This window comes from Pararge aegeria, chromosome 9 (assembly GCF_905163445.1).
Source record: "Pararge aegeria chromosome 9, ilParAegt1.1, whole genome shotgun sequence".
In the NCBI taxonomy this organism is placed as follows: Eukaryota; Metazoa; Arthropoda; class Insecta; order Lepidoptera; family Nymphalidae; genus Pararge; species Pararge aegeria.
This window is the reverse complement of record NC_053188.1, coordinates 9,597,759-9,669,847: the sequence shown is the minus strand read 5'-3', so window position 1 is coordinate 9,669,847 and position 72,089 is coordinate 9,597,759. Positions and strand designations below refer to the sequence as shown.

Below are 72,089 nucleotides of genomic sequence, written 5' to 3'. Positions count from 1 at the left end.
TGAGGTCTGCCGAGCGATTTTGTGACATTTTGAAATTCTTTGTCACATATAAGGTGGTGGCCCGCACTAAATCAGGTGTTGGCTTGTACCATAAATGCAACCGGTAGAATGCCCTGCGCTAATATGGCAGGGCGCCATGAACTCACCGAATGTCACTAACCCCAATTATGTCACTTATTCAGAATAATGTAAATAATTGCTTATCAAATTAAATAATGTACTAACAGGCGAGATGTTTTATAAAACTTCTTTAACAAAAAATACATAATAGATATTCCTAACTCATTATCTCTCTAAATAGTTACATTTTCCATAATACCTTTATTATGGAATATCTATTATGTATTTTTTGTTAAAGAAGTTTTATAAAACATCTCGCCTGTTAGTAGTACCATAAAAATATCTTTTTAGTCTTTGTCTTTAAATCAACATAGAAATAAAGAAATGAACTCTGACGTAAAACTCCGCTTTCAAGGAAATATAATACGTCAATATCAATAAGCAATACCTACAACACGCTCCATTAGCTATCATGGTATTCAAGATGATTTATAGATACTAAATACATAGTCAATGAGGCCCAAATATTTACGTTTCATTAGCTTCTCAAATCTCCTCTTCTTTTTGTAACCGTCAAATGTTTCATCATAACTAATTAGGTAGGTGTAATATATGACATGAACGATTTAAAAGTACTATCTGAGATGCAAAATAAAGATCTAATTAATGTGATCGTTTTAATATCTGTTACACTAGATTTTCCGTGCTGGCAGTAAAGGCCGTTAAAATACCTTTACGAGCGTTTACCTTCTAATTATGTATTTTAACATATATTTATCAACACGCATGTTATGAAAACACCAATGTGGTAATTTAGGGCCATTTCTGAGACAAATCATTTATTTAAAGCATATCTTCTTGTCAATAATCAACAAAATAAAAGGTATAAATTTAAAGGCTCATAGCTGAGGCATGCGGTCAAAACTACAATTTCGCTGTCCACTGCATTAAATTTATCGTCTTTCGAATCATCGTAGGGGCGTGATCTTGCAGAACAATCTATTTAATATTCTCTTCGCAGTTCCATTTTAATGTTGGTCAAAATTATGTTATTACTGGTAAGATATTATTCAATCTATCTTATCAGCAAAAAATAAATATATTTTATCCGTTTAAACAAGTACAAACTTGTAATTGATCGGCAGATACAAGAAAAAGATAACTGGACTTTTAAGCCATAAATCACTAATTTACTGAATGCTGGATTCTTAATAATGTAGACGGAGCGCGCATTTGGAAGAAATCAGTTTTTGACCGCACCAATCTTTGATGAGGCTTTGATGGTGACGATGTGGACTGTCGTGATAAGTCGCTAAGAGTCAAAGAAATTTCCATGTTTTTATACTTAGACATAAACTTTTTTTTTTTCTTTTTCGTGGGGAAATCCTCATGGATACCACCGGGAGGCACAGAGGTTATGTCGGACTCGTACCGGCTAAAACCCCGCGGTGTTCCAACATGTCACCTGGTTGCAGGGCCACGGGAACGCTTTCGCACACAACCGCGAATATAACGACCTAAACTTTTTTTTTCCGTGCAGAAATCTCATGGATACCACCGCACCACGGGGAGGCACAGTGGTTATGTCGGACTTGTACCGTCTAAAACCCCACGGTGTTCCAACATGTCACCTGGTGGCAGGGCCACGGGGACGCTTTCGCACACAACCGCGAATATAACGACCTAACCTAACCATCAAATATAAAAAAAAACAGTTTACATTCGTATATAAAACATAAGTAGCTCATATTTTTAAAGGCCACAAAAGGTACTATATAAGTGGGTAAGCAGTACTTTACTGATACAGTTTTTCTTGCAGTATTTGGCTTTCTGGTTTTCTGTTTTCGATTTAATAGCAATACATCAGATTTTTTGCTATCACGTTCAACATATAACGGTTTATTAAGGTAAAACAGCCAAATAAAGAATTTTGTAAAATGTTGTCGACGGACCTATAAGATGAGGTTAAGTAACGTTTGGGTAATTTTGGGGTTCCAAAAAAAATAGTAGGAGATGTATCGCCTATATCTCGATTAGTAATAAACGTGAAATCATCAAGAGCAGTCGTTTCAATTAGAGCTAACTTCCCCTCAAGTCAATATGACGCGGACGTAAGGCAAGTAGCAAGGCAATTTTTTTTTTATAGAGACAGCTTTATCTTCTGCTTCGTGTTTTTGGCGCGGAATTTATGTCTTCTTGCAGGACTAAAATGATCCAGGTGAAAATTAGCCTAGATACATTTTAAAATTTAGTCAAATTAGTCTGTATAAATATACATATACCTAAAGTCGAACTGTAAACATCAGAAAACATAGTTATTTCCATTTGAATATTATTTATTTGTAAATTGAAGCCTTTTCGTTTTTTACTCTAAAACGAATTTTACTCTCTTAGCTGCGTTTTAGTTGCGGAGCGGCAAAATAATATCACGAATTTCGCGCTTTTTATCTCAATTGTGTAGTATTAAAGTAACGGTGTGTAATATTAACAAACGTAATTTCCCATATTTGTATCCATTATGGTTTTTGAATATGTTCCAACATAACATTATCGTTTCATGCTACTGAACATCGTGCTTAATAATTGCAATTTAAAAACTAGTAACGTGAAACACATTGCTTTTCAATATCCGAAGGTACTGCTTTAGGGATGCGTAGTATTGTAGAAATTTTTCGCAGTAATAGGAGAGTTTTTTGTTACGGCGTTAGTCTGGAGATTTTTTTAAAATTCAAATACATGTTAGCCCTTGACTGCAATCTCACCTGAAGGTAAGTGATGATGCAGTCTAAGATAGTAGCGGGCTAACCTGTTAAGGAGTATGGCAGTCATACCCCCAATCGGTTTATACGCGATATCGCAACGGAACACTAAATCGCTTAGCGGCTCGTCTTTATCGGTAGGGTGGTAACTAGCCATGGCCAAATCCTCCCACAAGACGAGACCAGAGAAAATCCAGAAATTATAAATTCCCATCTAATCTTTCTAATCTTCATCTCATATTAGTCCATTGTACATCTGCGTATCACTGAGTGCCTAAGTAAGTAACGCCTAATCGTAGAAGATTCCTCCGCATACATTTACCTTTCACCAATCAATTTTTACTCGGCAACTAAGAGTTTTGAGCTTAACTTAACTTGTCTATGGTTCTTTCCACGAAGTGTGGTATTTTGTGATTGTATTATCATATTTTCTATTTTTCGTATAGATAAAAAAACTAATTTATATTTTTTTCATCTGTGAAGTTTACGAGTTCTCATATCCAAGAAAGTGAAGCTAATTTACGTTCTTGGACATCACATAAGAGTTCGTGAAACGTTTTTCTTTGAAGGAATCACCTAAATCACTAGGCATCGTATTAAGACGATTCCTAGGTTTAGTGAAAACGGGCGTTAGACTCACAATTAGACACAACTAGACCGGGTAGGCCAATGCAATAAGTTTCTATGGGTTTTTTTTACAACCAGGACAGGTCAACGGATGCCAAGCCCTGGTTACTAATAAGTAAAGAAATTTTGCAATTGATTTATAGAGGCGGAAATTTACGTTTTATCTGTTGTAGTGACCTTTGATCAAGACGTGTACGCAAGTTGCAATATCCATTATATAATTCAAACCGTAGCAGTAGATCGCACAAAGTTAATTTATAAAAACCAGAAAAAGAATATCGAGATTCTCGACGTGCGTTGAGCGTAAATTGCTTGTTGCCAAGAGATCCCACTCAGTTACATATTATAAAGAAATTTTTGTTCTCGGTAATTCGCTTAAAACGATTCGTACCATAGGCGCCTTAAATGTATGTAATTAAAATAAGTAACCACAGTTCGATGTTGGCAAACCACTGGTCTTGCTATATAATTTAAAGAGTACTTAATTATATTTAATGATTTAATCAGGATAAACAGTAGCTTTACCTAGGGGGCATCATTGACGTACTTCGTAATTAGAACTCGTCACAAGTTAAAAAAAAATCTTAAAAGATTGTGCTTGATTATAATGCACCTCGTTATAAATATATAGATATGAAATATCATCATAGTATCGACCCACTACTGGTCCACTACGGGGCACGGGTCTCCTCCCACAGTGAGAACGGGTTAAGGCCGTAGTCCATCACGTGGCCGTGGCCCGGTTCGTATTGGTGGACTCCACATACCTTTGAGAACATTCTGTAGAACTCTCAGACATGCAGGTTTCCGATGTTTTCCTTCACCGTCAGTGTGTGCGTCAAGCAAGTGATATTTTTAATTACTTAAAACGCACATAACTTAGAAAAGTTAGAGGTGCGTGCTGGGATTCGAACTCGCCCCCCGAAAGTGTAGTCGAGCTATTACCCACTGCGCCATCACCACTCACGCTATATTAAATATATATTTGGTTAAAAGAAAAACAAATAACTTATAAGTATATAAGATACAAACCTAGAAGAAATTCTCAATATAGAATCTAAATACAACGCCTTGTCACAAAAAATAATTGTTATCATTATAATATGTAAAACAGTCTACTTTATGTGTAAATGGGATCGTTAGTTTATTTTCTTGTTTTGGATAAGAAAGATGGACTTTAATAGCAGAATCTATTTATCAAAAAGATAACCATCGTTATCAATACTCTAAAATACGGAAATCCTAGAAAACATGTAGCTTCAAATTTTTTAAAAGAACTTTTTTAAATAATTAACTGATGTAAATAGTTTGTTCAATTCCGTTAAATCCTTTTCGTTTTAAAAAATAGGCTTAAGTTTAACTACTTTCATACCTGAAGAAAAGAAGAGGTCTAGGTCTAGGTGCTAACCTTTCACTCTTACCTGAAGGTACTAAACATTTAAGTAATCATTACCGATCATGTATCAACAGCACGAAGCCCCACAACGTGATTATTCTGGGGCTAATAATAATAATACGCGTGTAGAAAGCTCAACATAAATTTAGCCAAGAAAAACAGATTGTTGCGATGATCAGAATTAAGAAAAAAATCACCAGGTCGTTGAAATGCCTCTGTTGCCCTTATGCGTCAGATATTTGAGGGTTTATCAAACCATAGGCCATAGCTGCCACTTTTAGTCAGTTACTGAGTTCGGTGCTCGGATGCATAAGCCACCATCGAATAGTTCTTCTTTATCGAAGAAGAAGAACAAGAAGAAAAACTTTAGTGCATGCATATCATAGGGAAAAAGGAACAGCAAGAAACTTACAGTAAAACATTATGTTGACATGCAAAGGCATCCTTATTACTACAGGTAACCTTTGTAGAGGGGACGTACAGCAAGAAAACGGTATAGTGCCAAGAATGTTCTAATATAATACATATAGACCAAAATGTTCAGATACAAATACATACATAACTTAAATAAATATACGTAATATTCTCATAGTAATGTCTTGCCTAACTGAGTAACCACGGCAGCCGATTGACCACAATTGACGGAGGGTGCCACTTCATTGCAATCTCACCTGGTGGTAAGTAAGGATGCAGTCAGATGGTAGGTGAGCTAACCTGTTAGGAAGTATGGCAGTTATAGGTATATCATTAGGAACCGTTTCTCCCCGACATCGGAGCGGAACGCTCAACCGTTTATCGATACGTCTTTGTTGGTAGGGTGGGAAGTAGCCAAACGGAAACGTCCCAGACCAGACCAGAAAAATTCAGAAAATATAAGTTGCCAAATTGCCCCGGCCGGAAATCGAATTTTTACCGCAGAAATTAAAACATCAAGCAAATACTAATGGGCACCCAGAATACCGTGTGGATACCCACAATTTATTGTATAGTTTTAAAAATTTTGGGCGATTATACAACAAAAAGACATATACAACGAAGAATATAATAGCTGTCGCACAGTTAACATCAGCGATTTTCAGCTGCCCTTGCACAATAATAAATATGAGCGAGCGGTTTAATGTTTAGATTCTGTTCGCTAGAATAAATAAAGCTCGCGTTGCAATAATATAATGATATTTACTAGAAATTATTGCTCATTCTTAGTAGTAAGAGTACGGTGTACGTATATCACTGTACGTGCTTATAGCTTTAATGTAGTCGTTATTTAAACCCAATTTACCGTTATTATGGGTTTCGCGAATATGACAGGTTGCGCACGAGTTTGATATACAGAAGCATGGAAGGCAGTACCGTGCAATAACCGCGATATAGTGGAGATGGCCCAGCGGGGGCTCGGTACCTCAAAAGCTTTTTGTTAGAGATTTATAGAAATTGCTACTGTTTACTTTTGTAACTGCCTGGTGGCGTTTATAGGTGTAGGCGTAATTGTTATTGTTATTTCTTTGTGCTACTTGCAGAGGAATGGGAGGAGCTATTTCACAATGACTATTGGCACGCGTCATCAAAAATAGCATGCGGATAGGAATGTTGGCCACGTAATAAATTATTGATAAGCCACATAACTTCGTAGAAATAACTGGTATAGGAAAGAAGCATGCATTACTTTCAGAAGTCCAAGATTCGAGCTACCAAGCAACTCTGTGCTGAGTATTTTAAATGGAAAAAAGTATGGAAAAAAAAATTACGTTGCTTTGGGGGATGAGATATATTTCTGTTGTTCGTTTACAGTATTTCAACAGCAAAATATATATAGTAAATAATATGATATTATATATTTCGCTGAAAATTAATTACAAAACCCGGTTCCGACTCGCGAGACAATATAGAGAAGGTCGACTCATTATCCAACTGACCCAGTTACCTCTAGACATGCTCGAAATTTTATATTAATGGCCGTCTGGGAGATACATATCAGATTGGTTCACGCTACCGGCGAAAGTTCCGCGAATATATAGTATGCTATGAAATTGATTGGGCCGTCTGTGGCTGCCGGAATGAAATCAACAGAGGGCCCACGCGAGAGCAACACGCACAAGTCTTCAAAATGTAAAGTGAAAAGTGCATTCCTTAACACAGAGGGTTCAAAAATACAATTTTGAATCAATAATTATAAAAATAAAAATCACAAATGCAAAAATATAACAACATGAAGGTCTAAGTCCCATAAGATGACGACAACTATTGGCTGATGTAGAAAGCTTGAATTATCCTTTTTCAAATTATTTAAAAATAAAAATATGTAATTTAATTAATTGATTTTTTTTTTTTTTACTGAAAAGTATAGGTAGATTTCTGCAGTATGTTATGTATATAATATATATATACCAACAGACGTATAAAAACAAAGGGACAATATGTAAGGATCCATGTTTATTCTAGGTCCTTGAAGAACGGAACGCAAAATCACACTGACACAGTTAAATGCACGAAGACACAACGGGCGTTTTGCAGTGATAAACGGCGACCCACTTTGCGAAAATTTTGGCTGAATTACAAATATGTGGTCGTCCTACCTTAATCTAGTTGTGTTATCATAATGTAACATCTGTATTGGTAAAGTCTGCTAGAAACGACCTTGTTTGATTGCTGTTCCCAATGTAATCTGTCTTTTACCAATTGGTAGAGCTAAACCCTGATTAACGGACACCTCTTGCATCACGATGTATTGGCACAGATTACTTGAGACATAAATATCTCTAGTTAGGCCCGTATTAATAAACCGACACCAAGGACAGTTCTCAAGTTCGATTTAAGGCATATATTCAGTGATTAACTCTTACTCATATTTAAGTATGTTTTAGTATATATTAGTTTATTATTTTGTATTTTTATTATTATTAGTATTTTATGTGTGTAATCTTGATAAGTATTAGTGTGTAATTGTTCGTAAGTATGTATATAATAATAATACACCCCACCAATCGGTTTCCCTTGGTTTGCCTAATCCTAAGGTTGCCTGGAAGAGATCGCTACTAAGCAATAAGGCCGCCCCTTGTATCCTACTTTTTAAGTTTATTTTTGTTGTGTCCATTGTTTTTTTTACTATTTGTGGTGTACAAATTAAGTGTATAAATAAAAATAAATAAATATTCACCGATACTTGAGAACTTCTCAAGTATTGATGAATATGTCTTAGCTCGATATCAGTTTGTTAGTACGGGTTTTATATCTTAAAAGGAAGGCCTTGTTAGTGGAAAAATTGAGAATTTTTAATTTCTGAATTCTTTACGGTCTGGTCTGTTTGGGAGCTTTGGCCGTGGTTAGTCACCACCGAAAAAAGCGTCGCCAAGCGGTAAATACTTAGGGTGTAAATATAGTAATGTAAATAGCAAAATAGTAAAACAATTTTCATTAGTTTTAGCTGTAGACATCTTTTTAAAATATATTATTTTTTAAATTAGTGTCTTACGTGACTCGGAGCTTTTAGGGCGTAATGAAGTCGATGACCTTAAATTCGGCTCAAATCTATAAAATATGATTTATATAAACAGGAGGTTAGTAGTTCTACACTTGTTATTTTTTTTCCGGCTTTGAACTCAAAATCAAACCTTTGACCGGAACAAGAAATCGTTTGCATATCATGCACCTATAGATTATGATCGTATTGTTGCGTCAAATCAATTCTTGTTTCTGATTATACTGGAATAAAAAACTATAAAAGTAGGGCAAATTTTTTTATGATAATAAATGCTGATATAAATCTATAATTGTACAATTGTTCAACTATTTAGACTACTCATCGGGCACAACTCTGAAACATGTTTATTGTTCATCACATACAGAGCACACAAATCATGTTCCCATTTAGCATACCTAGTATGTGATGGTGACTTTACAATTAATAATGTAAAACTTAGCAACTATTAATTGTAAAGTCAAAATCTTAACAGTTGTTCATTGTAAAGTCGAAATGAATAATTATTGTTAAGTTGCTCAACTTAACAATATCATGAAATTCCGCAAAATAACGCCTGCCTTTATCCAATATTCAAATGGCCTTTGTTACCTATACACGGCTTCACAGCTAATTAATGCAAAATTTGCATTGAGATAGCTCGCATCCTTGAGATGGAACTTATATATCGAATACTTTTTATCTCGCGAACAAGAAAAGTTCCCCCAATTCGACGGCCAATTGGCAAAGTGGGCAGTGCTTTCTCAGTCGAAGGCCGTAGATTCGCTTCCCACAACTGGAAAATGTTTGTGTGATGAACATGAATGTTTTTCAGTGTCTGAGAGTTTATCTGTATTCCTATTATATTCATCAGTTATCTTAGTACCCATAGCACAAGCTACGCTTACTTTGGGGTTAGATGGCGATGTTTGTACTGTCGTAATATATATAACAATATTAGCAACACTAACACTAATCCTAACAAATATTATAAATGCGAAAGTGTGTTTGTTTTTCCTTTCTTCAAACCCAAACTAAGCAATTAATCAACTTGATTTTTTGCATGGAGTTAGTTGAAAGGAGTAGTGATAGGTATAGGCTCGCACGGGATTTGTTAAAAAAGGAACGCGGGCAAAATTGAATATTAAACAAATCATTTTGAATCTTAAACTTTCTGGAATTGTTTCCTAATGAAATCATTATAAATGAACGTATACTACCTACCCACTCACTAGTAAATTGAGCCATTTGTAAGAACAACTGTGGCAGATGAACGAACAAATACAAGCTGAGCGAAGACCGTAAATATGTGTCATTTCCAATTTCGGCACAGAACACATAAAATTATGATGTAAACTGAGACGCCGTTCCGTTGCGCTGATGTCACCATGCGCCAAGTAAATCACTTACTACTTAATGGCAGCCGTTTAAATGGCTGACCTGCAATGCATCTTTTTAATAAGCTCGACTGGAAAATTGAACAAAACGACAACGACAACTCATATTGATCAAGTACCTAGCTAAGTTATTTTAAATTTATTGTTGCTGAGTGTAATTATTAAACCAATGCTATGTATTATTGGAATTAAGCTAAAAGACTGATGAATGTTTTTTTATTGATCTTGATCGCTATCGTATGTATACCTATGACATACGGTAAATATACAGGGTTAAATAAAAAATATCAGAAAGCTCTCGGCTTATAGTTGTTTACTGGCAACTTTAGTTCTGCGACTTTTTTCAACTCTCTTTTGTGAAATATTAAATATTTTACATAGTTACTCTACTTGTTCCTTCTCTGTAATGTTACATCGGCAACAGCGCGCAAACGACGTCTATATAGTGCAGTCACTGACCCGACCACGCGACATTGTCGAAAAATTGTGTATTTGGTTTCTCAATGTATTGTCACTTTACAGAAATAACATATTTTTTTTATTTTAAATAAATTTATATTGAATTTAGAAAAGTCATGATAGCAAGAACTTTTTGGTATTTTTAATATATATAATTTTTAATGTATAATCCGCAAAAAGAAAATCCTCCACTGTTCGCGGATCATAGCTAATTAAGGTTAATGCCAGCTTCTATCCACGGGTACAGTTATGTAGGTCTTTTTTCGAGAAAAAGGTCGATTCCCCTTATTCTCGAAAGGTCGATTCACCTTTTTCTCGATTACCTTTTTCTTCGATTCAAACTTATATTTGTCGATTTGCCTGATAAGAAAACTCAGATGTATTGCGTGGGTGATGAAGAGAGCTACACTTGACATATGAGGGTGATGGCAGATATTAGGAGATCAGTAGAAAAACCAGTGTTACCAATAGAATAACGAGTTGGTAAGGGCGAAGGAAATAGCTCGGAGCACCCTAGGACGCTTAGATTCCAGCCCACATCAGGAAACGTAACATTGGTAAATGTTCATAATGCAATTGTTGGCAAACCAGCACAACAAGTAAATGCGTGAACATATTTATAATAGACCTATGCCCTGCATTGTACGTCCGTCAATTGAGAGTATGACAACGAGGTTGTTGGTCTCGTCTCTTTCCATCAAATCATAAACTAGATGCTAAGCACATTTAGGATTCTGCTGATTCGATCAAGTCTCTGGTACTATCAACACATTACTACAGGGCACGGGTGGGAGGAGCCCACAGTGAGAAGGGTTCAGGCCGCAGTCCACCATGCCGGCCCAGTGCAAATTGGTGGTCGTATAGGATACCGCATTTAAAAATTATTCGGGACTTGTATAATGTATGTAAACGTACTTTTTTGAATAAGCCCCCACGTAAGTTTCCCCGATATAAAAAGTAACCGTATCCAGGATTAAAGCTATATTTCAATATCCATTCAAACGCCTTATTCGGCTTTGCTTTAAATTCGTACAAAGTCAATTGTTTTCAATCGGGCGGAAATTTTACCAAGGTGATTTTCTTGAATAAAAAGTATATTATTTAAAACACCAGGGCGCAAGCTAGGGATCTTCATCATCATCATCGTTATGAACTCATTATCAGCCCAAAAAGGGGCATGGGTATCCTATCAGATTCAAAAGGGCTTAGGCCGCAGTCCTTACGTTGGGCAAATCCGGGTTGGTAGACTTCACACGCCTTCGATAACATTAGGTAGAACTCACAGGCCAATAGGTTTCCTCACTATGTTTTCTTTTAGCTTTAAACCAACTGAATTTCATTGCCTAAATTAAAAACGCACATAACTCTGAAAAGTAAGAATTGCCTGTGGATGATCTAACGCGGTTCCCAAAAGGGAGGCTGAAGATCTAACTTCTATTCGATCACAGCTTCAAGTGCATCACACCTTCAAAATTTAATCAAGATTATGCTGTGAGCAAAGGTTACAAAAAGCAAATGAAAGGACAAACATAAACTTCCGCATCTATAACGTAAGTATAAGATTACTGGTCATCTATACACAAATAAATTGGCAGGTGAATCTGCATTCTGCATGTACCTGTACCTATAGGTGCTTCGTGCTATACCTGTTTCGCACCATATTTGGTATCTGTTGTTACAATGGTATAAGGTGAAACTCATAAATCATGATCTCACAACCGAACAGCTTGCAAGTCTAGTTTGCCTTACTCATAACGTAGACTTACTAAATAAAAAAAACGAAGTAGACTGTACCTACTTTTTTTTAAAGACAATTTTCAACGTATAATATATGGTTATCATATCATACTTATATTAGGTAGCAACTGTAAATTTACATCGATGCTTTTCTTTGATGAAAAGTTTGTTATTAAGAAAACCAGGGCGCAAGCTAGGCAGAGTCCTCATCATCATCAGCAGCCTATTAACAATCCACTACAGGGCACGGATCTCGATTCAGAATAAAAGTGGTTTGGCCGCAAGTGTGGATTGGATTTCTAGATAAACCCTCAGGCACGCCGGTTTCCTTACCATGTTTTTTTTTACCGTAAAAGTAAGTGATATTTCTTAAAACGCACATAACTCCGAAATGTTTGAGGTTCGTCACGGAGATCAGTCTCTCCGAGAGGGAGGCCGAAGTCCTGTACAAAATAGATCCGGCGTTTATAATTGTAACAAATAGATGAATCAAAATCTTCTTTGTTTCCTATATCGTCTTATAAATGACAGCATGTGCAAAACACTGACACTACGTGAATTCGTATTGCGCATTGATAAACAATAGCCTATCAAAAGAGCAACACTTCTCAGGGCATGCAAAGAACACGTATTATAAAGTGCTACAACATCTGTGTTTCCTGTACGTAAATAATGCAACAATGAATAGGCTTTTTATAGGCAAGCGTTCTCAAACCCTGACCACATCTTTTCTTCCCATCAGGCATCAACGTCGTCAAGCGCAGCCTATCCGTTATAAAAATAGCCCTATTATTACTAGCAATCGGTCAAATATTTCCCAATGTAGTATCTGGAGTAGATAATCGCATACGTGCTCAAGCACAGTGTATAAAATATTGCTAATCATAAGCTGGCGGCCGCAGCACCGACTAGACAGAGATGGAGCTTGCGATATAGATAATCTAATAAGTCAGATCTGAAGCCAAACGTCGACCAATGCTGTGCTATGACTCAGGGTTGAGATGCCAGAGGTTAATTAAAAATAGCAACTTTAATATTCTGTTGAAGATCAAGTTAGATTAAAACGCATCCGACTTATGCAACTTGTGTATAACCGTACTTGATTTAGTTACTTAAGGATCTTGAATAAATTATAATTGTAAAGTCAAACCTAACTGTGCAAAGTTTAAGGTGGCAGAGTTTATATGCGTTGAGAATTCGCTGTAGTAAATTATAATAATAATAATAATAATATCTTTATTTTATCAAAGTAAACGTATACATTTCATGAGTGTGAAGCCCTGTCTCCTGTGGTAGTTAAAACTGTGTTACAGGAGACAGTGTCTTCCCTATATCTATGGTCTTATTAACAAACGCTTGACAATTTTACAGCGAAAATAATATAAAGGAAAGAAAAGAAAAAAAAAAATAAAAAAAAAAAAAAAAGAGAATTATGTAAATTTTTGAGGCGGGTGCTTAGGTACATTTGATTTGTTTGTGAGTGTGCGCGTGTTTGTATGCGTGTGTGTGTGCGTGTTTGTATGCGTGTGTGTGTGCATGTTTATATGCGTGTGTGTGCGGGTGTGTTTGTGTTTAATTTGTAATTTGTTTTATTTAAATTAGATATTCTTATGAAATATTTTCTCTGTACCCTCATAATCGTAATCTTTTAGCCAAGATTTAATGTATGTCTTAATTTCTCTATTGGTCATGTCTTTTAAGGTACCTTTTTTTAAAAGGTTGTATAGGCTAATTGTTTACAAGTTTCGGCTTTATCTTGAACATTAACATAAATCTTGTAATAGGCATGGTGTGTGTACATAAAAAAAAACTTGTATTGCTCCGGTTGCTAAATAAGAAAAAGGGTCAAAGATAATAAAATCAACAAGTAAGTCGATATATTTACATAGTATTTTGCCATTGCAAAACACTATGTACTATTATTTATTTACACTTTTTCATTGAAAAGGTTTTCTATTTTATTAAATTTATTGAATTACATAAATAATGCTTACATTATAATTTTATGGATAATTTAAGGAAGTATATTATGCAAGATTTCGGAACTATGTGTGTATAAAATAATTAGAAAAAAAACTTTTCTTTTATTATATTTAATTTAATATATATTTTAATAAATAAGGAAAGAAGATGGTACGAGTATGAGCCAAATGTACGTTGTACAACCCTTAGGAATATCTGCAGTACTGACGGTCGAGGTTTTATTTTATCTTCTAGGGTAATCTTTTTATTTTTCGAATATACGTGTTGTCACATAGCTATGAAATGAGTTTGCATTATAATTTTATAAAAGGTGATTGATAAAATAAATTCACATTGCGAAAACATTTCTGTTATCCATACTTATATTATAAATGTGAAAATGTGACTGTTTGCTAGTTCGTTTGTTCGGATCTTGATGAAATTGGCACACGTATAGCTAGCATTCTGGTGATGGACATAATATAGTAAACCGGAAAAACTGCTGGTAAAAGTTACCCGAAAGATTTCAAAAAATGCATTTATTACTTAACTTATCTTGGTGAAATTGTACATAGAAATTGTGAGCATCCTGGAGACTTTTTATCCCGTTAAATTAACGGGTTTTGGCGGGATTAAAAAAAACATACTAAATATAAAGTTTTAGCAACAGCTAGTATTAAATAATATTTGCGATTGATAATTTTGTGTTTTTTATACTTAAGTGGGTAGTTTGAAATAAGATAAATCTTAGTTTAAGAAATTCAAATTATTATACAAATCAGATTGAATGAATATTTATTTATGAAAGATTATTCTACATACAACGTTGTACCTAAATCTGGGTGGTAAATTAGTATTCTACAAGGCAATAAAGCTACAAAATTGTATGGATACTAATTTATTGTATCTACGTAAGATTTGAACTTGACCGGTGTTATTAACTTTTATTTTAGGTTTCCTTTTCCAAAACGGTCATCATCATTATCATTATCATTATCAAGCTGTTATCAGGCTACTACATGGTACGCGTCTCATCTTAGAATGGGATGGGTTGAGGCCGTAGTCCACCGCTGGCAAAGTGCAAATTGGCAGAATTCCCCTTTGAGAACGTTATATAGAACTCTCAGGCATGCAGGTTCCCTGGCGATAATTTCCTTTACGTAATTAGGAAATTTAAATTAAAAAAAACACACAAGTGAGAGTTTCGTACCAGCTGATTGAGGCTGAAGCCCTAACCACAATGCTATCACCGCTTTTACAGTTATATATTATGAACAGCTAAGAATCACAGGATGCCTGCTACTGAAAAGATTTTTTTTTTATTTAGTCCTCGACTGTAATATAACCGTCTAGTGATGATGCAGTCTAAGATGGTAACGGGCTAACCTGTTAGGGGTACGGCAGTTGCATTAAACACCGTTTCGTCACTACACCGTCATTACACATACAGACGGCATAGTCGCTTAGCGGCACGTCTTTGTCGGTAGGATAGTAACTAGCTACGACTGAAGCCTGCTGTCCTGAAACTGAACGTAAACATGCCGAGTTGGAAAGACTTGGCATTTTATAAGTTAACAGCTGTAACCTGTTACTTTGCCCAAATTCGATGTGTGAACTTGAACGTCCTTGCAAATTTTTGAGTGCGTTACTCAATCAGGATAATAATCAGATTAAGAAACCATCAATTATTACGTGTTTTATGTAACGTTGTTATACAAATGAAAGTAAAAGTGGAGACGTAATTTGTCCCTAATTTCCATACGGGTCTCGTGGCATTTAGCCGCCACTTTTAGCGGTGTGTTTTCACTAATTACCATCTCGTTTGCAATTTAAAATCGCATGTAACGTAGCAGCGTCTATTAGCGAAAGCGTAGGGTGTTCCCAGTAATTGGCAAGGGTGTGGTGGCATGTGTGGACAGCGACCGTTGCAAGTGCCCAGTGTCAGTACACTTGTCGGTGACTATCACAACCTATTATGCAAGCTTCACACCGCTTAGAGTGCTGGCATTTCCTGAAAGATTAGATCAGTTAATATTGTAATAGGCGTATACAACACTCATTATACATTAACGATATGCCCTAGTCGAGCAGTAAAGTACCGTAATGAGTTACGAACATTAATAACTAAATCGTATAATCAGGTAACTGTACTTATCATATATTTCGTAGTATCGTGGAACGAGAGCATTATCAATTTTATTGAAATCGTGTGTCAGATTATATGAAGCAACACTATATATTAATTGCCTGTTCAAAAAATTCATCGTATACAATAAAAAGGCTGAAGCTTAATTCACTTGCTGAGCTTTATTGACTTGCTGTCTGTCCACGTCCGCGGTTGACAGTACTGTATTGCGATCGAAATGAGCTTTCTGTGCTCGTAGGTAATACTTGTAGGTAATGTATAAGGCATTAGTCATGTTACATCTTCGGGGTCAAATGGTCGACGCTGGCATTGATGGCGACGCTTTGTCAGTGCCATTCCGCGATGAAGTTGGATGACGCTGTCAGGTTAGTCGTTTGTTGTCCTGCGGGTGTCTCAGACGTGCGACAGTAGATTAAATAACTCCAATGGAATATTTTTACGTGTGACCGAAACATTTGTTGTTAATTATTGTCCTAAGCTGCTATTACCGAATTATAGTAGATAATAGAGCTTTAAGTTAACTAGATATTGCTTTAATAATTGCAACAACTTTGCTAAAAGATAGATACTGAGCTTTAGAAAACTCTAGACGATCCAGAAACAAAGGTAATCTTGGTCCCTAGCGAAATCACCACAACGATACTTCGGAACACTTTGGATCGGAAACTTTACAAAATATAATACATTCAAAGGTCACCAAACGGTCTGAGGACCTCAAGAGAACATCAAATAAGAAGATTCTATTTTTAAAACTTGTTTTATTATGTAAACATAAGATATTTTCATAACTTTTTAGTGTACTAATGTGTTTCATAAATAGAAAAGAACCAGAGGGATTTGTTTCATGAATTGTTGGGATTGTTATTAAGTATTTTCAAAACATAGAAACTTTACATTAAACAGTAATGAAAATAATTTGTGATGCCGCCAGTTTAGAATACAGTTGACACCACCTCCATTCCAGTGGTTTTCGCACGAGGAGAATAAGGGAGAGCGGGCTGTAGCGTCCTCTATGCTACTACTACCGTCTACTGCGTTCAATAACCAGTCTGGCCTGCTTGGTGATTAAAGGCATTATCCCCCAGTGGGCGAAGCCCTTACTCTAGCAGTGGTAATAGACAGTAAGTGATGGTTATAGAAAATATTGTTAACATAATAACAAAAGTAAGTAAAACTTGACAATACATATTTACTAGGCATTTAATCCCAATTTTTTCTTTGTTGTACTAAGGGTATCAATACAGTTTATTATATATTAATATATAGCTATAGTAGTAGTAACATAACAAATTATATGAGACATTAATGATGACCGCGTTTGAGTAACAACAGTATATCGGATTTTTATACACGTTTTTAAAGTATGTAGCTAGGAATATTAGACCGATCTATTCTTGATTACCGTTGATTACATTTTTCGGGTAAACATCTTGCCACGTGGTTATTTTCAACGCGTTTTATGACAGTTTTACGAGGTATTAATCGTTTAAAAATTTATTATTGAACATTATTTTTATAAACCAACGTTACAGTACGTGTCAATTTTAACATGAAACATAAAATAGTTCAAAGCTTCGTCAGCCGAGGTGTGTTTCTTTTGTAACCACATAGAAACTGTGTGACATATAAATTTACATTACAAATGTTGAATAGAATTCATCAAGTAGTTTTTGAGATTAGGTACCAAATTCGGACTACTTGCCTTTTTATAAAGATTGTTTAATTATTAATAATTTTATACTTATATATATTTTGACACTGATTGAACATTGTGATTATACGTAAATTTTTAATTGTTTTATTTTATACTTATTTAATAATATAATTGTGCGCCCGGCTGTGGGTATACTGTTTTGAATACTTTTCTAGACCTTGTCAACTGTCTTTCTATGTGTAGACAGTGGACAATAAAATTCTATTCTATTCTGTTCTATTCTATTCTTAAAGAGTGTCAATGTTGACTTCATAATTTGTTGAGTCAAATATGCTCTTTAAGCATATGAAGAAACTATGAATACTTTTTTTTTTTCACAGTTCGACAGTCAACAGTAATTGCCACCACTTTTGAAGCACTTAACAAATTTAATTGGCCAAATATGACTGGTTGCATATAGATGATCTGATATTAGATTCTCCTTCTAGAACACCTCTACGAACAAAAGATGGTCGCCCAACAACCTAGAAGATGATAGGTGCATTGAGGTCAGAAGTTGTGCAAAATATGAGAAAGATCCTTGAAGGATTTTTGGAGCAAGCAAGGCCCCTTAAGCCTAATCTAGTTTAAGTTGATGCTATAATAATAATCAATCTTTTGAATCTACAGTCGTCCGTTTGTGTCATACAAGGACTCATGAGTTCAATCGTGTTGCGCAGACATTATTGAAGCGTTGAATAGCTTGTTAAATATCACATCTCCAGACCTCCTGACAGGACTGCAATATTCTATCGAACAGTTAATAATGGCTGTCTGGCATTGTGTCTTTACATAACATCCAGGGAGTCTAACTTGTTGTAGGTACAATGTACTTGCAGTCAAATGCTTGAACAGTTTATAGTATCACACGTAAACACACCTTGTTCGAATTCACACACACATGCCCACGTAATCATACACGTACATTAAGATATACAACATACAATAAAAACATATATTAATTTCAGAATATGATAAATTCGTTAGTAAAGGCATCTAGCTCCAAAGTATGTGTAGCTTGTGCTATGGGTACTAAGATGGCTGATGAATTATTTATGAATAAAATATATAAATACTAATTTACAGATAAATAAACGCCCAGACATTGAAAAACATTGATGTTCATCATTTTTAAGTTGTGGGGATCGACCCCACAGCCTCGGGCTTTGAAAGCAGGGTTCCTACCAACTGGCCAACTTACAATGTACATTCCTTTTAAACATTCGATATTACTTAAACACTAGAATCAATGATTAATATTCGGAATGTTCCTAGGAGGTATCCGTAAAGATGATTTTTTGTCGGTAAGTTTTTAGGTATTCCGCTTAACAGTTTATGTTAAATCGTTCCCACAAATTACATAGTAAGTGGATTTGGGGTCGAGGTAGTCATGTTTTGCAGAGACACAATATTATCATGTAAAGGGGTGAGTACAGGTGAGTATGGTCAACCTTTTATTATGCTTTCTCGTGCAAAACTTAGAACTCTACCATTTCATGACGGCCGATTGGCGCAGTTTGCAGCGACCCTGCTTTCTGAGTCCAAGGCCGTGGGTTCGGTTCCCACAACTTGAAAAATATTCATATGTCATCTTAGCACCCATAACACAAGCTACGCTTACTTTGGGGCTAGATGGCGATGTGTGCGTTGTCGTTATATATTTTTTTTATTTTTTTTTTAGTCACCCATCAAATGATCGACTTAGGACAACGTCGCTTTAACAGCGTGATTAATATGTTCCGGAAGTAAATACTCCATCATTATCATATCAAGTAATGGACGTCCACTGCTGGACACAGGTACTTTGTGAGGAGTACCATATAGCATGGTGTTGTGCTGCTGGGGTCCAGAGAATTGTTTAATATCATTTTCCGAGAGAGATTTTTTTTCAACTTAGCGACTCATTGAGCTATGTCGGTAACTTTGGTTCTTTTAGGGATATCTTTAAATACTCCATACCCAAACTAAATATTATAAATTGCACTTGATCACGGCTTCTTATTGACCTAATTGAACAATATGAGTTTAAATTGCTTCTGGACTTGAGAGTAGGCCAGTACTCAATTTTAAATTATGTCCACAATCATTTTACTTATCTTATAATTATTGTGTTTTATTTATGTAATAAAATGAAATAAAATTACATAAAAAAACTAACAATACATCAATCATCATTCATATTCATTCATCTATTATATTAGGACTCCAAGGTGCAATACCAATGATATTTAAATAAAAAGAAAAACAAAATCCGTTAATTCGTTGGAGGATACTACTAGACTCTACTCCTTTAGAGTTACGTTCGAACGAATTTATAAAATAAAAAAAGAACATCTTACCTATATTCTACAGACAATAAAATCAGAATTTTTATGGCGTATAAAATATTTATATATTTATTTATTCGTTGTTGAAACAGACCCGATTATAACTATAGTCTAATCAATATATATATAATTTTTGTGCATACATCTTGGAATCTTAAATGAATATTGTAATTAAATCATAAATTAATAGATAGAATAAAATAAAAAAAAGCAATAAAATTATTGAAGTGGACAAGATTATATGGTAGTTAGCATAATTAATTAAATAAAACTATGTACCTAATGCAGTTAGGTTAGCTACACTGAATTAAATAGAATAAATTCTAAGGTGTGTGTCTAAGAGTAATAAGCCATTACATCGGTAAAAAATAAATACGGTAGTTTTTACTTTCATACACTTTACTAGTGATTAAAGAGTAAAAGATTATACAGGAGTATCCGGTGAAATGGTTTTGTTTCCGGGGGCAATAGCTAGACGTAATCAATTTATTGGAGAGTTAGTACATTTTAACACTCGATACAAAGTTAGATGGTATGTAATAGCGCACTAACGTAATTACACACCTGTTGAAATCAAGAGTAGAAATAAGATTTACATTGAATATCATTGTAAAAGGTACTTCCTTGATTTAAGATTTGTATCGTCTGTGGAGACAAGGGGGAGGAATTGGTTCTTTAATAATAACAGGTCCCGCATCGGTAGGTATGTTATCTTGATAGTATAATAGCAACCTGCCGCGTATAAAGACCATCTTGAAACAGGTACGAATAGCTTCCTCGTGCCATCATAATTTTAATATTCAATTGTATGTAGGCAGCGTGTTATTAAGAAACGAAGAATCGATGAGTTACTACATAACAAAAGCCTAATAACTGTATTTGTTATTTATTTACCGTATTTTTATTGTTCATTATTTATGACTTATTCCTTTTTATGATAATGAATTACATACATTATGCTTAGCGCAGTACAGCATTGTAATTAGGATATCTAACGTATTTTTTTAAAATCAACTTCTCGGTTTTTTTCTTCTTTATTATATTGTCGGAAATATTTCACAGTAAGAGAATTTATATAATGTTTATTCTAGAATAGCTGTTCCCTGCGGCTTCGCCTGCACAATTCACGTTGTGATTACTATATACTCAAGAACCAAGCTTAATAAATAAGTTACCTGACGTAAAGATGTTTTATTCGTACTGGTAGTGCCAAATATACTACCTAGCTATCTACCTATGATATTAAGGACAAATTAAAAATATAGTGATGCAACATGTTCAAACATTTTTACAACATATTTACGCCTTACTTAAAATTATTTTAATCCACATATTATTTGTATTATTTGCAAATTATATGTGACCTAATAGCAGCACCACATATAAGTCGATAGCGCTAGGTAAGCAACGTTGACCCAGGTCAGTAAATGGACGGGTCGGCCCTACTTTGGAAGTTTGGATGTTAATTTACTAGGTATCAATCAGTCTTGGCTCCTATAAGGCTATCACTGACAAAGAATTGTAATCGATAAAGAAATAATCGTAATCTCATTTTTATTCGTATGATGTAGGTTAACCAAGAAAATTTTCAAAAACCCTAAAGTCACGCACGCACTAAAGCACTAAAGTGTGGCAACACTTTATGTATTTAGTACCGTTAAGCCTTAAATGAGTGGTTTGCTGCCCTCCACTGAGGTGATAAGTCCTCTATCTTTAATCATATTCATCCGATCTACACGAAATTATGGTAGGACTTAACTGTTACTATAACCTATTTAGTACAAAAATAATTATTCAAATCGGTTTTATATTTGACGAAGTTTTGGTTTTAAAGCGTAAAACACTTTCATCCCCTTTTCTAAAAGTATCCTAGCCCCACATCGTAGTATGAACTCAAATCGTGCAAAATTTAATTTCTATGCGTGGGCCAGATACAAACGGACAGACAGACAGACAAAAATAAAGTACATTTTTGGCTTCAGTATCGATTATAGAGTACCCTAAAAAATCAATCAACGGTCTGAATTCGACCCGTTACAGTTTTTGTTATAAGTACAGATTTCGCTGTATATAAAACACGACAAAACTCATAATATGGGTAGGTTTATCTGAAAAAAGAGCACAATTTTAATGCGGAGATCGGTGAGGAGGCGGGAGTGAGTTAAGCTGTTAAGTCAAAGTACTCTTCTAATAGATTTCAAGAATATTTAAAGGTGGTCGCAAAAAATCTCAAATAAATTAACAAAGTGTTTAATATGCGACAAACTGTTTCACGACTTAATTGAATTGATGTCACCTCCTTTACCTGGTTGTTTGCCAACGTATTTCTCTGTAAATTTACATACCCAATTACGAGAACTTTTTTGGGGCAAGTAAAGCTTTTGCGGCACACTTGTAGGGTAACAATCGAGATTCATATACAGATATGTCCTTGGAAACGTGTAAAAAAAACGGTACTCGAGAACAAGGGTACAAAATTTATTTCATTGAATAAAGCGTTCTGGATGTCTTGCAAATTTATTGCGTCATACACTTAACGGATTTAACCACGAAACGTTGACAAGAAAAAGCTGTTTACAAAGGTCAATTTAATACTGCGTAATTGACAGTGATCTTCGCATAAATCGAATGAAATTAATTGTTTTTGAAATTTTGACATTACGTTCTCGTCTTCACGCGATTAACAGCATGCAAGGTATCATTTAAAGTCGTCATGTTTAACATTTCTTTACTCTTTTTACCATTTAACATATTACACTGTCGAAGAAAATCCGAACGAAATGTAATTTTTAGTTCAGGCATAAAAACAAAACCTCACCCCTACCTTAGCTTGTTATCAGAATTGCCAAATAAAGATAACATTAACTCAGGTTACGTAAGTATACATGAACAAGAATAAAATATAACCGTACGAGTATATTCTTTTTTACGATAAGAAATTAGAAAATAAGTGAAATGGATGTTAATGTTTCCTTGTAAACTAAAGATGTTTTACGAAAGTGTTATACTCCAGAAACAACAAGTTTTCATTGTAAGTATTTTAATACCTACTTCTACTACTTTTAAATTTTACTTAATGTGTTTTTGTTTTGATGCCGCAACGTTTTAAACAAAATATAACAGAGAGGTTGTTCGAGATAACGGAAGGAATAAGAATGGTACATATAAGAATTAACTTGACTTAGATTTTAAATACTTAGTTTAGCGTAATGGATTATGGAGTAAAACTACCACTTTTAAGAAAAAAATCTGCGGTTGAAAAACGGCAGCCTCATTTCGAAATGCCTTCCTTTAAGGAGGTGCTTAATAGCAGAACACTAATGGCCTGACTATGATGGTGATAATGAATGATGCTTATGGAACAGCGAAACATGTCCAGTGCAAGAAGTTTCAGAAGAAAATAGATACAAGGTACCGATCCATTACAAGTCATTCAAAAAAAGAATTAGGTTATATCTACCAACAGGCTCCAAGGTTCTTGCAACGACGGTGGATCTTATCAATTATACCATCAAATATTTATTACAATCGATAATGAGAGAATATGTTTAACTTATCTTATGTATAAAACAAGTTTATGTTATGTTAGCAACAAACATATAAATGTTAATTGTGTTATTCCATATATAGAACAAGTGAACACAAAATAATCAGGCTAAAAAATATTAAAGACAAATAAACATTGATGAATGATTGCTGTAACTTCACGTCTTATTCATTGGTCTGACCAGCGTTTTCTAAAAAAGATGTAACTCACGTCAAATGACAAGCAAATATTCCTGAGCGATTGCCTTGTCGCTTTCTGCTCGCACTGGCACGACAGCATAAAGAAATAGGTGCTCGGAATAAAATACAAGTAATGCACTTTATCTCCTTTTAATGGGCTTGAAGCTAAATCGATTAAATTGTTCTCGACAAGATCGTATCTTAGCCTAGGTAAAAATAAATAATGTACAGAACCTTATTGAAGACCATTTAGAATTATTATGGTCGGGTTTTTATCACGACCATATCAAAACCTGTATCTTTTGCTGTCAAGTCTTCAACGTTTCCATGCAGCAGGGAGCCGTTGTGAATATCGGTTAAGTTTTTTTAGCATCCAATTTATTGTCAATTCTATAAGTTATTCTAAACTAATTCTTTTTCTAAAATTATTTATATTTTTACAATTATTATTATTATTATTATTTTTGTTTTACGCATTTTTTTTACTTTTTACTGTTAAATATGTACTGATAGTGTTCGTTTTTGTTTGTTCTTTTTTACATTTTATTTCAATTTTTTACTAAAATTTCTAAATTCCAGTTATATTAACTGGCGGCGCGGTTGTTTGCTCAGTTTGAAACTGGAGCAGACTGAAAATCAGCGCTGGGCATTGTTGCCAATGCACAGCATACCTAAGGCTGAGTATGCGGCCATTTGCCATATTGTTAATAATAAATTGGTAATCATTTAGTTCAAGATCTTGTATCAACAATAGAGTATGGCAATAAAGGATTATTATAATAAAAATAAAAAAATGTATAATTATTATCATATTCTTGAAATAAGAACAATAAGAAATAGAATTAATAAATAGACAACGTGTTGTGATTACGACTGAGGGTGTTATGACTTCGTGTGCCAAATCAGTCAATCAGTTTCAACCATGTTTATGCCTTTCATGTGTGAGTTAACGTTTTAAAAATATAGGCAGTATACATCTATATCAACAGTAATAAAATCAAGCTAAATTTTTTTTTTACTATTGCCCGGGACAACCTCTGAATAGATGATAAAGTAATTCCGCACATAAATAGATTGCATTCCGGAGCCAGACATATAGGGTTATTTTATAAAATATTGACCAGCCTTAGAAAACTATAATTTCTTAAATTGGACCAGAAAAATAGGAAACCCTTCGCCAATAATGTATTTGTTCACAAATTAATATAACTAAGACCTACGATATTAACATGCTTGTGTATCTACTGGCAAGATGTAATAAAATAAAGTATCGATGTAACTGGAACTAAGTCCGTTAGAACAGCGCGTGGTGTTGTCGGCGAGTGGATACAGTCGAAAGAGCTTATACAAATTCTTCGTGCACCATAAATCGCAGCCGACCTTCCGAGCAGTGCTTTGCGTCATTGCATGATCGCAACTTGGATTGTATTATACTTACTCTGTGCATAATTTATTTGTCTTTAATTTCACCATATTATCATTATATAAATATACTACGATAATACACACATCGTCATCTAGCTCAAAACTAAGAGTAGCTTGCTTTATGGTATACTAAGATGACTGATGAATCTTTTGATGAATAATACACATGAATACTTATAATATACAGATAAACACCCAGACACTGAAAAACATTCATGTTCATCACACAAACATTATCCATTTGTGGGAATCAAACCCACGTCCTTTGACTTCCATCAGGGAGGCGAAATCAGGGTCGCTCCACTGCCCCAATCGGCTGGCGAAGCCCTTTTTTGAGGACCAGTTTTAAAGGAGATTGTATTGTGTAAGGTAAAAAAATGAACGTAGATTGTTCTATGTAACGCAATTGTCACGGAATGGTGTCACGGATGCCGGGATAAATCCTAAGTCAAACCAAGGGTTCAAGAGTAACTTCCAACCTATTAGCCCGATAGCGCCCCAATAATTACTCATCATTAATTATATTAATGATGAGTAATTATTGGTAGTCTACTAATAATAAAGCATTTTCTCATCTATTTTAACAATTTACGTAAATAGATATTTGAATTCTAAATTAAATGAATAATTTATTTCAATAAGCACCAGAATATTAAATGTAATAATTCGGTTTTAGAGGGAGTTTCTAAAAATCTGTACATCGCGCTTGTAGGGCTGAAGAAGCAAGAAAGCAATATTAGAAAGAACCGATTTTTGTCTGATGCGGAATCACGTCATCGCTACCCACAGCTGTGTGTCTATGTCGCACAGTGTAATGGATTTCATTACATCCTTATGGATCTAAATCAAGCCTTATGAATGTGGTGTCGTAGGTACTTTATGTCTCGATTGCAAAAAGGCATAGTCAACCAGTGCTGTACAGTAATACGAGTATAATTAGCTAAGCTGCTTCTACGTCACTAGCTATGTAAGGTTTCACACCAAGTAGCTAAAGAATTTGTAATAAATACGCAAAACCTACTTATGTGGTCTTTGTCTTCGTCATATTTTTATTCTCATTACCCTTATTAAGAAAGATCGTAGTCTAAGGTAAAAATATTACCATAAGTACCTGCCTACGTGCAACATTGGCATCGTAACAAGATTTACATTATTTCTTTAGCTATACAAGGTAATACTTTTATAACAGCTATTGAATTGACGTGCTAGCAGTTTAGCTGAGGTATGTTTGAACTCATGTTGCACAATTCTGTTGATCGACAATTTTTTTTAAAGTCAAATTAATAGCTATGCTTAATTTATTTTATTTATATTGGATATTTTTGTGAAAATAAATAATTATTGTGCGTGAATTTCCAAGATCACGTTTAGGCATATTTTGTTATATGAGAGAAGATGTTTAATATGAGACATTGTATTTCTAATACAAGTGGCATAACATCGAGCTTGCATGTTAATTGTAGAGAAAATGCAACTTTTGCAATGCAAGAGCCTGTGATATATTTGAACTTATATTTTCTACAAATTTCGATGAATTCTAGTAGTCGTCGGGTTTATTATCAATTAAATTTTAATAATTGTTATTATTTATTTAACTTTTTTCATTTAATAGAAATATTAACTTATTAAAAATAAATAAACAAAATACTTAGTAGGTAATGTCTACATTTGTACAAAAAATTTCGTTAGAGGTAGCTTTTCCATTTTATTCTATGGAGCATGTTTTACTAAATCGTTTAACAGAGAGTTTCACAAAGTTTAACTTTTCGGAATTATGTTTATTAAATATACATCACTTGCTTTAACGGTGAAGGAAAACATTGTATCGAAACCTACCTGAGAGTTTTCCATAATGATTTCGAAGGTTTGTGTGGTCTACCAATCCGCACTTGGCAAGTGTGGTGGACTACGACCTTAACTCTTCTCATACTGTGACCTGTGTCCTATAGTGGGAAGATAATTAATGAATTTATGGACTCGTAGGTTGTCACAAGCCTGTGAGAAAAGAAAGGCTTCTTGATTCCGTGTGAGTTATTAGTCCTGTGACATCTACGACCCAACTTGACAGTGATTTAACTAAATTGACTCATATTTTTACTGTGTGGAAAGTTGAGAGTTATTTATGCAAATGATTACCATATTTTGTGCAAAGTAAAATTCTTATTTAAAGATGAACGATAAAACGAAAGTAATTTAATCTTAAAAAATAATAGCTGATTTGTTTATTAGTTTCATGAACTATATATAATTGGTACATTTCCCTATCTACCTAGCTATAGGAACTTATTAATAAATGTGGTATTGAGTTTAGTTTCCTCATACTTTAACTGACACTTTCAAATTTAAGTGTGAAATATAAGTTACTAAACCTTTTATGCTACCTTTTTTCTCTTTTAAATTTAAACAATGAAATATCACTTGCTTATAGTATAGGAAATCATCCAGAGGAAACCTGCATGTGTAAGAGTTCTACATAATACTCTTAGTGGCGTGTGAAGTCTACTAATCTGAACTTGGCCACCGTGGTGGACTACGGTCGAAACCTTCTCATTTTGAGAGATGCCCCGTGCCCTGTAGTGGACCGTTATTGGGTTGATGATGATGATACACTACAAGTTAGCCCTTCTGCACTGTTTCTTGATGATCTGTGATGATGCAGTCTGAATGGTAGCTGTGTAACCTGTTAGAGGTATGGTAATTTAATACCCATAATCGTTTCTTTATTCCAGTTGAAATGAAAAAATGAAAAATGAAATGAAAATACACTTTATTGTACACCTAACAGAAATTAAATTATAAACAAAAACAACACAATAAAACACAGGTACAATGGGCAGCCTTATCGCTAAAAAGCGATCTCTGCCAGGCAACCCAGGCAGGCAGTTGCTATCGGTTCAAAACGCGACATTGCCTAATCGCTGTGCGGCACGTCTTTATCGATAGGGTGATAACTAGTCGCGGCGAAAGCCATCCACCAGACCATAAATATGGAAAAACTATATTATCCCCTCTGCATAGAAAGCCTTTGCCTTTAGGCTAAATAAGCGCTAGTTCTAGTTTAACAGATGCAATTATCAGTTTTTATGACACAATATAACTTTGGTATGGGATTTTGTACATATTATCCACAAAACAATGCCGTTTATTTTAAATACATTTAATAATAAAGCTGATTGTAAGGAATATGGATGAAATGTTATACTAGTCCTATCTGAAAGTTCCTCTCACCACTTGTACCAACAACGCTGTAAATGATCGTTCCGGTAAAACAGTTCTCGTGTCTTCCCGCGGCTTCGTGACTTGATAACAGGGAACACACCACTTCGAACTACTATGTAGTATGTATCTGATGGTATTTACAGAAAACTATTATCGACTCAAATGTATTCTGTGTACGACGTATTTAATTTTAATAATATTGCGATGCAGATTTAATTCTGTTTACTTCGCCATTACAAACAAAATCTACACGTTTGTTAAAGTAGTTCTATATAATATGTTTACTTATAAAAGAGTCTTTTAATGGAATCCTTCAAATTTATAATAAGTCCTAAAAGAGTCCAAATTTAATTTTATTATGCAAACATAAGTACCTACCTAATGTAAAAACCTTCACTATTAATATTTATACTTATAATAAAGCTGAATTATTTTATATATTGCTTTTCGAGATATCGAATAATTCCTAAATAAACAAACTTATTTAGGTATTTATTCGATGTTGCCTGTCAATAAGAGTCGGTGTAGTGTCAGAACAAGGTTTGTAGTCGGTTTTGAAAAATCTTTTGAAAGGTTATCAATTCCAAAGCATGCTACGACCTATAGGAGCAAAAATAAAAAGTTAGAAAGAAAGCTAAGGTCGCTAGTAGTGGTTCCCACTACTAGCTAGTTTAAAATAAATTAATAGGTTTCCTATAACATGCTAAAAAAAATTATATGACGCTGTATAATTTGGAGATCTAGCTAGCAATAAGTTAAAACAGTGCTAGAGTTGTAAAATGGCTATAGCATGCACCACCAGTCGTGCAAGTAGCTATTACGCAGCCCTTGTACAGTTTCAAGTAAATTTTTTACGCTTACTATATTGTTCATTTAACAAGCATGTTCAGTTTTATCACTGGTAAGATTGACCAAGAAGTTTTACCATACCTATTCATACAAAATATATCACAGTGTGAGTAAATCGCTAATATTAATTACAACGAACCCTGCTTTCAGTAAGGCTATTTAGATGCACGATAAATGGTTAAAGGAATGGTAATAATATTCAGCTATTATTGGTATCATAATGGATTATAATAAGCGTAGAGAGCGTGAAGATCGCAGTAAAAGATTTCTTGAAAGCAATTTTAGCATTTTAGAGTAAGTTATGGGAGGGATCAGATAATTTCTCGGTTGCATTTCCCTGCAGAGCGATAACGCCCGAGATACCCCCTTTGCAGATTTGTGAAATGTCTTCTAATTTTATATTACAAATACTCGCCCAAGGCGTAGCTTTCATCTATACCAAAGAGTATCTACGCAGTACCTAACCATAGAACGTTTTCATAATTTAATTGCTTCAATCTAGATATAAAACTTACAATCAACTAAATAGGTACAGCAATAATTAATACAGACTTCTAAGAATGCAAATATACACTATTTGAGGTATATTTAAGGGACATGCAGTTCCAACATAACCATTATAAGTATTATAAAACAAAAATAACCGGAAAAATTATATTTTCTACTACTTTTAAATAGGCACATCAGCTTCGAGGAATCGTTGCGCTCAATATATCGCTTGAAGAAGAATCCGATACGATTAATAAATACTTCACTTCGGTACTTAAACTCAGATTGCATTCTAAGAAAGGCAGCCCGATAGCATACTTACTATAGGTATGAGTTACAGTGGCGTCAGCTACTATATAATAGCATGTAGGCACCTACTTTGACAAGTAAGTTTGCAATTACTTTGGATACACATAAAGAGGCTACTCTTGGTGTTTCTCCAAAGTAATTAAACTTACTTGAATGGTACATAATCCACAATACCATTGCTGATATTCTTTCCCAGCAGTAGACTTTATACCTGCATTTATACCAACTTCAATAATATATTTTTTTAATTTATTGAAGCCATTTTTGTTGTTTAAGCATGACACTCTGATACGAGTGTACTAAAATTGAAATGGCTGAAAACACTATGACATTAGTTCCAGAGACACATGTATGTCACATTTGGCGCTACAAATGGGGACAAAATTAAAGTTGTCGCTTGTGTGGGGACGGCCAGTCTTGTGTGTTATTATTAAAAATTACTGCCTGCGGAAGAAAGTTACTTTAAAAGTTCATTAGAAATGTGTAAGTACAACTTTACGCTTCAATGATGGCAGTGAATACAGAGCGTGTGGCGCGATAGTGTCGGACCTTACAGCGCCGGCGCCTCGCTATTTATAGCCTTGGTTCGACCACGCGTACAGCGTAATGTTTCTTTTGATAAACATCTATGGAAAAAGCGAAGGCATCCTATGCGAGAATAAGTTTAGATAGATATCATCTAGACTGCGTTCGAAAAGTAGAGTCATGAATTTTCAAAACAGCGTCATAGATAAATTACATACAGAAACTGCATTTCTACTGCTTGCGTCTACTGATGAGATCTTGTAAATAGAATAACAAGACTAGCAAAAAAGTCGCTGGAATTATTCCAAATATTTTGACTCGAAGATACGTTGCAGTTCTCATTGCTGTTAATTGTTTGTGCGAAAAGAAGTGTTTTAATTAGGTTTTGAACACAGCGCCATCTATTGGATCCAAATGTGACATACGCTATACTAAAAAAATTCCATCTAACCAAGCTGAGCCACTACAATGCAAGGATGGGTAAAGCTGTCGGGGTCGTATAATTATATTTATATGTACTTTAAATCTTAAACAATTCACTAAAAATAATGTCTACATTCTTGCTGATAGTAAAATTTTATATCCGTTATTTATTGCGAGACAATCAGTATTATATTATAGGGAAATGTCAGTAAAAAGATATTTCTTGTGCGCGCAATATTTATGCCAGCCTTTGATAGCATACAACTGTTAACCTTTTGAGTCTTTACGAGGCGCGGTAAAGATAAAATATTGACCTTCTTACGTCATTCGAACTCAAAGGGTTGCTCAAATATGACCTGGAAAGCCGGGTATAGATGGTTACCATTTTGTTCGATCTTTTAACTTTTCATTTTGATTAAGTCATTCATTAACGTCATAAATGCCTGCTCGGACAATTTTTGCTACTGTTACCAAATAAAAACTGTAGTCTCGCAAGAATATTTTTTAAAGCTGAGTACCTACTTACATACTTGATTTTGCTGTGGTATTCGTACTTAAAATTTCGCTTTAATTTTCATTTAAAATCAGCTTTTCGAAATTCGACAAACCTAATCCAAAACTGACTTTGATATGACAAGTAATTACGTTGAGGTTTTAACTTTTTGTGAGGTATTAATCTTAGTACCTACCTGAGCGAAGTTAAATAAAATGTTACGCTTGGCAACATAATTTGAAATATAGTGCGCTTCGTCCAATAAAGCAAGAGTCCACTGCAAAAATACTTGCTTCTTAAAAAGTCGCAGTAATACCCGAGTAAATTGGCACAAAACTTTAATGTTACTCGTAAATTTCGTACGAAAACAATAATAACAAAGTCGGTTCTTTTTTGGCAAAAACTTTTTTTCATGCTATTCATATGGTAGGTTTGCAATTATATTATTTAAGTTATAATAGCCAAATGGCAACTGCTCATAAGCCTGCACAAAATATTGCTTATCCTGAAACCTTTTTTGTGGTTGAGGAGTTCTCCCGGCACTTCACCATCAGCTCCTTTAATGTCACACGCATAAATTGCTTACCTACTATATTATAGAATAATCGCAAGTATTATTATTTTATAGTTTTGGCGGCCGTCCTTGGTCTTCAACATCAGTTTGATATGACTTATTGGTACGTTTGGAAAGAAAATGCTTAAGTCATATAAAAAAATACTCAAATCGCAAACATTTGATGAGTTACCTTGATTTTTCTAGGATCGCTCCAGCCATCAATAGATCTTCATCAAATAAAAATGGAACCACTGAAGTATAACATACCATACAAAAAAGAATCATCGTGAAATCATCAAAAAAGAGTAAACGCGTAATACAAAAAAAAAACTTGTAACTTGTTTTTATTGTTAAAAAATTTAAAAACGTAGAATTCAACAGTTTTTTAGGAGTTACCTTGATTGGAAGCTACAGTGGGTTACCCATATCGAGACACTAAACAGGTAAGCTCAGCTCAGTTGCTTATGCTGTAGGAAAAATTATTCAGTTTACAGGTGTCCAAACTGCTAGGCTTTTTTATTTTTTATACTTCGATAGTGTTATGTCGTATGGGAGCTTGTTATGGGGCTGAGCTGCTGATATAGAAACTATATTTTTACTTCAGAAAAGAGCTGTCCGATCGATATATAACTTAGATCACGGGAATCCCTTCGTGCAAAATTTAAAGAGATAGGTATACCTACAGTAGCCTCGCAATATATTTATAATAATATTGTATTAATTAAACAAAACATGAGTAATTTTAACAAAAAGTCGATCAAAACAATATTCTTACTAGAAATGTGCATAAATTAGTCATCTGCATATCGTCGGAGAAAAGTACAGAAATCCTTTGTGGGGATCGGTATATGCTTTGCTATTGTAGGGTATATTAGATTTACTTAAGGTCAAACAATTTATTACATACATTAAAGCAATCGTGGTTACTACACGATTGATGAATTCCTTAACGACAAGCTGGAAGCAGGCCACTCCGCTCTAATCTCTCAGACAGAAAAAATCTAAAGATTGTTAAAGTATAAAATTATGTTGGAAAGAGCAATCTGCCGAGTCTCTGCCGTTTCTGCCGGCTCTTCTAGGTAGAGGCCTTCCGAACCAGTGGTAATGTAACTAAAAACAGACTGACTTGACGTTTCAAAAGTATTTATAAACTAGGCCTACCTACTCCCTACTCTTTATAAACGAATTTTTTAATTTGAATTTTTAAGTCGATCGAAAATTAGTCCTTAAAAGACTAAAATGTACATTTTAGCTTTGAGTTTAAATTTAAGATATTTTTTATCCCAAAAACAACACTTATGAGGGATTTAGATAATTTTAAACCATAGCTCTGCCGTATCCCAAACGATTTTATCCTAAAAAAGCACAGGGATGTAAAAGTTAACAAGTTGAGCAAATTATGTACATATAACACTCTAAAGATAGACATTGCATTGCACTTTAAGCCCGCGTTAATAAACTGTTCCAACGCGATTCTTTAAAAACCTAAACAAACGCGAACGAAGTCGCGGGCATAATCTAAGTACTTATTATATATAGTATATTAGACACGGGACAGCTCTGTGGGAACGGAATTCCAATCGTGAACTCTTTTACTATATTTTATTACGAACCGCATTTCATGACAAGTGCGTATTACTTTTTATCCAGGTAAGATAATTAAGGATTCTTTCACTGAGGCTGCGTAAGATTCTTGATTAAAGTATAGAGTAGGTTATGCATTTGCATGATAGCGGTATCTTTATATTATACAGTTGTTCAAACACACAACAGTAGTTCTAAGTTTGTATAAAACGCAGCTTATAGTAAAGCCCTATTATACTATGACTTCGTTAACGATAAAAAAGCTCGGGTGTGAATGCGTGTATTGAGATGGTGGTAACAAAAAAAACAACCGGCTAAGTTTGTTGTGGGCTTCTTCTTAGACCGGAGCGCGATTGGAACCCTCGTAGTTTTAAATTGACGAGTGTAGTTTTCGTCATGAACTCACTTCTATGTACATATACTACTTCTGAACTTGTAATGTACGCAGAAAGTTGCCATCTACGTGCCTATAAAGAAATATTTGACTTTGAATTTTGACTTTTGCACTAAAAATATAACAGGTTATATTAATATAATATTCTAGAAAGAAGAACCCAAAATTGATCTACTTTCTCATAACATTTTTGAAAATATAAATACTTGAAATCCGAAGAAAGCTCTTCAGAATTTATCACAACTAGTTTATCTGCTACTTTTATCCTTTATCTTATTGTTTTGAATACGTTACTATTAAAATCAAGGATTTTTCTTTCTTTTCATCTTTCCGTTTCACCTTAATCATTTTTCAATCAAAATTGAACTTAATACGTAGCAATTGTGGCAATGATCATTGGTGACAGACGTGGAGAAAACGTGGAAAACTAATTAACTTATTGTTCACTTAGCATAGTCTGTGCTCTTTGCCCTAGTACGGTTAGTAGTTTAATCTGTAGTATTAGTATGTTGTTATTTTTGATTTTCTTTTTGCATCACATTAATTTTATATTTTTATTATTTTTTAAACCTAAGTTTATGTTTGTAACATAAACGTAGGATACAACTTAGCATAAACTTGTTATTAGGACGTAGTGTCTGTATTATATTTGTTATTTATCAGTAACTTACCCAAATAGTATACAAACACTCCAGACCATGTCGCTGCCTATCCGCTAAAACCCGTGACCTTGGCTCCCTACTGAAAATCAGCGTTGCAGTATTTCTTGGCAGTTGCTTAGGTACTGTCATGGTGCTGCGGCACAGAGCTGAGTAGGTGACCCTTTGACCGCAACGAAGCAACATACTCCTAAATTATTGTTTTTTTTTTTTTTTTATTTATACACTTTATTTGTAAACTACAAATAGTAAAAAAAAAACAATGCACACAACAAAAATAAACTTAAAAAGTAGGATACAAAGGATAATTAGGAAAGGATATTGTATTTTTTTTTCTCGCTTTTCTTGTTGTAAATTATTTATTTTGGTTAGTAAATATATTTATTATTATTATTATTATCTTTAAATCAAACATATCAAAATTGTTTTTATCACCAACTAGTCCTTATGAGATTTATAAAATAATCATGACACTTAATAATACGTACTCAGCAGGTTATGATTCTGTTACTACTAAGATAATAAAAAGAGTAGCTCCATATATATCGGACATCTTAAGCTATATAATAAATTTATCGTTCTTGCAAGGCTGTTTTCCAAGTAAATTAAAAATGTCAATTGTTAAGCCTCTATACAAGAAAGGGGACAGAACGTTACTAACTAATTATAGACCAATTACATTAGTTCCTGTATTTGATAAAATATTTGAAAAAGCAATGCAATCAAGAATCCTAAATTTTATAACTACACATGATATTTTATGCAAAGAACAGTTTGGTTTTAGAAAAGGGAGCTCTACTTCGTTAGCTTGCTTTAACCTTATTAAGGATGTGACAGAATGTCTTAATAAAAAAAAACGAGTAGTATCTGTCTTTTTAGACATGAGCAAGGCCTTCGACTTCGTGCATCATGAGAGACTTCTAGCAAAACTCGAAAGATATGGCATGAGGGGTAAAGTCTTTGACTGGTTGTCAAGTTATTTGTGCAACAGAAAACAATGCACAGAAGTCACAAAAATACTAAACTTTGAAAAACGTACCTTTAGATCATCCTGGAGGATTATCAATAGTGGTGTTCCGCAAGGAAGTATATTAGGTCCGTTGCTCTTTTTGTTATATATAAATGACATAACAAGCATTACATCTCACAATTGTATATTATTCGCTGACGATACAACTATTATTGAATTGCATACAATTCTACAATAAACTACCAATTGACATCTTGGAGATGTCTCTTAAAAAGTTCAAAGTTTGTATTAAACGTAAGCTTATAGAAAAGTCCTATTATAGTATAAAGGACTACGTAAACGATAAAAAAGCTTGGGTGTAAATTATTGCTCTAACCAGGTTGCTCTTCTAATAATTTAAAATTACATTGTGAGATGGCGATAACAAAAAAAAAAAAAAAAAACACCCGGCTAAGTTTGTTGTGGGCTTCTTCTTAGACCGGGACACGTTTGGAACCCTCGTAGCTTTAGTTTTAAGTTTACGAATGTGGTTATCGCCATCATCTCACTACCGTGTAATTCTTATGTACGCATCAAAAGTGCCACCTGTGGGCCTACTTGAATAAAGATATTTTTGACTTTGACTTTGACTTTGATTACAATTAAGGGCAAAGACGAAACTGACTTTGAAAATGACATTAATTATTCAATTTATAATATAATTCAATGGTTAGATGAAAATAATTTAAATATTAATATTGACAAAACCAAATTTATTCAATTTGAAACAACTAATTCATATCAGCCGTTACTAAACATACATTATGACCAAGAGCCAATAGAAAACGTAGAAACTATAAAATTCTTAGGTATAACAATAGATAAAAAACTTAATTGGAAATCTCACATAGACACTACTTGCAAAAAAAATAACAAATTTGTATTCGCTTTACGAAGAATAAGTCAAATTTCCTCCATACAGGCTTCCTTGAGTGCCTACCATGGGTATGTGTCACCTATCCTTAATTATGGTCTTATTTTGTGGGGTAACTCACCAGATTTAAAGAGAGCATTCAGAGTTCAAAAAAAATGTGTCAGGGCAATAACTGGGGCACATTTTTTGGATAGTGCAAAACCAATCTTTAAAAGACTTAATATTTTACCCTTACCCTGCATGTATATTAAGGAAATGTGCCTATTTGTAAAAAAGTATGGACATTACTTTATAACTAAAAAAGTACAACAGGCGAAGGATTGTAGGCGGGGTAATAAATTAGTATGGCCCAAAGTAAACCTCACTTTATATAAAAGAAATGTTTATTGTATGGCAATAACAATTTATAACAAATTACCAAATACTTTAATTGACATACCTCTGCCTAAATTTAAGATTAAAATTATTGAATGGCTTATGCTTCATCAATTTTATTCAGTAGACGAATATCAAAAATCAAAGGCTTAAATTATTGTATTTCTAGGTTTATATTTTGGTTTACTTTACATTATTTAATTTTAAGTTGACATTGTAATTTAATTTCATAATTTTTGATACCTTAATATTCTGACATTTTGTAAAAATTGGAAAAATAATTTTATAATTAAGGTGTTATTATAATTTGCATGCCATAGAAGATTGGCAGATTGTAGCACGTAACTTGTTATGTTTTAGTATAAGATCAAATTTGTTAACCTGCAATCACGCAAATAAAGATTTGAATTTGAAAAAAAAAAAAAAAAACTAAGTTTAGCGTTATACAGCTATCACACTTAAAGTTTGTACATTTGGCTATTTGATATCAGCAAAGGTTGGTGATGCGCCTATCTACTTTCTTGTGCTTTTTGTCCTTTTGATATTTGTTTAATCGATATTTGAACGATTGGTTCAGTGAACCTGCAGTCACTAAAGTGCTTTGAAGGATTAGTTGATGTCTTCTGAAATCGAAGTTTGAGACCATAGCCAGTCTGGGATTACATCTGGCTCTTTGGAAAATGTTTCCTTAAAATTTAGGATGTTGTATTAAGTAGGTACTTGTGCATATTACCGCACTGGTGTTTTATTTACGATGTCCCGTTAAGTTAAGTTTGTACCTCACTGCCTTCATGTATAATGATGGGCCATTTGTAATTTCATTGGGTAATACAGATTCTTTTTCCATTACCAACAAAGAGTTTTTATGCTGCTAAAATATCTTACCCATTGTTTTAAATGAAAATATATTTTGGACTTTTTTAATTATGATAAACGAACGTTCAATTTTATCAAATTATTCACAATTCTTAATGAGTTAGGTTTTAATTACGAATATATTCCCGTTATTATGCAGTGCGGATGGGCAGTGCGGATTGGTGGACTCCTCACACCTTTGAGAATATTATCGAGAACTCTCAGGAATGCAGATTTACTTACGATGTTTTCCTTCACCGTTGAAGCAAGTGATATTTTATTTACTTAAATCGCACATAACTTAAATAAGTTCGGCCCCCAGAAAGTAGCTCCTACCTACTGGGCTATCAACGCTTTACAAAATTATAATAGAACCTTCTCGTTTATCTTTGTGTTCCTCACTGGCTCATATAACATCCACATTCTGAATAATTATTCAATCAAAAAATTTACAAAAATCAAGAATAGATACGACGTCATTACAGTGAACGTACCTACCTATTATATAAAATGTAATTGAAAATCTATTATTGTAGGATCTGTTTTGACACATTTCATACCTCAATAGAAATCACGGATATCACATCTCCGGACATCGTAAGCCTACATTGTAATGGCGTTATTATGAAACACATTTCTATAGGTTTTATTTTACTATCGTTATGAATAAGCGACTAACGTTTGCGTGTATATTCAATGACGCACAGAGTACAAAGAGCGTATTTTATCGCTCATAACTAACTTATTACGTTCCTTATATAATACATAAATGGTAAACGAAAGTAAGTGATACTTGTACGTCGATAGAATAATGTAGCTATATTGTCTGATCGCGTGAACAACATAAGATGTCTACTATTTCCACTTTACCTTTATATCACTTGTTTATCACTTTTTGTTAAAAGCGCGAAAACTGAAGTTGTCTCCCCCTTGTTAAAAGTATGCTAAGGTTAAACTTGCCACTAGGAGAGTGGAAAAGGGAGCAGGGCCTCAAGGCTACTATTACAGTTACCAAAGTTAAACCAATACGTTTAACTTTGGTCGATCATACGAAATAATCTTCCTACAAATATTTTTTCCGTCCTATGGATATCGATTATTTCGGATCTGTAAGTCATAGCTGGCAATACGCGTTTATAACATATAGTGTACCCTCGATTTTGCTGCAAAATGTATATATAGGCTTGATAGGTTGATAAATGCCTTTAAAATAATAAACTCTATTTTCTGTGGTGTAAGGTCTTGCTTTCGCAGATTTAAATTGTTCTCGTTAACGTTTTTTAATTAAGCCTTTCACTTAATATAACTGAATAGAGTTATTTATTATTTTTATTGGATTTGATTGGTGTTAAAGTTTTAGAGACGGATAATAAATTATTGTAAAGATACCTGAGTTGAAATACCCACAAATTGACTTTCTTCTGTAAGTTCACTTTCGTTTATAGTTTCACTATTATAAATGTTATGTTTTTTAATCCTGTTTTACATACCTACAAGTGTGAGCTACAAAAAATTAATCATGAATGTAACTTATATGACTAATATTTTTCCTTACCAGAATTGAATAGTGCAGAGGCTCCTATAGTGTTTTGTTGATATTAAATATTTATTGAATTATACTAATATTATAAATAGATAAACTTTATAATATTAGTAAAGATGATTATCATTCTTCATTGAAATCCCGCTATTAACATACATTCTTGACCACTTTTTTTTCCTTAACGCAGGTAACCGTCAGTCATTCTTGATAGATTAATGACTGTTGACTACTGGGCTGTCGCGGTTAAGTTAGCATTATTACAACGCCTCCAGCGAATAATTCATTTTATACGGAAATCTTTTATGTGATGACGTTGATGCTCTTTACCCAGTTTTATTTACGGCTAGCAGTTCCCCGTGGTTTTACACGTATTAACGTATCGCACTTACATACTAAAACTACTAAACTTAACGATTCGACTCCACTGACGCCTAATGCAAGACGCTCGATCGGGCACCACATATATAATACGCACTTATTTTTATTTTTCACAATATTGCAGATAATTTCGACGGATAATTTCGACGCAAAGCATAAGCTTTGCGTCGAAATTATCTGCTGTGAATTATTTTCGACATAGGTGACGATCTAAAATGTGTTATTGTGGGCGGTGGCTTCTTAAAAATACAGATATTTATAATACAAATAGGCACATTTCTCCGTGGATTTCGTTAATATCGACTAAAGACTATGTTTTTTGTATATAAAACCCAGCAATAAGGTACAGTTTGTATCGTATTTTCCAATTTTTTTAGGGAACTTTCATAATTTTTCTTTCCTAAAAATTCCATTACCAAGGAAAGGTGACAAATATTTTAAATACTTATGTATATGTTATTCGTTTAGATTACTAAGGTAAGAGCGAAAAGCTGATTATTCAAAAGAAATTTCAAGAAATAATGTCTCAAGAAAAAGTGACGAAATTGCTTTACCCGCAGACAGCGTGTCTTTTTAATTTATATTTTATGTAGATTCGGTTCATGATTGACTGATGGAGATAAATGCATTTACGATGACCCGTCGGTAAAAAATTCGAAAGTAAAATTAGGGCAGCCTCTCCGCGGACTACTTAAAGAGTTGCACTTTTTTCGACCTTAATTTGATGTTTGTAAGCAATTACGGAAATAAAGGGTTTGTTCCTAATATGCGTCAGGCATTCGAAGAATTTGAGATTCGTAAAGTAATAAACCGTCAAAGTAAGCGTAGGTACACGGCAACTTTTCTAAAATTCTAATATGTGAATCGTTTTGGAATAACGAGTTCTAAACAAAAGTAACTAACTGAAGTACGTCTAAGAACTCTTAAGATAAACTCACTTCTCTCTCTTTTACTCTAAGCTTAATAAATACAATTTTATTGGCAATATTGTACCTATATACAGATTTTTCTGATTAACCTATAAACATTGCTTTAATAGGTTACTACTTAAACCTTTTTATATTTAATCAACACACCAAATTTTTATTTTTATTTTAGAGAATCCTGTAAGTTTTTTTAAAAAGTCAGTCAAATAGTATTTGAATTCATAGTAATCTTTACCTTTTCTATATTTTATAATAAAACTATATCGGGTCTGTTTGTCTGTCTGACTATCTGTTTCTGGGCCGCATCACGCTGAAACGACTGTGTGCATTAAATTAAACTTTGTTTGATTTTAGTCCATACTAAGAGGTAGGACATCTTATACTTTTTATTTCGGAATTTAGCTTAGTTCCTTTGTGAAAAGGGTGAAAGTGTTTGTCAATTTTACACGATAACTCCAATTCAATTGTAAACCTATTTAAATAATTCTATTATTTACACTACAGGATAAAGACAAAGTCAAATATGTCTTTATTCAAATAGGCACGTAGATGACACTTTTGTGAGTTGATGGCGATAATTCCATACGTCAACACTATTTGCTTTTTACACCCAAGCTTTTATAATGGCGACGTAGTCCTCAATACTATAATAGGTCGAGAAAAGCTTAAGTTTAATACAAATTTTAAACTTTATAAGATATAGTAACAGTTTAGTTCTACTAAAATTACGTGTAGATCTGAAGAATATGATTGGAGATAGAAGAAAAAATTACTTACTTACCCTACCCTTACTTAAGGCTTAACTATACTTAATACATGAAATGTTGTCTCATTTATGAGGAATAAAAAAAATTAGAAATCTTTGATAACCATACGAATCAGCATACAAATCAACTAACAATGCGATTTCGATTCTTCCTTCTTTTACGTACTATTCTTTGTTAGTGATTCCCTCCGTGAAAAATTTAAAGAAATAAGTACCCTTACGGTAGCCTTACAATATATTTATAACAATATAGTATTTGTAAGACAACATATTAGTCTTTATAAACAAAAAGTGGATATAAACAGTCAACTTACAAGAAATGGTCATAAATTAGTGACATCTGCATATCGTCTGCGAAAGATGCAGAAGTCATTTGTGGGACTAAGTATACGCTTTTATAACATGATTCCTAAGGTAATTTTGGACCTACCAATGCATAAGTTTAAAGAATGTGTTAAAACACATTTATTATAGCGAGGTTATTATACAGTTGATGAATGTCTTAATGACAAGGTTGTTTGGAAGCATCCGGCTCCGCTTTCATCTCTTCACAAGATAGAAAAATGAATTTTAAAATGTAAAATGTGAATTGTTAATGTTGGAAAAGAGCAACTGCTGAGTTTCTTGCCGGCTTCTTCTCGGTAGAATCTGCCTTCCGAACCGGTGGTAGAGTCACTACACACAGACAGACTTGACGTTTCAAAAGTGCGTATATTAGGCCGACTTCAAATAAATAATTTTTGAATTTTGATAGGAGACTATTGTTAACTGACTGATTATTGAAACTATTGTGTATCATATTATCTTTCAAACTTTCAAAGTAGCACAACCATCCATTTACTGACTTAGGTCAATGTGGTTACCCAGCGCTATCGACTATTATGTGGTGCTGCTATTATTTGCAGTCATTTAAGTTAAGTAAGGCAAAGGGGGAAATGGGTCCCCGGGGCGGTCATTTACTTTTGGCAATGAGAAGAGATACCTATATTACTAGCGTCCACCTCAGTCGTTTCTTTAAATATGTTGAAAGAAGTAGCATCGTTACCTGTACTTAATGTATGGATTTGCTTTTTTGGCACTACCAGTACGATTGATAAAATATTAATAAGAATGTTGTAGGCGACTACGTAGCACTAGTACGCTGTGTCCCATAATTTGAGCCGGCGAAGCCGCAAGACCCCCCCTAGTATCTATTATAAATACGACAATAACTCTGTATGTATACTATTTTTGTCTGAAAGGCAGTCTGAAAGGCATGCTGATTTCGTTAAAACTTGTAATTACATGGAACAACTAATTAGACTGCAACCTGGGGAAGGACAAAGGATACTTTTAGCTCGAAAAACAATAGGCACGATATTTAAGAAAAGCAAAATAAAATGCGGACGATATCACAAGAATATCGATATCTAGTGTGTTTTAAGAATTATTTTAGAGGGTATATATTATAGTTTTAAAATGCATCCAGTTCCTTACTGGTTGTTTGTAATATAGAGAGAGTCCCAAAATGTACTAATGCTTTACGTAGAACAAAAGGATGCTCTGTATGTCGGACATAGAGCTAGAGTTATAAAAAAAATCGGTTTCAAATATAAACGTAATTTCAAGTTTAATGGAGATCAAAATATTTCCTCTCCTAAGTAAGTAGTAATTAATACTGTAGAGATAAAATTTGTGACGCTATATTATCTACGCAATAACTTAGTGTTGCGCAAATCATCAAAGCAATGTAAAGTATGACACTAGACCTTTTGGTGGGAATTATCCATTTGTTATCATTAATTATTTATTTCATTGCGCGTACTTTAATTTTCCTTTTTGATAAACTTGAGTCCAAACTACATAATGATTTCTAGATGATAACGTCGCATTTGAACCAAAATTCATTGAAATCATTATATTGATCATTCACTTAGAATTATTTAACCATTTTAGTTAAATTGCCAGTAGATTTCTGTTGTTATTAATTAAGTTGAAAAAAGGAATACTAAAAATTTTTTTTGAAGGGGTATATGATTTGAGCGAATAATACGAACGTATATTGAAGGTAATCACTGAACCATCATCATGAAGCCATTATCGGTCCACTACAGGGCATTGTTCTCTTCTCAGTGAAGAAGGGTTAAGGCCGCAGTCCACTACGCTGGCGAAGTGCGCATTGGTGGATTTCTTCGAGAACATGATGGACAACTTTCAGGCATGCAGGTTTCCCCACGATATTTATCACCGTTAAAAAAAAAGATATTTAATTCTTAAAACGCATATAACTTAAAAAAGTTATAGGTGTGTGCCGAGGATCGAACTCTGCCCGCCTTAAGTAATTCCGAGGTCCCGCTCTTTACGCCTCTGAATATGGCGAACTAGAATACTGAGTGAGCGAATTTATTCTGGCGACTACGAATCTCCAAAACGCCACTGCTATTAATTACCCAGTACAACCTAAGTGCCCATGAATATTTAAGTAGTTACTAAACCTAATCTAATTTAAGATTTAAAAGTAGCACGGGGACAAAGAGTCTATACTTACTTAGAGCACTTTATTTATCGCTTCGGATTTCATAATCGCTTGTTTGGTATTAGTTTCGCCCTCTCAGTATTACTATTCGTCTGCTCTAGTTTTTAATTTTCTTGTTTTTAATTATTATCAGTTCAGATTCATTATTTCCCACTTGTTGTAGATCATTTTAATTTAATTAATTTTTATTGAACTATTCGCAGTTTAGTTCATTTTCAAAATGATTAAAGAATAGTAGTAAAGTATTACAGTGTCTCATTAGCGGTGGCCATATAATTTTTTATTTTCATTTCAAAATTGTAACGTAATGAACTTCTTTCGTAATAAATTGCTAAAACGATTAGCAATGAAAATACGAGAATCCGAAGACTCAGAATGTTGTTTTAAAATATAAGCAAGCCGATAATTGTTCCCACACGAGTAACTGAATCGGGTATTTTTTGTTAATTCATAACTTGTTTTACAAGAATTTTGAACAAAAAATATAAAACTGCTCAAGTTCTTGACGGAAGACGCGTAGGGTAGGATTTCAAAGTCATGCCAATAAAGAAAACTTCTTAATAAATACAAAAATTACGAGTTTTTAGAAACCAAGTTACTTCTGTGAGGGATTTTGTTCGAAGTGATTCGTCGCAACCTAACCTGCAGCAACTGCAGCAACTGCAAATTATATTCAGCCTAATAAATAAATAAATAAATAAATAAATATACTACGACAATACACACATCGCCACCTAGCCCCAAAGTAAGCGTAGCTTGTGTTATGGGTACTAAGATGACTGATGAATATTTTTATGAATTATATATACATAAATACTTAGAAAATACATATAAACACCCAGACACTGAAAAACACTTAATGCTCATCACACAAACCTTCTTATCTTAAGGAGAAGTTTAAATTTCTTGGAGTGCAGTCGGAACTTAGATCGAGTCGTGCGCTGACTTTGAGCATGCCGTTCCACAAAACGAAGTTTTATAAGCATTCGTTCACTGTCAAAGCTACTGAATTGTGGAATGCACTCCCATTGATCATAAGACAGTCGAAGTCATTGGGCATATTTAAAAATGCTGTTAAGGCTCATTATCTCGCTCAGTAAAGACGACTATTATTATTTATTATTATTTATTTATCTACTCAAACTCATATTGAAGTATTTATGGTATATTAGGATATGTATTAGTATATTTATTTTTTTATATTTATCAATAGTATTTTTAATTTTTTTTTATTTGTGTAGTCTGGTTTATGTATTAGTATGTAGATATTTGTATGTATGTACTAAATAGTGTACCCCACCTATTTGTTTTCTTTTTAGTTTTCCTAATCCTAAGGTTGCCTGGCAGAGATCGCTACTTAGCGATAAGGCCGCCTTTTGTATCCTGCTTCATTCTTCATGTGTTTGTTCTTTTTTTGTCTTGTTTCTTTGCTTGAGTGGTGTACAAATAAAGAGTATAAATAAATAAATAAAAAATAAACATTTTCCAGTTGTGGGAATCGAACCCACGGCCTTGGACTCAGAAAGCAGGGTCGCTGCCCACTGCGCCAGTCGGCCGTCAAAATATTATCAATGCGATTGTGTATGTTTGTTTGATTCCTGTTTTCGTATGTTTCTTAATTAAATTTGGCATAACTCTCAACTCAGGGACAAACGTAGTACAGAGATCTCCAAACTGGAGAGCTTTAAAGTTACTTATAAAGCTTTAAAATATATTACATATTAACAATTTTTTATATATTAACGGCTACAAATATTACATACAATATACGCAATAGTAAGTAGCCGGGAAACATTTTTTTTTTTCATGCAAGTGGTTTGTAAATCGTATAAAACGCGTGTGCATAGGTCATATGTTTTCGGTTCCCTTACCTACGAGACGCATAAATCGCACTTACATCAAGCCTTTGTTCAATATAATCTTAAGTAGGTATATAATGGAAGGCTACCGAATAAATTTCCCAGTATTGTAACAGTAGCCCCGTCGTCTTTCTGTCACGCCGGTCGCAACGGATGAGCCCAAACATATTACCTGTGTACTGCTACCGATAAATATTGGTGTATTCATTAATAAATTTGGAGCGAGACTAAATGTGTGTTACTGTAATTTTGGTAAATAATAAAACTTTTGATAACATTAGCTTGATATGTCAGATAATTTATTAAAATGATGAGCATTTTTATAAATTGGTAAATTCTTTTTTATAAATTGACTTGTTGACAGTAACAATTGATATCATATTTCCCTCACCCTGTATGGTCGAGATATTATTGTGTCCTTGGTCCTTGTTATTTCGAAAAACTAACATATCCGGGCGGGCGATTTCGCCGGTTTTCTGCGCTTTAAGCAAGTAATACCACATGCTTCAACACTGAAGGATGACATAAATTGCACGCTGAACGTTATTTTGAACGCCACTAAGGACGCCAGATGAACGCCACGTTTTGACGTTTCCTTAAATCATTTTATTTGTTTGCAACCTACACTTTTACACGTTACGAATTGACCTACAAATATCCCGCACTTTGATGAAGCCTGGCGAATAAACACATTGTTGAAGCCATCCACCCAATTAGCCTTCCAATTCTAAGCTAAATTAAGAACTTAATCGACTTAGATTTAATATTGGGAATAAACCTAAGACTTTTTTATCTTACCCGACAATTAACCCAGATCCATCCAAAGTTGTATTAGTGAGTTAGCGCTTCTAAATTTTACTTCATCGCCAAAGCATTTACTACCCGTCAACTTTCGTTTGCTTATTAATATGTACCTACTTAAATTATGATATTTTACCAACTCTAAAGGGCATCACTGTATGACGCATCGGTTATACGATTAGGGCACGAAGAGGGCTTTAAACCGCAAGGAAGACTTACAACTTTTACAGGTGTTCCTGCTGCCCGAATAGTCTTCAAATTTTATAAAACTGGCAAGTACCTGCAATGATACATACCGTAATAAAATATATCATTGGTTGTGTGAATATTCAGGATAATTACAAATTAGGTAAAAAAAATTGATAAATAATTATACTTTGCAGATTACCCGTACAACTCTATTATTCATTAGTCGAAAAATATGAATAAACGTAAATTTCAATAACGTGGATGAAAAAAATACTGAATAATATGGTGCATAGTAGACAACCTAAAGAGAATGCAAGCGACACGGAGCCACCTTTTGTTTAGCATACATTACTCAGTCTTTTTGAAGTTGAATGCAAGCCAACATTATGTTGGAAATTAATTTTTTTCGTTGCCACGTTTCTTTGAATCATAATGTTGATCCAGTTTTTTGAATGTCTATCCCATTAGGCTTTTACAAAGGCTGTCTGCAGACAATAGAAAATATTTTAAAGGTGCTTGTTAACATTCTTTTAAATCTTCCGAAATCTCATTAAAATTCTACAGAATACTGGTATTCTATTAAGAGTTGTCTGTTGACATCATTATTTATATTTTATTTATTAAAGCCATGAAATCGTTAACCACTAGACCAAATCATTTAATTGTACCTTTAGTTAACTCATAAGTACTAGGGCTCCAGAAATAGAAGAAGTTAAATAAGGTTTCGGAACTATGTATCTTACGATTGTGAGTAATTTGTCGAAGTCCAATACGTCTTTACGCGAAGATTTACAGTATTAACTGACAACGCTACTCCAATACGGTGTTGCAGCAACTATGACTATATTTAATTTGCTATGTGGTGAGGGCAGATCAGAATACAGAACAGATCGAAGAATCAGACCTAGAACTTCTTCTCTACCAACGAGGTAGCTACAGTATGTAAATTAAATGATAACGCTTATTTTGTACTTGTAATGAAAGACAAGTCTAACTCTAAACCATTTATGTACATCGATTTATCTGGCCGCCGTACCGCCATCTTAAAGATTGGCACCATTTTTCGTTAGATTAAGTTCACTCATAGCTACATAACCGTAATGTCTGCTGACAAACTTGTCACAAATATTATTACTATATTTGTACTCTCAATTGAGTTTTTATAGAGATTAATGTTTTTACAATAGCAGTGTCAGACAGACTTATGATCTTTTTGTAGTGCCGAATATTTTAAGTTTTTTTAATTGGCAACGCTTTGCCAATTAAAAAAACGATGTGTATTTTTTATCTGTTGTGTATTAATTAAATAAATCTAATCTTACATATAGGTAGACAACATATTTAAATTGTTATTGTTTAGGCAAGTGTATATATCAGAGAACTTGTTTTTATTAGTTGAGTAAGAAACTCGCTTGCTCTACATTTGCTGGCAAGAATTAAAACTGAAATATTTGCATCTAGTAAAACATTTGTATCCTCTCCAAAGCGTATTATAATTGCGGTAGAGAATGTTTACCCTCACTTCGAAGATTGTTTCACAGAGATAAGTCACACATCAATAGCAATAGATAAATCATATGTTGACTAACTACATTTTCCACTCGATAGGTGATCATTGCGTTGCGACTGCGCTTAACCGCCAATTCGTTCAATCGCTGCAGTCGAACGCTAGCAGGTGCGTTGTGCGCGCGTGCGTCCGCCATTTTAAACAGCTGATTCGCCATTCACGCTGATGCTAACGTGATCGTTTACAATCCGTCCAAAAGCAATAAAGCAATTAATCAAGCTCGTCTTTAATGACATATTGACTTTTTATAGTGCTGTGATTAAAGATTAAAGACCAATGAAGATGACAGTTAATCGAATAAGAGTCGTGGTCCTTGGCAGTGCACGCACCGGCAAATCGGGTGAGTACCACAAAGTAAATTGATGAGAACAGCTGCCTAATTTCGATTGCATCTCAAAGATTTCCTGATGACATTCCATTTTGTAAATAAATTTGATCCGACGGCTAATAAAGCTTTAACGATGCATGGCTGGCTCTCGCTTTAAGCTATTTTTGGTTTGACCCTGGCCAGGATGCCGAAATCAATTACCTCTAATGGCTCGAAAAAAGTTCCTTGATTTATTTTGGGATCCGATTTACACTGTAATTATTGATCGTTCGGACTTGTAATTAAATTTTTTAGTCTTATTGGAGAAAACAATAGTGATAAGCTGATACCCTTTCATATTTAAAATATATTGGTGCTTCGATATTTAAGTTTTAGTTTATCACTAGGTTTAAACTATGGAAAGTCCAACGTTGTTTAGTTTAAAGCAGGCCTTGAGCTTGTAATAAGCCATACCACATGTTTTTTTTATAGAGCGTTGTCATCTATTAAGAAACAACTCAATGATAAGGTAACTCATGTGTATAGTAGTTGATGCTATTTCTTCATGGTCAACTTTAGATTAAGGACAATAATTCGGAACTCTAGATTACGTTTACGTTCACAACAACGAAAGGGTACAGCTAATAAATACTCTTTGTTTTCTTCTCGCTTTAAAATGCACTTGTGGTGCCTACTTAGTAGGTGTGTTTTACCTATTAATTGTGTTTTATCAGTCAGCCGTAGGCGGCGTCGCGTTGCAGATAAACCTACCTATTGATAACAAGTATTGTGTCAATAGGACTGGTGGCCGATTCCATGGAATAGTGGTGCATACAAGATAGTGTGGTAAAACAAAGTGCAATGTAAACTGTAAAGCTGCACGTGAATTCCTAAGTTAGTCCAAGAGGGATTGTACCTCAGGAATATGTCATATTATAACAAAAGCGTTAATGGTTCTAGGTTCTCTCATTCATTAGAAGAGTTTTTAAATACATTTTGGTGTTCCGGTCTAATTTTAAATATTCTAATTTAGGTAGGTACATGGTATCTGCTCATTCAATCACGTCATATACTTACCTACCTAATTGCTCATTAAATAAAATGTAGTTGGAATATCATCGTTCTTTTTGCTTTTAAGCATTTATCTGCACTACCTACCTACTATATGTCTACCTTCACACAAAATACCTTTAGTATTTCCAATAACATTAAGTTCTCTGAATTACTATCAAGGTTCAAAAATATACTAACACAACACTAACGCAGATATATAGTATAAACAGTCAGTGCAAAGTCGGTGTAAGATTTCTTTACTTTCAGATAATCATTTTAATTATAGTTCTACCTGTATTGGTACCTCTTTCCAGCAGGTAGGTTGGTACATTCAATAATTACAGGACTAAATCTGGTCATAAAATATTTGGCAGTTAACTTTATCCGCTTGGGTTAGAATTATTGCTAATTTCTTAATTTTTATCTTTCCTGTTATTTATATTATAAACCTTAGTGGAAAAGCTTTGTGCTATGGGAGGTTATGTGTTATCCCAAATCTTAACGGGGTACATCCAGACTCAAAACCACAATGGCATGTCGTCGGGAAACCCGTTGTATACTTCCTTGACGTTAATAGGATGTACCTAGGTACCTAAAATTTTGAAGCATAAACAAGTAATAAAGATCTTAATTAAATATGAACATATTCGAAGACTTACACCAGTTTAACCGGAAAAAGCATTCTCTTATTTTACACTCAGTTGGCACCTTTCACGCGTAAATCGCTGGAGTACCACACAAGGGTACACAGATACATTAAGTCTGGGTCATAAAATAGAACGTTCACGACTTGGAATGCGGGCATAGTAGTCATATTCTATTACTAAAATGTGACGACGTAATGAGGGGGTGATATGTATATGCTAATGAACAGTCGTAGATGATTCATCTCACAACGATTTAAATGCTGATTATTCAGAACTCATAATATTATTCTTATATGTAAACAAAATAGCGTTTAGTAGTAAGAAGTAGTCTAGTAGACTGATATTTAAATTTGAGAGACGACCAGGCACTATAAAAATCTATAATAGCAAAATGAAGACTGAACTAGTGCGTGTAAACCTGTTGCCATCATTAATATGTTAAAATTTGGTGTCTTAATTAAACACATCTGGTACTAGCTGTTGCCTGCGTTTAACGGTATTTTTGAAATCCCTTTTTAAATATTTTTTTTGTCTTCTTGGGATAAAACCTATGCTTCACTCATTTCTTTCAACTAACTCTATGCCATAAATCAAGTTGATTGGTAACTTAGTGATGGCGTAAAGGAAGGACAAACTAACTATCAAACAAATACACTTTCTCGTATATTCTTATATAACAAAAGTTAGGATAATATTAGTAATGATTTATACGATTTAGTTATTTTTAATTAAGTGATACAATCAAATAATGAATTTGATATCAACTTAATTGGACCTTGCCAAGTATAGTCCATCATTATTATCGACGTATGTAGGCAAACGTAGTACAAGTCAACATTTATCTATATTTTATCATCTCTAGAAGTAGTTAACTACTTTAGTGTAATAAAATAAAGATCTATATATTTTTTATGTCCATTATTTATCATCGAATATCATAATTTAATAACGGTGTTCAATATAAAATATTATTTAATTAGATGGAACCTTATGTAACAAAGCAATTTTTTTTTGCCTACAATTATCAGAAAACTGAAATGAGTTCCAACTCATTCAACTTATCATAAAATTTTACTGTTCATTTTGATTTGTTCTCAGTGTTTATAAAACCACCTGTCATTATCTTTTAAACTTTATTAGTAACACGTTAAAGCTCATTTATAAATTAATTAAAAGTCACTATGTTATGCATATATATATAGTTTACTGTATTGACTGTACACCACAATTCACCACCGTATAGTAACTTGTTGTTTATACGGTATTGATAATGGTTATATGAATAAGTTTACATATTTTAACTATTTTAAATTCTGTGACTGCAATTATTTTAACAGTTAGCTAGAGAAAGCAGGTATGTGGAATTAAATTTGCAACGGATTAACAGGAGATATGATGGGTAGGTGTTACCATGTCATGTAATACTAACCTTATTGGAGACGTATACTCGTAAAAGGTATGTATTTAAACAACATGGTTTTTAGGTACCCATAAAACTTAAAAAACTGGAATTTAAGATCAATTCAGATATCGCTACGATAACCTGATTGGAGTATCAGTACTATAGCTAAAATGTAGGTCAACATATTTGGCATTATATTGATATCATTTATTACTACGTATTTTGGCAATAAACTGATACGACAAAAAGATATATTGTTTACGAGTGACTTGGTAGCCGGAGGCATTGTTATATGAAGACTGCATTCCCAACATACAATTTTATTAATTTTAAGCTAAATTTAAATTTATCATATCAATTAATCTAAACATACCCTACACACATTCTAGTTTTTGATATATTACAAAGTAATAGAGTACATCAATATTAAAAATTTAATAAGTGACATAATTAAAATGTAATGAAAATAGATAAAATAATAATAAATAGCCCAAAATTATTGTTAATATCCGTTAAAAGTGGCTATTTGGTAATAAATAATGTTGTCTATGCAGTAGAAAGTATAAACAATAAGTTGGCGAAAGCTGCTGAGTGAAATTGATTTATCGTGGTGGCATTCGGATGTCGTTTTGGAAACACTCAGAATATTAACATAACAATTAAGATATATTGAGTAAGATGATTTGACTAATGTCGCCATCGATTAAGTAATAGTTGCCGCCAATATTGACTAGAAAGATTTAACGATTTTATGCCATAATTTAGAGCTTATTGATGTTTTATGGTAATAAAATACAGTAAGACTTTCATTTAAGGTTTTTATAAACTGCGTGCAAAGCAGTAAATCATTACAAATCATAAATTCAAAACAAGAGTTTAAGTATTATGTTAAAAGCATATGCACATTTAGGAGAATTGAATTACTCAATACTGTATTATTTCATATATCTAAAGCTTATCACATCTCGCTTTCTCTCTCTCTCTCTCTCTCTTTTGTCACACTTGGCATAAGGTTTGATGGCCCTACCGATAACTTGCAGCCGCTGCAGTAATGCATCTGCAGCTGCAATACTAGTCAGAAGCTTAAGGGCTGCTGATATATTATATTATTACAGCATCGTTTGTATGCCATTGGCAAAGTAGTTTCGCCTAGTCTGATGAATGAACCATGGGTAGGTGAAGTTGGCAATTTGGAAAGCTGACAGATATTTTCCTCTCCTTACGCCACACTGGGTAATTAACGAGGTCTGGAAGCCTCATAAGAAACCTTGGAGTTATTGATCTGGCGATAGAGTTATGATAAATCTCAGAAAACCCAAAATACGACACGGCTCAAATAATTTGGCATGTAAAGTTGAAAAAGGCCATGCACCGATTAAAATGTAAAAACAAATAACCTGTCATTATATCTATAATGAGATGACACGAGATTTATTAGATCTAAGAAACTTGAAATAGGTTTAATTATGCTAATCCCGATAATCCATATGAAACAGCAACTCGTATTTCATTGAACGTATTAGGTAGATTGTTTACTGTAGTTATATAATAGTCAATCATAGTCGCCTGCCGCTTCATTGTGTGATTACATTATCTTCGAAGTATTTTTTCAACCCACTCTTTCTTTGCCTCGAGCTATAAGCTTAAAACTGGTAAACGGTATAATGGTGATGAGTAGATTATGTTTGTGTTAAGTTTATGATTTTAATGATGAGTGAAGTTATTAATTTATGGTTTATTCGTTTTATTTACTTTTTCATTTAATTTAAACACTTAATAATAAAACTGCTATTTAGTAAAAACGTTTCGATTATTTATTATCAGCAACTAAACATGGAAATCCGTATTCTTGATGGTTTTAGAATACGGGTTTAATAAAGTAGTTTAAAACTTAGAAGAAGATACTAGTCGATTCTTTCGTGCGTTTCTGGTTTCCAATGGAACCTAAAATGAATGACGAACTTAAAAGTACCAAAAAACTTCCTATGTATGCGAAACACACAAAACCTTTAATTTTAATGTTCTTGTAGTCTCCAAAGTCTGCTTTTAAAATTCTAGCCTTAGAGCTCTAATTTTAAATCATTGGGGTCGATTTTCCTAAAATATTTAAAAGAATATTATCTACTTCATTACATGGTTTCATTGTTAGAAAAATATCAAAACTACGAAGTCTATCTAACTTAGTCCTTTCTCAATTGTAGTGCAGCCTTACATATTTTTTTTACCTTCAATTCTCAAATCCCACTGTTGTAATTTGTCTGTCAGTGAGATTGTCATATCACTTTTTTGTGAGTATAGATGAATGTCTACTTTGAGACATAACGGTTTAAATTACAAACGTATCGGTCGTAAAATGTAAGCTAATGTTATTGTATTGTTAGACAGCCGTTCCATATCACGCATATCTGATCATGATGTAAATAGATAACTATCAAATCAGGCCGTGTATTATACACGACATAAAACTCGCAGAATGCGTTTCGGAATTTTAGATCGAGAACGTCTAAATGCCAGTTGCAGTTATATTTATATGTGGCAGCCGCATGCCACTGGCCACTGACTGATAGAGTGAGTCACCCGGTCAAACGTCTGCTGGGACACCCGCCTCTGCAATACTGCTCACTACACAACCGACTAATAATCTCAGATCGTATTTTGTGTGCCGCGTCATCACACAATTTCTTCGAACTAATGTGTGTGATATTTTCGTTGTGATGTCTAAAAAGATCCAAAAAATCTTAATAGTGTAATTTTGTATATATAAAAATTACATGCACGCATTTTTTTGCCAAACTTTAACCTTATTTTATAGACGAATCACATAGTGGATAGTACCAATTCATGAAAGCTGAATGAATTGTTGCATATTAAAAGTTGTAAATGTTCATGATTTTGACATGTATTTGACGTGTAATAATAGCACTCAGTTTTCTGGATTTCCAGGTCATGCAGTCCAACATCATTGTTTAGAAACATATCACTGTCAATACTTACACGCAGAGAAATTAAAATTAGTAGGTCGCCTATGTGTCGATTTAGGAGAAAGTGGATTTGAATCCTTTTTTATTTTGCGGCACGTTAAATACCAAAGAAGCTTGCTAACATACGCCTATAGATAAGATCATAATAATATTGTTAGGATTGGACACAACAAGGCCAAATAGCAAAGTAATAACAGGTAACACTATTTTAGTCTATCATGCATCCAATGTTATTAACAAATATTTGAATAGAAATTAAAGTAAGAGAAAAGTAAGGCATCAACAGTTACTTAAACTTCTAAATAATGTGATGGAAGATGGTTGATATATGGCTTTACCGTATTACATATTTTGATGAGTCGAAAGTAGAGTCGTAGAATTGGGTTAAACTGTCTGGTTTCCAATTAACACGTCTTGTGGACAGGTTGGGATCAGGTCTCGATCACCTTAGTCGATGCTCTTAATTAACGTTTGCCTTCAGCTACCGTATTCAGCAAGCATGATCGCTTAAATTTGCCTTGTCTCCTGATATACCGTTATAGACCTCGTTACAGTTACCATACCGGTGTGTTCTGGGAATTAATGCGATTATTTTCACATCTTTCCTTACATCTGGTAATCTACGAGTATGCTCTTTCACTCAAATAAATCGATCGAAAAATAATATGTAGTCACAGACAAGTGATATGATATTATATTTTTTTATGGACATACTCTGAACATCTTTTATACATTATAGTTTACCATACTATTCTGTTTGGAAATTTTGATATTCTTAACAAACTGTTCATTATGAGTACAACTTTTTCTTTCGAATATGATTTTTATTTAGTTAATTTTTTAAACGTGTCGGTAAAAATGTATGTCCATACTTTATTGTTGTTATAAATTGTTATTTCAATTTATGTGTAATCTGATTACGAATTAATTAAATTCAATAACAACAAGTTTATATTAATTACTTCCAATTAAAAATTTATTGTTTCACACGTTGTGCCTTGAGTTACAAAAGAATGTTAATTACATTTAACTGACTGTTATCAGTAGTGAAAGTACTTTTAAGTTTAATTGGTTTGCTCTAAAGTTGAAATTCTTTTTTTTTGATTACATTGCAAGTTGCTCTATTAAAACAATGTCGTTCACCAAGAGCTAAGACTGTGCGATATACTTAATAAGAGAAAATACTTTTTAATCCTAACGCCATCTATCTTCTTATGTTACGAAGGTTTATATGGAAGAAGAATAAAATAAATAAATAAATATAAATATACTATGACAATACACACATCGCCCGCAAGTAAGCGTAGCTTGTGTTATGAGTACTAATATAGCTGATGAATATTTTTATGAATAGAATATAATTCACACACACTGAAAAACATTCATGTTCGTCACACAAATATTTTTCCAGTTATGGCAATCGAACCCACGGCCTTAAACGCAGAAAGCAGTGTCGCTGCCCACTGCGCCATCCGGCTGCCAAAATTCCATAGTGTTTGTGATGAATAATTCTATTCTTTATAGTAAAATTTGTATTATTTCTATTATATTTCCATTTGGTAAATGCTCGGTATACGTTTTTAATACTTTACTGTAAAACACCTCTTTTCACTTAAATGGCTTGTAACAAGACTTTTATATCCGTGTCCCTATTTATTTATTATATACTAATCTCTTGACGTAGGATCACAATTTCAATTACAAAGAATTCCAGTCTAGAACAAACTAATAACATCTCGATGTGTAGGTTGATTACTAATAGTAAAAAAGATTTATATAATTTTCCTCATGTTCATTATCATAATGCATATTTAAATACAAATTTAGTATCAGAAGCACGAGTAGATGGAATGACATTTTTATAGTTCTGTCACAGACACAATTCCACGCCAAATGCTTCTTAATGTTGGCAAGGCGTAATAAAATGTAGAGGCTTATGAGACGAGATGATATTAATATTATTACCAAGACCTTTTCGTGCAAGGTAGTTCAAAGCAAATCCAACACAAAAATTATAGTAAAAGTTTATGTGGTTGGTAAAGAGAAACTGCTTAGTAACTTGTTGGCTTTTTATGGTAGAATCTGCCTTCCAATGGAATCACTCCATAATACAGGTATTAGATTTTCAAAAGCGCTTTGGACGTAGGCCTACTCAAATACATTGTGATATTGTTTTTTTTGTGTATTTGAGTACGCATACATTTTAGTGGAATTATATGAATAAATAAATAAATACACACACACACAATACACACATCGCCATCTAGCCTGAAAATAAGCGAAGCTTGTGTTATGCGAGTACTTACTAAGATAGCTGATAAATATTTTTATGAATATAATACACATAAATGCTTATAGTATACAGATAAACATCCAGACACTGAAAAACATTCCTGCTCATCCCACAAACATTTTCCAGTTGTGGGAATCGAACCCACGGCTTTAGACCAGAAAGCAGGGTCGCTGCACACTGCGCCAAACGGCCGTCAAACATCGATCATAAGTTTATTATAAAATATTAACGCCTGGATCATTGATGTCTCCTATTAAGGCTGTAGGATTGTGAACCAAAACAAAGCACTAATTGTAATTTACGTGGTCTATATTGCTCTTAATTACATGAAGTGATAATAAAATTAAGCAAAGCAATCACAGATAATAATACCGACGTGCCCTATTAAAAGGATAGAGTGAAGAATTTATTTGCCTTATCTTCTATTGCAGCAACTGTTTTGATACAAGAACAAAATGTAGTTGACGTAGGTATATTGTTATCATAACAACCGTGCATTTAATAATTAGCTACGTAGGCATGTAATTACTGAATCTAAAATGTTTATAAAATAGAAAAAAAAGCCTGCTTTTTATTGTTTTTATTGGGAGTTGTGTATAAGCAATATTTGTAGCTGATTTAACAACACAGTTCGGTTGCTTTGCGTTAAATGATTTCCTCTGCAGTACGAGTATTTATCAAAATTCAAAAAAATTCAAAATTCAAAAAACATTTATTTCACATAGGCCTAGTTTATAACTTTTGAAACGTCAAGTCAGTCTGTTTGTAGTGACTCTAACACCGGCTCTTCTCACTGGAATCTTCCAGAGCCGGAGCCGGCAAGAAACTCAGTAGATTGCTCTTTTCCAAAATCATTTTACAGTTTAACAATCTTTAGAATTTTTCTGTTTTGTGAGAGATGAGAGCGGAGTGCAGTGGCGTGCATAGTATCAGAATGATATAATATTTTAAATATGTATCAAGTTTAACAAGTTCTTAACAAAATTTAACGATTTTTTTTGATCGAACGATCTAAATGGTAGAAGTTGACAAAAAAAAAATCTAATATGACTATAAAGTAAAGTCTCTCTAACTCTCCAAGGCACCAATGTGATTCTTTCCTAACTCCTAAAGGAGTAATCAGGTTTTTCTAAAGAGTTATAGGTAGAACTCTTGAGAAAAACCCGATACCGATCAGATTTTGACCCGAACCGGTATCCGAATCCAGAACATTCTAACCTTTAGACCAACAAGGACTTATTTTTTACCAAATTTAATAAACAATCTGGCATTATGGTTTTCTAGGTTCACTTCCAATACCTTCTTGTCATTAAATAAAGAATAAAAGTTAATGTGACTATAAAGTACCGTGATTATTAGATATATTAGATTAATATTTAATGTATTCATTTAGTACTTTGTCAAATTTCTCTTCTAATATTTTAGGAAAGTTGCGGGTATGGAAAAACATTGTCGGGTTAAATTTTAGTATCCGATTAGGCAATTCAAGCATTCGTGTTAATGACTAGCCCTTTGTCAGCTTTCCCTCTAATTGAAACTCGTAGTTATAAATTTATTCAAGAATACAACTTTTGTAACACCTTTACCGATTACTTGCTAATTGCTTTCTCTGTCGCAAACTCGCATTTCATTTTCTATTTTGTTTAATGAAAATAATTAAAAATAATCATACATACATAAATAAATTGGCCTATATGTCTTGAGAGACGGTTCAATCACTGTCTTAGCGACACTTTTTTGTATGGCTAAATAAGACGATGCGTGCGCGACATTTACCACCATAAATATGGCTGTTGAACCCATCGGCGCAATTTGAAGATTCCGTTGTATGCCACGTATAAAACGTGTAAAATAATCATAACATAAATAAATTTTGCAAATTACTCTCACTGAATATTTCGATAAGCTTAGCGGTCAGGACTTTGGCCTCACTCTCGGGGGTTTTGGTCCCCGGAACGCACCACTAACTTTTCTATGGTCTGTGCGTTTTAAGCAAATAAACTTGTTTGAACGGTTAATAAAAACCTCGTGAAGAAACCGGCATGTCTGAGAGCTATCCATAATTTTTTCAAATGCGTGTGCACTCTATCCAATCCGCGCTTTTCAGCGTGGTGGACTACGGACTGAAACTACTTTTATTTTGGTTGATAATGATTATTCTTAATATTACGAAAGACTCATTGTGAAAATACTACTCGACTATTAAATTCATGTTTTGATTTGTTTCAGCCGTGGTGGTTCGATATCTTACCAAAAGATACATTGGAGAATACAGTTCTACAGGAGGTCAGTATAAATTATGTACTTTATAATTTTGTTAATAAAAAGACAGACATTGATAATTACTTTTTTCTACTATTATAATATTCATATTGTTTGCCTGTTTATTTCCTGCACTCACAAAATCTATCACATGGATGGGGCCATTGACCTAATTTATATTACGTCAGTGCACGGGGCAGATTAAGACAAACCTCAGTAAGAGTTCCAATTGCATGGATACATACTTTGATTAAAATCTTCTAGTATACACTATTACAGATTGGCCTAAATTGGTCACACGGGCGGGATTTAATATTATGTTTCAGAGTATAGCAGAAGTATGTTTTATCGTGGGTTTTGAGTGTTTTCTTTTTATTATTTATTATTTTATATTGAATATAGAGACGCTCGATATGCGATTTGACTTATTTATCAGTAAACTAAGATTGATACTACTAGTTGACAATGGAGTCTGATTCTTGAGGCTCTTGTTCTACATACAGGTCACAGTTCTAACATTTGAGATTGTCGCCCGATAGCGTCAGACCCAAAAGTGAGACTTCTCATTTATTTTAGTTATCGATGATAATAAAAAGCAATTGTACGATTGATTTTACTCGAATACCCTTGCTTTGAAGTTAAATAAATTAAGATTTTAAAACATTTTAAATTTCAGATTAGATAGATATTTGTGTACCTTATAAGTTAGGTACCAATCATTTTTATATAGTACCAAAGCCCTTATCATCTGCCAAGTTTTAGATGCCAATAGTTTATTTGCGAAATTGGCAAGTGAATGAGAGGTAGCCAAGGCTGGGAGGGGCCGCGGCGGCGCCACTAAAACGGCCGTTGACACTCAAAAGATTGCGTAGAATTTTAAAATTCTCCGCTTTAAAACCAGGGGTGTGGGAATACTCGAGACTGGTAATGACCTGAGGCGCATCAAACCGAATGACTTTTAGTATCGTATGCACATCAATAGTGTTAGTGTCATAAAAGTGCATACACGGCAACATTTTTATCTAATTACAACGGCAGCCCAGTGAATGAGTAAATTTCTTATTTTATATTTATTCCACTACAACCTGTTAGAGTTATGGTTGTTATATTAAACCTAATCTTGGGGATCGAACTGGGACCTCCATCTTATAAGACCACAGCGCCCATCACTGCGCCAGGGAGGTCATCAATTCATTGGTACCTACATATTTAAAATATTTTACATACTTTCTTGTAAACTGCTTTGAGATATTTCATAAAGGAGTCAGCCAGCTATATTATTATTATTATTATTATTATTGTTATGAATTTACAAATGCCGTCGTTCATAAAAACGCTGGCAAGTCTGCTACTCTTCTACTCTCTCTCTCTCTCTCTCTCTCTCTCTCTATTTTTTGCGCCATAAACGTTAAATAAAAAGCTTAATAGATAAGCAGTGTTTTGGCGCACCTAAGCTGACAGCACCTTAATGTCAGAGCTTTTAAAAACCGATTTATGCCACGTTTATTAATAAGGCCCTCACTGTCTTATAAAAGATGTCGGTACTCTATTAGACCGTTTAGTATTTGAAACTTACAGACTATTAATAGAATTCGAATTCTTAAATTATTTGCTAGCTGTACTACTCGAACCTTTCGAATTATTTAATATTCAACTAAAATATCGATTCGATTCAAACAAAATACCCACACCCCTTATTACACAATCCCTTGCTTGCAATCTAGCCCGTGATTTATGCAATGACAGTGCGTCTTTCCCAACATTTTTGTGTTTATCCCAACATTTACCTTCAAGAACGACTGCGAAAAATCATCACATTTTCTCATAACATTACTAAACACGTTGTTCTTAATTTCATTAGAGTTAGTTTCCAAGTACCTTTTGGTGGTAGTTATTGATTTTATGAATAAGTAAAACATTAAATATTCATGTACGATAAAGTATCCTTCAGAAGACTTAATTGCAATGTTTGTTGCAGATTTCCTATATCAACACCGTGTCGCATTTGACGGTGTCACGTCCGAAGTTGACGTTTTGGATACTTGTGGATGTGCGGTAAGTGATATCATAGTACATACTAAAATAATTTGACGGCTTCAAAAAGTTCAAAAATGGTTTACTTCCTTAAAAACAATTAAAGATGATGTAGATTCATGATCAAAATTTGTCACATACGCTGTTATTAGTTTGCTATAATTTGTTATAACGGCACAAATCTTTGTGGTGTACTTATTTTATATTTCTTTATGTTACATGACATAAATCCTCTAAAATACGCTTTCCCGATCCTATATCGTAGTATCAGCGATCAAGCACATGGAATAAACACTAACGTCTCGGGTTGATGGACATGGACAATTTATAGAACGTGTTCGTTGAATGCCATTCGTAGTGTTGCGATGGTTTTTCAGGTAGCCCATTGGCTTGGTCGGTCAATTATTAGTAGAAAAACGTGGTAGTAGACCTCTTCCATCTAACTTACTTCCTTCTAATTTATATTTCTCTTTGTACAGAAGCGAGGTTGCTTAGCGGAACACCTGCGGTGGGGCGACGCTTTTGCGATAGTATACTCTGTGTGTGACCGAAGATCGTTTTTGGCAGCGGCTGAACTGCTAGCACTCTTGGAAAGAACAAGGTTGCCTGGATGCGCTGCCGTAACTCTGCTGGGAAACAAAAGGGATTTGGAGCACGCCAGGTAAGCAGGCGAATAGATTTTAACGAGGTTTTAACTTACTATACCACCCCCCCCCCCTTCACCCCGCCCATCAAAAGGGGTGATAGCCTTGTATTAAGCACATCCCGACACGCACCGATTTAAACACGTGTTTGAGGCAGTTTAGTATCACTTGTTAAAATTGTGAAAGAAAACATCGTTAGGAAACAGCCTGCCTAAGAGTTCCATATAATGATCTTAAAGGGGATTCATCATCACATCAACCCATTACTGGCCCACTACAGGGCACAGATCTCTTCCCAAAATGAGAAGGGTTAAGGCATTAGTCCACTACACTTAAAGTAAGCCTAGTGCGGGTCGGTGGACTAAACACGCCTTTGAGAACATGCTGGAGAACTTTCACGCATGCAGGTTTCCTCAAAATGTTGTCCTTCACCGTTGAAGCAAGTGATATTTTAATTACTTAAAATGCACATAACTTAGAAAATTGAGAGGTGCGAGACTCGGCCCCCAAAAGTGCAACCGTAATAAAAGTTAAAAAGTCTACCAATTCACACTTGGCTAGTGTTATGGACTATAGTCTAAATTACTCTCATTCTAAGAGGATGTCCAAGGGAAGCCCTGTAGTTGTTTAGTAATTGTTTCATAATATCCGACTATACCGTTTCCAGAACCGGGGTCAATGCAATGTCTGAAGTAGTAAACTTCATACATGCGTAAGAGTACCGCCTGTCCACATTTTTATTATATTTTAAACTCTTATTGTTTTTTTTGATGAATGTTAAATTTGATGCCATATTCCCGATATATGCATCATTGCCTGCCAGTGTTGCTTACGCGGTTGGACAATTTTTCTGCACACATTCTGTGTGTATGAGAGGTATTCGAAACATTTTGTATAAAGATAAAAAGGTAGGTAGATATATATATTGAATTAAACAACGATATGCCCACAATTGTATTCTAGGAATTACCTCAGCTCAGGTGCCACGGTTTTATTAACCGCAACACTTGACCTAATAATACTGTAAGGACGTATAGTTTACAAGGTGCAGATATTATACCAGACACCCTATACACTGTATCGGGTTACGTGATATCATTTGATATTATTCAACAGTTTGTTACTTCTGTTACGAGTAGGATGCAGTTTTTGAACATCTTAATGATTTTAGAAAGCCGAAACTAACATTTCAGATAACTTTACACAGACTTTTCACCTCTTAACAGTTTTATTAATAGTAAATATAGTATTTTATCTCGAAATGCCCGTAAGCTGAGCCGTAAGCTCCTACTGGTAATACACATAAATGTAAATATTATGACATTATACCGCGGTAGGAATATTACTGTTATGGGACATTATTATGTAGTTATGCCACTTTTACTTTGAGCTGCATATTACACAGCCTCGGAGTGGCGACATGGGTTTCCCCTTTTACTGCTTTTACTCTATGCGATAAGACCAACAATACGATAAAGATTCATTTTAGTACTAGAGGTCTGGAACTAATTACTAAAGCTTGATTTATAAAATTACCTACTTTGTTATACTAGGCTTGTTTTTTCATATCGCTTTTTATAAAATTCTAGGAGCTTACTACGATGGAGTCCGCAATTGTTACAATTTCATATAAAACCGAGCAGGACAGTTTGTTTTCCAGAGCTAAAAATTTATACGTCGCTGTAACTAATACTAAGGTTGCCTGGCAGAGATCGCTACTAAACGATAAGTCCTTTTGTATTCTACTTTTATTTTTATGTTTCTTTTTTTCTTGTATAATTCTTAATGTAGTGTACAAATAAAGAGCTATAATAATAATAACTATTTGCGTGGTGGACTACGGCCTTAACCCCTTCTCATTGTGGGAAGAGACCCGCAGACTGTAATGGGCCTGAAATGGGCCGATATGATGATGATGATGATGATGACAATAATAAAATGTACGATTCTGTTTTCTTAAAAGCGTTTCCAATTAATCTGTCATTATAAATCAAAAAATTATATTATTTAATAGTTTTCTTTATGATTAGTTGCAAACTATAAGTCGTATCGGATTCGTATCGTTATAAGGAAATACTTATTAATGGAAGGATTGCAAGTGGCGCTACTTTCTTGCATTCCTGCGATAGTGTTATGATTCCAAAAATTACTTACATACCGCTCTCAATATGAACATAATCTCTTTGACGCAATGTGACCTAGTATAGAAATATCTTGCTTGTTATAGGTACAGTTCTCTTGCAAGCATTTAGCGATTTTTTTGTGATTTATTAAATAAATATTTTTGATAAAAAAACTCTTCTGAAGATTAGGTTGAATACAATATTTTATTTTGACCTACATGTTTCGAAGACCAAGTCGATCTTGGATTTTTACCCAGTTCTCTGCCTTCTCTGTCGATATCATAACAATTTGGTAAATCAGGTATATAGATATTAGATATATTTACTAAACTAGATGATTTAGTTTGTTTGTATTTTTATTTATTTGTTTTTTTTTTTCTTTAGGTATTTTCATTTGAATAAGGTAGTTTTAGTGGACGTTTGCCACAGTACAAGTTTAGCAATAACGCTGTTAGAACAAAACTTGTTTTAACGCAAACTTTTTATATATCTGGTGGTGATATCTACTCACTGCTGTATTTTTGAAATATAAGTTTACCATGTTGACAAATGTGTATGAACTCTGACAACTTGCCAAGCGGGTACGAGCAAGAATAATTATAATTACCTATGCATTTAAATGAGATTAATGAAAAAAAAATTACAATGTACCTAACGGAGAATTGGTACCAACTTTTGTCTTTGTAATCGTCTTATATACTATTTATTATGGATAACGCTATCGTAACGCAATTGCCAAAGGCAAATGTCAGTCCCGAAGGAAAGTTAGGTAACTTTAATCCGCAGAAGGAAAATTTGGTCTTTCAGAACACTGGTCCTTCTACGGATCTCTTCATTTATAATTTGATAACAAAGAGTCACTCCAATTTATTATTATCCAAAAAGAAACCTAACTTAAACGCTTCGAAGACAGGGAAGGCTGGATGTTTTGTAATAATTCAAAGCTATGTATTTATAGGGCTTCAAAATTCATGAAGAATTTTTGTTTTGTACCCAGGGTTGTAAAGACTGAGGAAGGTCAAGAGATGTCTCTAAGATTCGGCTGTCAGTTCTACGAGGTGTCAGCGGCGGAATCGTGTGCAGGCGCCGCACTCGCCTTCCACTCTTTGCTGCGTGAAGCGCGCGCCCTCGCCATGTTATTGCCCACGCCGCGCCGGAAGCTCGCCGCTTACTCTGTCTCGAAGGTAAATTACATACAAATTTCATAGTGAATTTTTAATTTATAGATCTTAATATGGTATTAAATAATTAAAAGCGGTTTTCGCTCAAGATTTACTATCTTTCAATTATTCAAACACCTAGCCCGACGTAGGTTAAAATTTAGTCGGGTGTCAATTAGTCATAGAGACACGCATTTCTCGAAGTATCGTATTTTCTTAGTATGCCTTATCAGTGGTTCGACCACAAAATAAACACTTTTCACTTTGCTGCATGACTAGCGAGTGATGAGCCAGTGCGGTTCAATAAATGGTGCCAGCATCTTCTCGTGTGAGCCAGCCCTGAATATTTCGTCGCACGTTATTATTATGCTTTTAGCCAGTTAAGTGTGTTAGGAACCGTTTTGATATGGTGATAAGGTTCAATTTGGCTAGTAAATACTTCGTCTAGGCTAATATAAAGTTAGGCACGTAGCGCAGCTGCGAGCAAATTTCAACTTATCGCCGCGCTGTTAGTATTGCTATCTCATTAACACTATTGACGTAGTAAATATTCTGTAAGTACTGTTATGGAATTATTATAGTCTGTGCCTTTGTCGAGAGTTATTGTTTTATTATTATACATACCACGGATATAGCTAAACGTTTAAAAAAATAATCAAAATAATTTTCCCGAAAAGAGGTCGACTATTGGTTAATAATGTAAATAAAATAATATAATAATAAATGTTAATAATATGTGCTCAATGAATTGGCGATGGGCAATTGTGCAATTTATTGAGCAATAAAGAGAAGAGAAGAGAAATAAGTGGGACTCTAAAGCCAAAGTCCGCTAAAGCGCGGTGGGGTAATCAGCATGAGACCTTACACTGAAAAATCCAGATCCAGCAGAAGAAAATGGCCATAAAATTAATTTAGTTTATCATGAAAATAAATGAAATATTTGAAGGTTGGCCGACAGAAAATGCTTTCGCATTAAGCCCGCCTTTTATAAGCCTTTTTTTTTTGGTTGTGCAATAGAGTTTAAAAAAAACATAACAAAAACACACTATTTTAAAATGCATAATAAATACCTACGAACGTGCGTAACCCATTGCTAAGTCAAACAATTATTATTATCAAACGCTCGTAAAAGCCCAATTTATCTTTGATTTGTTTATGCCTCCGCAAGATTTACATCGGTTTCACGTAGTTTTCCATTCGCACATAGTTTGTTTTTCTTGAGTTATCACTAATTGTACTTCGGTTTCATTGTTTGTAAGAAACGTAAGAATGTCCTAAGCGCCGTGATTAAAGCGTCGAATATAAATTACTTTTGCGTTAAGATATTTTATGGGTCCAATCCAAACCATACCTATTATTTTTTATTTTTGAAAATGCATCGTGAAAATTTCATAGATCTAATATGCAATTCTGTTACTATCTGTTAGTTTATGTATCTTTAATTGACTCTTTTTTTCTATATGCTCCTTATTTCACACAACTCCTTGTCAGAGCTTGGATACCAGAAATAATTAAAACCGGTATCGGTTATCAACCCTGTTATTGGCATAATTTCGTTTATTTAACCGGTTAAATTGAGAGACCGTCTTTTTAAGATTTCGCTCAGTTAACTACGGTTCGGTTCAGTTCAGTTCATCGAACGAACGACCTCCCTGGCGCAACAGTAAGCACTATGAATTTAAGAAGGAGGTCCAGGGTTCGGCACCTCCTACTTAATATTCAAAGAGGAAACTTGGGAATTTATAATTGTTGAATTTTCTCTAGTCTCGTCTGGTGGAAGGCTTGAGCCGTGGCTAGTTACCACCTTACCGATAAAGACGTGCCGCTAAGCGATTTAGTGTTCCGGTGCGATGTCGCGTAGAAACCAACAAGGGTTAAAACAACCATAATCCTTCACAGGTTGACCTGCTACCATCTTAGACTGCATCATCACTTACCACCAGGTGAGATTGCAGTCGCAGATACTTGTAGTGTAGTAAAAAAAATCAAATAAAAATGTTAATGAGAAAAGTGAAATTACCACTAAAACAATAGATTAAATGATGACACGAAATGTTCCTTTGTAAATTGTAATAAAATTTGTTCCTTTGTAATAAAATCCCTGAACAGACCGTTTTACTTAGATTAATGAATAAAATGTTACATCATCGTTCACTGAGGCATACTGGTGACCGACCATCTTAGGATATCATTTTGGAAACGTTAAATCAAATAACCGGTTATATAAAGAACAATGTTTTTAACCGGTTAACATAAATTTACCTAAAAATCAAAACCGGTTAAAAGCCGACCGGTAGGGAATGAATAAGAGAAAGGGACTATGAATAATAAGACGTAGAACAGTCGAATAGACATTCGGGTAGAGCCGATATCAGATCTAAATGATTTAAAAAAAATCTAGCGTTTTATAATAACGATAAGCACGGAATACTGAGTTATTATATGAAAACAAACATAAATAACTGATTGTTTTTATTTATTTTAATTATTTATTTATGATTTTTTGTTTAATAAAGCAATCTTTTTGTTCAGGTAATCGGTACTATTCTCGGCCTCAGCAATAAGAGTGTACGGAAGAAACGGCCTTCCCTCAGCATATGATCTATTGAATGGATTTGATTTTTGGTCTTGTTCACTCTACAATGGAGTTTGTATTCTGCAAATGGCAGAAAGCTTTCTGATGGTGACGCCAAGTTTGGCTTGAAGTTGGAAGAAAGAAGCAAAGAAATGTTATTCTGATGGCTTAACTGACTCAGGTTTTTCTTTTGTATTTGTACTGAGTTTACTTGAATTTTGATATCCAATTTTTTCGTATCCTGTGTTTTTATATAATGAACCTTATTGTTAAAGATATACCTATTAACAGAACAGTCAATTATATTCTATATATAGAAATTGTGGTAGCAAAAAAATAAATACTACTAGGAAGTTACGAATGTTAAAAACAGTTGTATTTTTTATATTAACTATAATATGAATACTTGAACGGTTGACTGTAAAAGAGGAACCATAGATATATACGAAATGTTTATATTTTAGTTGGCAGGTACATGAGTGAATAAAACACATTTTCAATATCTCTACGAAAGAATTAACCAAATTGACTGCTTGGTTCTAAAATGTATGATATTGTTAATAAATTGAAAAGTATTGATTTAGGTAAATTATAATAAAAAAATACCATACAGGTGTTTAAATTTGATATTAAAGAATTACTTAATATAATAAGTTACCTATATTTGCAGACTTGTTTTGTGTCTGACAATACCTGTCTATAGTTAAGTACTTATGACTAGAGTTTCATTTGGTTAGAAAAAAATCTTTCTTCTTTTGATTAGAACATTCTGAAATGTTGTAACTTTTATTTCAGCCAAATATAATAATGAAGTATGAAATATATATTTATAAGTCAAAGGATAACTGAAACATCCTTTTTCTGTTTGCCGAATGGTTTCCCCAAGGTCATATGTTTATTTGCTTGGAAACTGTCAGTTTTACTTTAATGAGAACCGAAGTAAAGTTTTTTTTAATTTAATATCGACCAAGCACTATTATGTCATATTATAAATGTATTTTATATTATAATGTCAAACGTTCTTACATTACATTTGATTTTATAAGTTTGATCCACCTTTTGCTTTTAATAAATAATAATGTTTGTTAATCAAATGATATTCCCTATTAGTGATAAGACTGTTGCGGTTGACTTTTAAATGTACCTTTGGCAAATTCTGTACATATGTGGACCAGGAAGTTCAATGTTGTATTTCGGTCATTTAAAAATAAAACCACTTTTTAATTATTATTAAAGCTTTCTGTAAAGTGACAATTATTGTATTAAAAATTAAATAAGTATCTATGAAACAATAATAATTATTTAACTTAATTCAGTATTTCATTTTAACTTTATTTTCCTAGTCAATAAGTTGAACTAGTAAAATCTAGCCTACCAAAGGGCATTGGAGCAGCATTGAAGGTGTAAGTTCTAAATGTCTCGAGAGGTAAGATAAAAATGAAACAATTAAGACGCTTGGCCAAACTGGCGCTTCTTATGATTGGTCGGAGGGCGTAAGCTTAAACTCAACTGAGGACGGAAGTTGGACACCTGGCCTTATTAACTAACACAAAAAACTTATATCACTTCTAAACTCCTACGCTCCCAACCTAACCCTTAATGTGCATTTGTTGAATTTTATAAGTAGGTAGGTAATATGTGTATGGTTACTGGTAAGAGTGCGTATCGCTTTTATGCCCATTTGCACTAAACCTATGCGACTAAATCGAATGCCTAATGATTTAGGTGAAATATATAGAAAAACAACGTTTTACCAACTCTTAGGTGATAACTATTGGAGAACGGTTGGTTGACGGTTGGAGTTTCCTAAGATTTAGCATTACTTATTCAGGCATTACCCGGTTCGTTGTTAGTGAAAATGGGTATTACTCACTTATATACCTACCAACCTAAATGAAATTTAATGTTTACTATTCAAAATACATATAAATACTAGCGGACCCCAGCGCCATCTGTCGGGCTTATTTGTGAATCTAAATCATCCAGGGTGCCACCCAAACGTACACCAAAAAATTCATTCAAATCGATCAAACCGTCTAGGATGTCAGTGGCATACACACGCACACAAGAAATATATATAAGATTTTACTTTACATTATCGCAATTATTTACATGTCTAATGTTTTAATATAGAAAAAAATGAATTTAGCCCTTTTTTACGTAGCACATTAGTGATATGTATAACAAATGTATGACAAAGGTTAGTATTACGTATTAAAAGGGGATTACATTGCTGGCTCTGTTTGCTATTTTAATTGTAACAGCTTTCAACCTTATAGATACTTAAGTAGTTAGCGATGTTTAAGACAACGTTAGGTGTACCACTAAAATAAAGGTGGGTACTTTTCAGCCACACTGCTTGCGCGTAGTCTAGGGCGGCCAACATAGGAGAATACTTTTTATATTTTTCGTAGGAAAATCCTAACAAGGAAGAAAATAAATACCTCGGTACATTCTTTTACTGCGTCACTAATATACTTAATACTTATGGATACGTAGGTAATGTAAGGAGATACCTTTGAGCTTGTGATGTGACACGCATTGCGATTTGCATCGTTAATGTGCAGTTACATAAGAAGAATAAAACATTAGGATACAGTAACAAAACAAGTTTTTCGGCACCAATATAGCGTGGGTGAGAATAGCGCGTAGGCACCTACCTGCCTAATGTATTTTCACTTAGTAGGTACTATTTACTCTTCTTAAACAAAGCTATATCAACAAGCCGTACATCAGTAGCAGTGTCTGATTTGTTTATTTGTCCACACAACTTTATTATGTGTGAAGCATATTTTTCGACATGCAGACATTCTGACGTCGCTTCGTCGCTCACGCCTCTCGAAATAAATATTTTTTTATTAGGGTTCCGTACCCAAAAGGTAAAATGGGACCCTATTCAGTCAGGTCAGTCTGTCTGTCTGTCCGTCTTACTCCAGCTTCAGTCGCGTGCACTGGGCTCCTTATATACAGTGTATGTATAATACGAGTTAAATATGAATTTTAGATTAGGCAAAGCACGTGCTTTTGTGAACGTAGGAAATGCACAATGCACGCCACTGCCCAGGTTGTACGCACTTTTGAAACGCAAAGTCAGTCTGTTTGTAGTAACTCTACCACCAGTTCGGAACAGATGATTTATTTCTGTTTGGGGGTTCCCATACACTGTGTACACGTGTGTTTTCTGGCTTGTTTTTGCTCGATATTGATAACGGCAACAGCTAGACGCTTAAAATTTTTTCTCAGAATATTGAGGTATATTATTTACTTTGAAAATAAATAGTAAAATTTTAATTAAACTAATATTTACGTTAAACGCCAAAAAAAATCACATTTATTGTATGGGATATATGGCCCCATACAATAAACGTGATTTTTTTTTTGCGTTTTTATGAATAATGGGACGGAACCCGTGCGCGAGTCCAACACGCACTTGGCTAAACAGCACTTTTATCGAACAGAATTTTATTGTCAACACATTCATTAATGTACCTACCTAAATATCATAATGTTTTGGCATAAATGCAACAAAAAGGTTTGTATATAAACATTTTTTTTGTCAAATTACGAACGTTACATTGCCCTCACGGTTTACTTATTTAAGGTAAGTTTGTGTAAACTGAAATCCCTAATAAGAAATCAATACTGGACAAAGTATAAAGGAGAAAAAGGAAATCCATATCCTATCAAAATTAAGCTTAATTTGCTATGCTCCGCGAAAAGCAGGAGAATCTGTGTGGTGTAATTTATAATTTCTTCAATCCTTATGCTCCACACCAAACAGATCTTCGGCAATATACCCTCTACGCACGTTTCGTTTCGAAACCGGAGCATCCTCAGGAGATGTTGACTTTACAATGAATAATTGTTAAGTCATTCACTTCTACCCGATACCAATAATCCTCTAATATATAATAATATTAGTCTATACTAATATAATAAAAGCGAAAGTGTATCATATTGTTTGTTACATAGGTATGGCTTAGCCACTGCACTGAACACTGAACTTTGGCACATATAATAAATATACTACGACAATACACACATCGCCATCTAGCCCCAAAGTAAGCGTAGTTATCGGTACTAAGATGCCCGATGAATATTTTTATGTACCTATAGGCCGTCAGATATCGATATACGTATAGCACGATCCCTAGAGGTGGAGGATAATTTTTTATCCCGGAAAAGCATAAGGATAGCATTCCCGGGGGATATAAAATATAGCCTTTGTACTTATGCACGGCTTCACAGCTAAACCGGTCAATTTAGTAAAGAGATTACTTGCA

General features: G+C 33.9%; 1 protein-coding gene across 1 annotated transcript; it reads left to right on the top strand.

Annotated features, from left to right (window-relative positions):
* Positions 1-48,381: 48,381 nt before the first annotated feature.
* Positions 48,382-69,053, top strand: LOC120626413 (ras-related and estrogen-regulated growth inhibitor-like protein). The gene is made up of 6 exons (XM_039893935.1): positions 48,382-48,665; positions 59,238-59,294; positions 61,249-61,325; positions 61,784-61,965; positions 65,069-65,255; positions 67,764-69,053. Exons 1-6 carry the CDS (start codon positions 48,602-48,604, stop codon positions 67,830-67,832), a joined length of 636 nt encoding a protein of 211 aa, XP_039749869.1. The 5' UTR covers positions 48,382-48,601; the 3' UTR covers positions 67,833-69,053.
* Positions 69,054-72,089: the final 3,036 nt, after the last annotated feature.

What these genes read in the sequence shown, in the direction of transcription:
- LOC120626413 (XM_039893935.1), top strand. Translation starts at nt 48,602, where the DNA reads ATGAAGATGACAGTTAATCGAATAAGAGTCGTGGTCCTTGGCAGTGCA. An exon ending in TGGATACTTGTGGATGTGCG is followed by an intron (nt 61,326 to 61,783) that starts GTAAGTGATATC and finishes CTCTTTGTACAG; the next exon opens with AAGCGAGGTTGCTTAGCGGA. An exon ending in AGGGATTTGGAGCACGCCAG is followed by an intron (nt 61,966 to 65,068) that starts GTAAGCAGGCGA and finishes TTTTGTACCCAG; the next exon opens with GGTTGTAAAGACTGAGGAAG.